Below are 72089 nucleotides of genomic sequence, written 5' to 3' on the forward strand. Positions count from 1 at the left end.
TATGTTCAATGGTATCATGAACACCCACACTTCTCATATAGAATTCTCATACATGGGTGATGGAGAACTCTCATGACACTAGGGGAAACAAGATTCCAAGTTAGGTTCACTACCATAATGACCGGGAGAGCGGTCTGCTGACCACATGCCTCTCCTATCCGCATCCTCAATGAGAATGACACGGCGGTCGGATGGTCCCGATGGGCCACTTGTGGCCTGAAGACGGAGTGCTTTAAGTTAGGTTCACAGTGAATGTGTGATATGGTAATGATTGATGATCTGGTGATAGGGCCTGAGTTCCTACCAAATCGCATGACAGCCACAGCATATGCACATTCCCTGATAGAAGACATACTTGCACCTATTGAAGATGTGAAATTGGAGCAACAATGGCAAGTATACCTGCAACATGATGGATCACTAATTCACTGTACCACACAAGTATCCCAGTATCTTAGCAACTCATTTTCTCAACAGGTGGATTGGCCATGGCAGACCCATTAACTGGCCTGCCAGATCACCTGACTTACCTCATTAACTTTTATTTATGGGGCTGGTTAAAGGAGAATGTGTATGTTACAAAGGTGAATATATGTGAAAAACTCATTGGTCGCATCACCTACACTGTTGCATGCATTAAGGTCTGCTGAGGTGATGTTCAGCCTGCAACAAAACACACCCTCCAACACTTTGACAAGTCCATTGAAGTGAGTGGGGGACCTCTTGTAGGATGGACGAGTCATCTGTCTCACCATTTATTCCAACCACTACAGTGCTTACACAGCATTTCAATCTGTAATATTCACACTTGTCTTCATAATTATTCATAGATGTGTGTAGCCTTCAACACATTCCAATTCTGTAATGATCAAAATTTGGACACGTGTTCACAGGACTTTTTCAGTTTATTTTCCCATGCAGAATCATCTCACAAATTGTGTGACATTCCTCCTCAACCACCCAAATATAAAAATGGGCATGAGAGCATATTACCACTCTATCTCTTCCACCTTAATCACTTTTTTTGTATGTTTGAACACAGTCTTGGAAAAACATTTGGTCTTTTATGGTACTGTAGTACACTTCACATCTTATGCACCTCCCTGTGATGTGCATATCCTTGTCTCTTTCACCAATGTGGTACTACAGGTCCTGCCTCATGTTGCTGTGATCTTGGTCACACATGTACATTTTGTAAAGCAACACTTGCATTCACAGCTTTCACTACACTAGATGCATTCCCTAGTAATTTGTTACTCACATTGGTGCTCCTATGTTGATGATGCGAAGAGTGGGAGGAATTTTATAACTGCCATACCCTGGTAAACTTATACTTTTTGTGCTGGGAAATGGTATTAGCAGCATTGTTTATTATTATCCATCATTCATTATTTACTATGAGTTCTTAGAGTGGTTGATTAGACTCTGTCTGTTCCCTGATTTCATTATAGGCATCACAGTTACAGATAATGTGGTCAGTTGTTCCCGTATGACCACAATGACAGACATCATTGTCTTTCCTGCTAAACCGGTAGAGGTAAATTGTATATGGACTATATCCAATTAGATAATGTACCATCTCATAACTGTTCAGAAGTCCAGCTTTGGTTATTACCCTTTAGTCTAAGATCTGCACATCTTACTGCAAAGTCTAATGAGTAGATTCTGAGGAACACCAAAAAAGTTCAGTTGGCATTGTGCCAAAGGATATAGGATTTCTATGTAATGAAAGTTGACCTTCAAGAAGCATGTATGTGATTTTCTGTGGGGCTATGGTTAATTTGTTGTTTATGCACCATCACTGCATCCAGGAGAGGACCCCAGTCACCATTTCCTTCAGATCAGCTCTTGAGTTGCCTGATACCACAGCGAAGACACCAGCAGCATATGCCACCACTCCAACGGTTTGGTGATCTACTTCCAATTGGCATAATTGAGATTTTATTGCAAAATGTCTAAATACTGGTTTGCAAATTGACTCCTGTAGGCACCTTTTTGGTAGTTCTTTTTATTACCTTTTGTCTGCTGCCTGACCATTCCACAGTTCTATCCCAACAGTAATCTATAAAGCTGTAGTATAGATACTGAGGGACCTGCAGTTTACAGCATCAGGCAAACAATGCGAGCCTTCATAAATTATCAAATGCTCCCATGATGTCAGTTAATATCGCCATTATGCATCTTTTGTTACATGTGTCTACTGTTTGGATGGCCTGGTTACATGCATTTCAGTGCATTTTGTAAAAGCTCCTTCTGTGTGACTTGCGTTTGGATGGGGATAGAAAAATTGTTGACTGCATAGTGAGAGAAAAATAATTTAATAATTTTGAAAATCAGATATGCCCACAATCTGAGAATGATTCTCAATGAAATTGTTAGTCTCAGCACATAAAAGAGATTTATATTACAGAGAGAGGTACCAAAGGATTATTTTCTAGTGCCATACTTCATGATTATGGTTAATTTTATGATCTATAAAATATAATACCTGTCTCATTTTAGATTGGTATGCAGGAGGCAGAAGGCTTCCCTGAAGAGCTGACCTGGAGAAAACTATTTTTCCTTTCATGTTTTGACCATGAAATTGGAAAGTTAAAGTCTGCAAGCTCTTGAAAAGGAAGAGAATTATGCTCACTTAATTTTTACATATCACACAAGTAGCCATTTGGACACAGTCCAAGCCAGCCAGAAATTAATCCATTTTCACTTACCTCCTTTTACAGCCTCAAAGTACAGCTAACTCCTTTGCCTTCCATATAGTAAAAGGGGCCACAGGACCATAATAATAATAACTATGTGCACTGATTTCTTCACTTGAATGGTTATTATTAAATAATGAATGAGTCATACTCACATCTGCCTGAGCTCTATTCAACCCTAAAAACAAGATCAAGCTTAATATATTTACTGTTTTTCTACAGAGATCATAATGTTCCATATGACACTGAAATTATTGATTGTAACACTTCAGTTTCCCTTTCCTAAAACCAAACTGGCATTGATTAAGTCTGTAAAGCTCCTTGTGCCTGTCTCAGAGGAGCCTTTCCTGAATCTTTGCAACAGTATTAATTAAACAGACTGATCTATTGCTTTTTAGATTGGCCAGGACTTTGTCCTTGGGCTTTTTTGTTGTAACAGTTTTTGCTAATTTCCAGCTAGCAGGCACTCTACCCATTATTATGGAATTGTTGGGTACTTATGCTTAGGAATGTCACAGTTTGTACATTTATTTGTTTGAGAACTTTGGCATGGGTTTTATCGAGTCCTAGAACTTTCTTGGCTTCCAATTTCATTATAGCTAGGGCTATTTCTTCTTCAGTGAACAGTGTAGTTATTACACAAATTTTGTATTTATTGTTTAGCACAAATCTACATTGCACAGGGAGTTAGTAATCTTCTTGAACACCATCCAGAAAGTGTTTGCCAAGCAGCTATTCAGCTGACTGTCTCCATTCATGAGTCTTTGATCCATCTTTGGTTTTCACTGTGGATAAAATGATAGATTTTTTTCTCTGTCTATGTTTTAAATGGTTTTCACCACACTTTGGTCTTCAGCTGGTTTCTCAGGTATATTTCCCATTGCAGCCAATAGGGCTGCTCTGATGGTAGCAGCTGGGGACTTCTGATCTCCCTTTTAACTTGCCTTGTGCATTGCCTAATGTCCAGCAGCTCAAGTGAGCATGGCATCTCCTGTAATTATGTGATAGCAGTTTTAGGGATACATTTGAGTTACATATTTTCTTATTATTTCTTGCAATGCTTGCACCCTTACGTCTACACTTTTTAGTATTCTACTGACATTTGATACCGTTTCATGTAGCTTGTCACAATTTGCTTTCTTCAAGTTAAATCTTTCTGTTGTAATTAGGTTTTGATTGGTGTTATTTCTATTATTAATAATGACTTTAATTATATTGTGATTACTGCTGGTCAATCCAGAATTGACTGTCCACTTTGAAATTTTATTTACAGCTCTTCTTTTTGTGCAGTGCCTATGTTAGTAGCTATGCCAGCTCTGCTGTCCCAGTCGATTCATCACTAATGGGTCAAGTTTTTGAATTATGTTTGAAACCATATGTCCTCTGCCATCCGTATGTCTGCTGTTATCAAAATGTATTTACAATGAGTGTTATCTGCATCCCTGATTTTTCACTATATGGTTCACTGTGATGAGAGTATAGTGCATATCATATTCATGAGAATCTATTCACTTTTTTGATACAGAAGTGCAATAGAAGTCAAATCCTCACTACTCATTTCTGAGGTTTTGTTGATACCATTCTTTATAAGCACAATAACTGTTCTTGTATTTGCTAATCCAAGGATGTAGTTTATATCTGGGGGAACAGGGGAGCGCGTAACATTCCCAATTTATAGACAGGGCTCCTGGCTGCCCAACAGAATAGAAGGCGTAGTACATTGGTGACAAAATGTGAGCAGAGACATTATAAAGTAGGCTGTTCCAGCTTGAGTGGCCACCTGTGGATAGCCAGTTGCTCACAGGCAAGGGCGGGAGGGGGCGGGGTGCAAACAGTTGAGTCATGAGTAGCCAGCCAGCCTGGCTGTAGGGTACATGACCATATTACCCAGGGCTCACACCCATGAGCAGCAGTGGCTAAGTGACTCACACATGCATAGAATGCTTGCAGTTGTGTTATGTGACAGGTAGCCTTTACCAAATGCACCGGCCTCTGAGCGAGTTGTGGGGTCCTGTCCAGCACTCATGCCCAAGGGGCAGTACTGGAACAGCCTAACAGTAAAATACATAAACACTTAGTGTGCAGACCAACACAGAGATACTTCTGGAAACATAAAAGAGTGTTCTTTTCACTTCAATTTGCTATTTTTCTGGACACCAAGGAATTTGTGGTTTCATTAAATGCACATGTATTAAAGGCTATTATTTGGACATGTAGACCATTGTTACTTCAATGTACTGATAGATGATTGACAAATATTTTGAATAGTAACAGATCTAGTACCAAAATGTGAGGAAATCCTGATTAGAATTTGTTTAATTAATGTTGAGGCACATACTTTCTGAAAGAGAAAATTTATCTTCAATGCAGCCCCTCAATGAAATGAGGTGAAATTATCATATCTGTGATTTATAGTATGTTATAGATGAGATCTTCATCCAGACCCTGAAAGCCCAATGAATGATAACCAATGACCCTGTCATCCTCGGACACATGGAGTCATTCAGATGCAGTGCGGAGGGGCATGTGGTCAGCACTCCAGTCTCTCAGCCATTTTGCCAACTTTCCAGATCTTTGAGTTGCTACTTCTCGATTGAAAATCTCCTCAATTGGCGTCACAAGGCTAAATGGATCCCACACAAGTCCTCTCAACAAGGAAAAATCCTTGGCAGGGCTGGGAATTGAAGCTGAGCTCTTCTCATAGTAGCAATCTATGCTGGCCACTCGGCTACAGGTGTGGATATTAGTATGTTATGGATTTGTGAAACTACTAATATTTACCAGTTTTCAGTGTCATTAGTACACACAGATTCTCTCCACTGGTGCTCTCAAGGTACCAGATAGTAGAAAGTTGACCGTCATTCCCATTTTGTTATAATACAATCTTACTGGTCAGTTGACAAATTTTAGGTACTAGGGGCTACATTTGTTTAGCCTGAGTATATTTGTACATATATAGCAAGCACAAATGAGTAAAAAATAATAGTCTGTTATCATTCTGTCACAATGTTTTATTTGTCTTCCTGCTGTTTTATAGCATAACGACCACATGATGAACTTCTTTTTAACTTTATCTCGTATTTTTTCCTTGTCAGTTATAAAATGCAAAGTGAAATAGAAAATTAAAACTTTTACTCTGCCTTGAAGGAGTTATTTCATGTCAGAAATAAAAAAATAAGGCTCCACTGAAAGGTGCAATGATGCTCCTGAAGTCCTGGAATGTTGTTTCTGGTGTCATCAGTGTGGATTGGAGAGATGACAGGTATGCTGGAACATAAAACAAAGAAAGCCATTTGATGCTGAGTGATGCACATAAGAGAACATTTTTTCATACAAGTGACAAATTGTTTGCCCCTCCCCCATTTTCCTTCTTCCGTATTAACTTAGTTGCTATTCCTTGAGCTGTTGGTAAGGCCTTTAAAAATAAACTGAAATCTATTAGTCTGGAAATGAGTTAATTTTGCTACTGATTATGATATATCCTGTGAACTAACTTGGTGTCAGGGGTGCCTCTAGTGCCCCTCTCAGCTTAGCATCCCAAGCGGCTACTTGTGCCTTAACTATAGGTGGGAGTAATGTTAACAATTTGAACCCCTTTGAAAACTGATAGTTCGATAATTTTCATATCTGTCAACACCTGCTTTCTTTGGGATTGGGATTATTATATTCTTCTTGAAGTCTGAGGGTATTTTGCCTGTTTCATACATCTTTCTCACTAGATGGTAGAGTTTTGTTAGGCCTGGCTCTCCCAAAGCTGTCAGTAGTTCTAATGGAATGTTGTCTACCCCCACGGCCTTGTTTTGACTTAGGTCTTTCAGTGCTCTGTCAAACTCATCACGCAGTATCATATCTCCTATTTCATCTTCGTCTACATTCTCTTCCATTTCCATAATATTGTCCTCAAGAACATCGCCCTTGTATAGACCCTCTATATACTCTTTCCACCTTTCTGCTTTCCCTTATTTGCTTAGAACTGGGCTTCCATCTGAGCTCTTGATATTCATGCAAGTGGGTCTCTTTTCTCCAAAGGTCTCTTTAATTTTCCTGTAGGCAGTATCTATCTTACCCCTAGTGATACACACCACTACATCCTTTCATTTGTCCCCTAGCCATCCCTGCTTAGCTATTTTGCACTTCCTGTCGATCGAATTTTTGAGACGTTTGTATTCGTTTTTGCCTGCTTCATTTACTGCATTTTTATATTTTCTCCTTTCATCAATTAAATTCAATATCTCTTCTGTTACCCAAGGATTTCTATTAGCCCTCGCCTTTTTACCTACTTGACCCTCTGCTACCTTCACTATTTCATCTCTCAAAGCTATCCATTCTTCTTCTACTGTATTTCTTTCCCCCATTCTTGTCAATCGGTCCCTAATGCTCTCCCTGAAGCTCTCTACATCCTCTGGTTCTTTCAGTTACCTTGGTCCCATCTCCTCAAATTCCCACTTTTTTGCAGTTTCTTCAGTTTTAATCTGCAGTTCATAACCAATAGATTGTGGTCAGAGTCCACATCTGCCCCTGGAAATGTCTTACAATTTAAAACCTGGTTCCTGAATCTCTGTCTTACTATTATATAATCTATCTAAGACCTTCCAGTATCTCCAGGCTTCTTCCATGTATACAACCTTCTTTCATGATTCTTGAACCAAATGTTAGCTATGATTAAGTTATGCTTTGTGCAAAATTCAACCAGGTGGCTTCCTCTTTCGTTCCTTAGCCCCATTCCATATTCACCTACTATGTTTCCTTCTCTTCCTTTTCCTACTATCGAGTTCCAGTCACCTATGACTATTACATTTCATCTCCCTTCACTATATGAATAATTTCTTTTATCTCATCGTACATTTCATCAATCTTTTCGTCATCTGCGGAGATAGTTGGCATATAAACTTGTACTACGGTGGTAGGCGTGGGCTTCATATCTGTCTTGGCCACAATAATGCATTCACTACGCTGTTTGTAGTAGCTCACCCACATTCCTATTTTCTTATTCATTATTAAACCTACTCCTGCATTACCCCTATTTTATTTTGTATTTCTAACCCTGTATTCACCTGACCAGATGTCTTGTTCCTCCTGCCACCGAACTTCACTAGTTACCACTATATCTAACTTTAACCTATCCATTTCCCTTTTTAAATTTTCTAACCTACCTGCCCGATTAAGGGATCTGACATTCCACACTCCTGATAACAACGTCCTCCTGAGTAGTCCCCACCCAAAGATCTGAATGGGGGACTATTTTACCTCTGGAATATTTTACCCAAGAGGACGCCATCATTATTTAACCATAGATTAAAGCTGCAGGCCCTCAGTAAAAATTACGGCTGTAGTTTCCCCTTGCTTTCAGCCATTCGCAGTACCAGCACAGCATGGCCGTTTTGGTTAGTGTTACAAGGCCAGATCAGTCAATCATCCAGACTGTTGCCCCTGCAACTACTGAAAAGGCTGCTGCCCCTCTTCAGTATTCACATGTTTGTCTGGCCTCTCAACAGATACCCCTCCGTTGTGGTTGCACCTACGGTATGGCTAGGCTATCTGTATCGCTGAGGCAAGCAAGCCTCCCCACCAACGGCAAGGTCCATGGTTCATGAGAGGGGGGAGGGGGGGAGGGGTATAGAATTATTCTTCCTGAGTGTTACCTTGAACACGAATCTCCTATGCTCACTAGAAGAATTAGTAGTGTCACAGAAGTGTTGAATCTCAGTGGAGCAAACGCTTCAGTATTTCCATCAGTATTGTCATAGACAGCATAATGGTATCATGACTATAAGTGTCACAGTTTCCAGTAATTTAGTGGTTTTGATGTGATTTATGTGACCTTCTAAATTAGATGAAACCAGTATGTCCATCAGAGTCACCAGTTTATTAGACACCCTTTAGGTGGAATACCAATATGAATAAAGAATAATTAAGGGTGCATAAGAGTAATGTGTTACTAATTAAATGAGGAAAAAATTATTGAAGGATGAAGGAATGAAGTGTCGCAAAATAATAGGCTCATGTTCGAGTAGAATTTTAGAAGTCTTCCCTTGTTAAAACAAGAGGTGAGGAAAGCAGAGCAATATGCACCCGTTGGGCAGAATGCCAACAAGGAAGGACTGCTGATGGTATATGTTAAGTCATCACAAGATAGAGGTAATTCATACACACTGTAAGAGCTGAGTGTCCAAAGTGCCAATAAAACAGAATGACATCACAGAGAGAGGAGGATGCTGTCACTGTGTTAACCATACAGAATCCAGTAACAAGCCATAAGTCAGATGTAAGAATGGTTATTCAGAGCACCTATGCTGCATAAGATATCCTCCACTTTTTCTGAAAGATCAAGTTAAGATGCCTTTCAGCTACAGCTGAAGCATCCAGAAATCTGACCAGTCATGAAAAGCTGGTGAAGTGAATTCATCATCACCAAGCATTAGCAACACACTCGAGGCAGCTCCTTTATAAATATTACTCCTGTCCAATGGCTTGATATACTTGTACTCAGTTCACAGTTGACAAACTTGTGGGTAGGATGTGTGTCTTTACATCCTGTAACTGTTAAGACCAACTTTAAAGTCTGATGGAACAGCGAGTCCTACCAGGTGGACTTTGCCACTGCAAGCCACAGTGCTGCCATTCGAGTAAAGGCTAATGGGAAGCTGTGGGTGACATTTACCATCAGGCCTTCTAGAGGCCTAATTGGTAGACCAGGGAGCAGTCAGTAATCATCATTTCGGAGTGACATGCCACAACCACTACCCATCTTCCATTCCTGCAGACATACTCTGATGCTGTGGGCCTGACTCCTGCTGGAGGCTGCAGAGCGACCCAGTCTGATGCCATACACTCTGTGCAGGGTCAGTGGGTACTTAACAGGGCACAGTCTATGATGTCAACGAGAGTGCTCTTGTAACCCACTGCCCCGTGCTGCTAATACCAGAGGCAGTGCAGACAACACCAGCAATGCTGTGGCCAACATGCTATTACATCACAGGTTGCCGAGTACGCACCCCCACAATTGCAATGGCTGAGACAGTGAAGTGCATGTTTAATGTGTCAGCATACTGTGGCACAGCTAGCACCCTGCTGCCTGCCAGCAGGTGTGAATGAAGACAAAATGCATTTTGGAACAATAAATGATTGTTTATTAATTAGGTTTTATTAGCGTGTTTGGGTACAGAGCAGGATGTCTCGCACCAAGCCACTCTTCTTTCATGCGTGAGAGCTGATAGTCTGGCTGGATCCTGAGCTTGATGACCCAATACTGTCACCTAATGTACTGTCCAGACTCCAGACATTTACCCTACTATCCGTGACTGTAGTAATAATGAGTTACAAGTGGAATCAGTCATCTGATACAAATACTTGTCTGTATCAATTTGTAGAGATATATCACACAGGCTCAGTCACAGGTAAAGTTGGTGACAGATGTTTGGCTAATAGCCAGGATACTGGGAAAAATGCAATTGGACTACACAGGGTATAGCTTACGAAATATTGTGCTACCCATCCCAGAATAATGTTGAAGTGTGTGTGACCAACAGCAGATATGACTTACGGATGATATTGAACTGTACAAGGAAGAGCAGCACAAATGTTCACAAGTTTGTTAGAACCACAGGAGAATGTCACAGAGATGCTGAAATACCTGAATTAACAGGTCCTTGAAGAAGAACACTGATCAACCTGTGTAAGCCAATTGATAAAGTTTCAAGAACCACAACTAAGTGAGGAATCCAGGAATCTACTGGAAACCCCTAATATTGCTTCTGTCATGACTGTGAATACAGGATTAGCCTTATTACAGTGTGCACATAGTCATCTAAGAAATCATTCTTCATGTTCTCCCAACACACAGGGATCAGGAAAGCAAAGGTAGGGCAGGTGTCCCAATCAAGGGAGGCAGGGACCTGGGAGAACATAGGCTGTTACAACAATTCCTATAACCAACAAGTTTGAGATACTCTCTTCCACCAAAACTGAAATTGAGCCACTGAGACTCACTTCACCTGTTTGGAAATCTAATGGTTGCCATGCCACTGGGAGGTAAATGCAAAAGGGTGGGTGTCTGTTAACATATAGTGTGTATGAAATTAGTTGTAACTTTTGAAAGTTCAGCATGGAATGATTGGAGGGAAGTGTAGTTGTAGACATGTGGTGAGTGTGTTAGCAGGTGATGATGATGCCAGGCCTACTTGGTGCAGAACCTGTCAAGCTTGCTTGACTGTGTGAAAAGCAAGCGGCATGAGTTGGCCAATCTGTGATCTTCCTCAAATGATTTTAAAGAAACTATTCAATAATAATCTCTGATTCTCACACCTCATAGCTTATTTTGTCAGCTTCATGATAACTGCCTATCGTGTCACTAATGGTCATAGTTATTGTGATATTTTGATATTAGGTAAACCACTGCAAGTGCAAAATATGGGTCGCTATGAATCTGTGTTTGGTATGTGTTATGTCATATGTTGCTGCACATGGGATGTAGATAACACGTTGCATTATATACGAAAGCCTGTGAAAGAGGAAGAATGAAATATTCACAAACCCCTTGTATCTCATAAATAGTCTGAGATATTGAAACACAATTTTGGTGAATGACAGCATATGATTAATATTTAAAACTATAACAGAGAAGGTAAGTTGCTACTCACCATATAGCAGAGATGCTGAGTTGTGATAAGCAAATAAAAAAAAAATAAAAATAAAAAAAAAATAAAAAAAAAATAAAAAAAAACACAATTAAAGCTTTCGGCCATTAAGGCCATTAAATTAAAGCTTTTGGCCTTAATGGCCATAATGGCCAAAGCTTTAATTGTGTGAATCTTTTTGTTGTGCCTATCGCGACTCAGCATCTCTGCTATATGGTGAGTAGCAACTTTCCTTCTCTGGTATTGTTACATTCCATCCTGGAATTTCCATTGTTTGATTTTTGCCTGACGGCTTTTCTTCGGTCCTAACCCTGTGCTGTTTTCCTTTGTAACTACTTTCTTTTGCATCTGCTGTACTCAATGTCCACCCTTCTTTCTTTTCTTCCCTGTGTTTCTCTTGTTGCCTTACGAACCACACTGCACGCTCTACTTATGAGACACACTGTACCAACCGTCTCGACAGCGAGCAACAGATGGCCTCAAGACCACGCTGATTGTTAGTGCAGCATCTTAGGTTCCACATTACTCCCGCCGATATAATGAAGGCCATACCTTCAAACTGATCACATTCCCTGTGCCAGTTCCCGGATTTTTGCATGTTATCTCCCGCACTTTTCCGGTGCCACACGATCTTATATCTCTAACTACGAACCTCTCCCCACCCCCCACATTTTCGCTGTTCTATGCCTGTTCGCTCCCACTAAATCCACCTTGTCCAGTCACATCTGCCGTCCCCCTTACGCTTATCCGCCCTTAAACCTGCTACCCACTGTAATATACATTTATTATTGATTAGTTATTCTCTACTTTGACCTTTGTGACTTCTCACAAATTTTAGTGAGTTTTCACCTTCCACTATCACCGTCTTCCTCAGATTTCATCTCGTTTTTTCCCCCCTTGTGCACTCATTTCGTACTTTTCACACGTATTTGGGTGTATTTTTGCGTAATTTTTCGGACGTAATTCTACTTTCTTACATAATTTTTCGCATTTTTTGCACCACCGTGGATCCTTGCTCCTTCCATCTGCGTCAATACAGAAAAGTTTCCTTATCCCTAGCCAGATACTAGTCCCACATACTGTTCCTCCATAGCTGCTTGGCTCATGAAATCCCCCCTAATGGCCTTACCATCAAATTACCCATCTCTGGTTGCCACCCTTCCTTCCACAATGACCTCCACCTGTTCAGATTCCACCAATCCTTAGCCCTCACCAACATAGTCCTGCAAAACCACATCAACCAAGCCCAATCCTCCTTGCAGTACCTTCTCTCCATCCGCAAAATTCTTCTGCAATGCAATCCCGAATTTCTGGAACCCATAACACACACTGAAACTCTTGCCCTGCAGGAACTTGAGCACCATGCACAATGCCACCTCAAAAAGCTCTCCATCCTACTCACTTCCTACTCCTACCTTGGTGTACCATTGTCCACTCCTTCTACAACCACCTCCAAACCTCCCCCACTCCCCCTCATAGCTGACAAACCCTGTCTCGCAGACCTACTACATTTACCCCACCCTCCAAGACTCCCTCCCACCACCACACAGAACCCAGAACCTAAACAGACCCACAACACATTATGAACCTTTCCTCCAGAAGCCTTAGGCCCACAGAAATATCAGTCCTTTCCAAAGGCCTCACCTTTTGCCCCACTCCCAAATTCAACCATGCAGGACTAGTTAAAGACCTTCTCTCCTTCTCCCAGTCCCTACAGTGGAAACACTTTTTCGATACCAACCCAACCAATCAGACTCAAAGACCAATATTGAACCTTGCCTAACTCAGTTCACTCCTCCATCAAACCGTGACCCACCCCCACTGCCTCCAAACCACCCCCTGTTAACTTTCCAGAATTTCTTAACCTCGAACCTTGCCTCAACATCATTCCCCAAATCCCTCAACATGCAAACTAACCTTACATCCGCAGAAAGAACTGCACTCCACCATCTAAAAACTGATACTGACCTTATAATCCTACCTGCTGACAAAGGCTCCACCACTGTTGTTTTGACTCCGCAAGGACTACGTGGCAGAAGGACTCCGTCAGCTGTCAGATACTTCCACCTAAAAACCATGCCACAGTGATCCCATTCCAGTAATCCAGCAGGATCTCCAGTCACTACTCAAATCCCATCATTTGCCCCACTCCCAAATTCAACCATGCAGAACTAGTTAAAGACCTTCTCTCCTTCTCCCAGTCCCTACAGTGGAAACACTTTTTCGATACCAACCCAACCAATCAGACACAAAGACCAATATTGAACCTTGCCTAACTCAGTTCACTCCTCCACTACTCCACTACTCCTCCACTACTCAAGTCCCATCCCAGAACCTCTCCCCAGAGTCCATCTCTCTACTTACCCCTACCACTCCCCACACTCCCACCTCCTACATGCTTCCTAAAGTCCATAAACCCAACCTCGCAGGATGCCCCATTTTGGCAGGTTACTGTGCCCCCACTGAGAGAATCTCTGCTCTCGTAGACCAACACCTTCAACCTATTACCTGGAACCTATCCTCCTATATAAAAGATACCAACCATCTCCTCCACTGACTCTCCACTGTTCCTGTCCCTTTACCACATGGTGCCCTGCTCGTCACTATTGATGCCACCTCCCTGTACACTAACATTCCTAATGCCCATGGCCTTACTGCTGTCGAACACTACCTTTCAAGATGCCCTATGGATTCCAAACCAACAAACTCCTTCCCAGTCTCCATGACCAAGTATATCCTCACCCATAATTACTTCTCCTTTGAAGGCATTACCTACAAACAAATCCGCGGAAGGCTATGGGAACCCGCATGGCACCATCCTATTCTAACCTATTCATGGGCCATCTACAGGAATCCTTCCTAAAAACCAAGAATCCTAAACCCCTCACCTGCTTCAGATTCATTGCTGACATCTTTGCTACCTGGATTGAAGGTGAGGACACCTTATTCACATTCCTCCAGAACCTCAACAACTTCTCCCCTATTTGCTTCACCTGGTCCTACTAAACACAACAAGCCACCTTACTAGATGTTGGCCTTCATCTCAGAGATGGCTACATCAGTACTTCCATCCATATCAGACCTACTAACCACCAGCAATACCTCCACTTCGACAACTGCCACCCATTCCATTCCTTCTGTACAGCCTAGTCACCCGTGGTCGTCACATCTGCAGTGATGAGCAGTTCCTCTCAAAATATACCGAGGGTCTCACTGAAACCTTCACTGACCATAATTATCCTCCCATCCTTGCACAAAAACAAATCTCCTGTGCCTTATCTTTCCAGTCTCCCACTACCTCCCAAAGTCCCACAGTCCGGCCACAGAGGAGCATTCCCCTCATAACTCAGTACCATCCGGGACTGGAGCAACTGAATTACATTCTCTGCCAGGGTTTCGATTACCTCTCATCGTGCCCTGAAATGAAAAATATCCTGCCCACTATCCTTCCCACCCCTCCTACCGTGGTATTCCGCTGTCCACCGAACCTATACAATATACTCGTCCATCCTTACACAACCCCTCTCCCAATCCCTTACCCCATGGCTCATACCCCTGTAATAGACCTAGATGCAAGACCTGTCCCCTACATCCTCCTACCACCACCTACTCCAGTCTGGTCACTAACATCATCTATCCCATCAAAGGCAGGGCTACCTGTGAAACCAGTCACGTGATTTACAAGCTAAGCTGCAACCTCTGTGCTGCATTCTATGTAGGCATGACAACCAACAAGCTGTCTGTCCGCATGAATGGCCACTGGCAAACTGTGGCCAAGAAATAAGTGGACCACCCTGTTGCTGAACATGGTGCCAAACATGATATCCCTCATCTTAATGACTGCTTCACAGCCTGTGCCATATGGATCCTTCCCACCAACACCAGCTTTCCTGAATTGCAAAGGTGGGAACTTTCCCTGCAATATCCTATGTTCTCATAACCCTCCTGGCCTCAACCTTCTGTAGTCAATGTCCTCACCCATCCAGCCCCCTCCCTGTTCCCATTCCAGCACTACACAGCCGTCATTTCACTGCCACACCCAGTCTTTAATTTCTTTTATTTCTCTCCTTTCCGCTACTTACCCCCTCCTCCCTCCCCACCTTCTCTCCTGCCCTCCATCTAAACTGCAACACTTAACTGTCCACCACTCCCGCCATACCATCCCTCCCTCTCCCCACCCCAGTTGCCACTCCCATTATGCACTGGTGCTGCTGTTCGCAGTGTAGTCGCAGCTCTCTGAGACTGCAGACGGGTGTGCAAGTTGCGTTTATGTGAGTGTGTGTGTGTGTGTGTGTTTGTGTGTGTGTATGTGTGTCTACTGCTGACAAAGGCCTTAATGGCCGAAAGCTTTAATTGTGTGAATCTTTTTGTTGTGCCTATCACGACTCAATGTCTCTGCTATATGGTGAGTAGCAACTTTCCTTCCCTGGTATTGTTACATTCCATCCTGGATTTTCCATTGTTTAGTATTTAAAACTTCCATATCTACCATGGTATTCAAGTAACTGCAGGTTTTTCATTGAAATAATGTAATTTGTAAGAACCATTGATAACTGGTGAAATGAGAATTGTGGGTTTTGCAGCTATATAAGTGAAGAAATTATCCATTGATTTTTATACTGAGAATGGGGTTTTTCATAAACTGTTTACCTGTTCTGCCCTTAGTTGCTTGTTTAATATTATACTGTTTCAGTAATCTGTCATAATTTCTTTTTCAACTGCATTATAATGTTAGTGACACTCTGTTGTGTTTTGGCAAAATAAGCAGATTTTAACATGGCAACAAGAAACGTTAGGCATTACTCAATACTCGTCACAGTCCTTCATAAACACTCTCCTCAACTAGCTTCTTGGTGTGGCTGACAACTTGATAGCAGTCCTGTGGTGTAAAATTTGCAACAGCTTCTTTTGTCAGCATTTCATCCTCACTGAACGTACATTTCTTAGTGCTTTTTGCCACATTACTTTTCACCTAGACCCACAGATTCTCAGTTGGATTTAAATGAGCATGATACAGAGGAAGGCTGATGAAATTAACTCTGCCTTATGCATACTATGTTGAAATTAATCCAATGGAACATTTCTTTCTCCCCAGAGCAAAATATCCACTTTCCTCCACTGCCTTGTTGGAGATTTATTCATCACAACAGAGTGGTATTTGCATTGTCCATTACTGTTGTTGAATTCAGAGGAATGTTTACCTCCACAGCCAGTGAATGTGTTCTTGGATGACAAATTTTAATGTGAATCTCATGTTCAGATATGCTGCACTGTTGTTATTAATGCAACACCAACACAAAACACTTGTTCACAATACCTAATATCTCAAAATACTTCAGTGCCAGAAATACAATGAGAGCTGATGAATGCAGATTTGCATCTAATGCTTGACACCATATGGTACTGTTTATCCATGGTGTTGCAACAGTGGCTCTTTACCAACCGAACACCTGGCAGTGAAGTAGGGAATGCCGGCTTGCCATTGGTGTTACCCGGTCACTGGTGTCAGATACTCTCCAACAAGCCAAACATCAAAAGTCACAACTAATTTTAAACACGCTACAAGCAGTTCAAAGATATTTTGAATACTGCTACTCCTTATGGAAATGGCATTAAGGAGTAGAAAGGCAGATGCGCTCAGTGTCTATGCCTGGGGGCTTCATTCAGCAAGTTTAAGAGATTGTTCCAGCAGCCAAAGAGACAAATTTACTGTACTTTGCAATAAATGGTGTGTGTCATCAGGGCCCTGAGGTAATATTTGTATCATTCCAGCAACTTGCTGAGCAGTTGCTGAAGACCAACCTTGCTCATGGAGATTCAAAAAAACTCACAGTCTGCAGCTCTGTGCTCAGAACTGAACCTGGCCTGCTGGTTCTTAGGTGAGTGGAAAGCTCAAACCAGAGACTACAAAGGTTCCGTGACAAGTTGGGCTGTGACTTCTGACTTACATCATTCAAAATGTCTCAGGTGCGCATTTCACTTCAGAGGCTTCTACCCAGAATGGTGACTGTGTGTGTGTGTGTGTGTGGGTGTGTGTGTGTACACACTAGGGCTTTTTGGATTAAGCAATTCTCCATCTAGTGTGGATAACTATAACTATAGGAGACTGGGAAATGTTAGTGTAAAATCCAAATAAACACCCCCTTGGGTGGAGTATTAAAATGCTAGAGGTTAACTGTTGAAGCATTCACAGCAAAGTACCATAGTTTGATGTGTACTCCTAAGAGGCAGTGGAGCTCACATAACACTAGGTTTAGAAAGATGGTTAGCCAAAAATTGATAACAGTGAGTTTTTTGGGGAAAATTTAAGTGTATATTAAAAGAATAGGCTAATGTGAAATGGTGGTGTATGTGTCACGGTAGACAAGAAACTCAGATCCACCAAGGTAGAAATTGAGAGCAAATGTCAGAGTGTTAGGGCAAGACATAGTATTAAGGATGGGGATAAACGTTAATTGTATCTTTCTATTGCCTACCAAGCTCACCACCATTTGTAACCAGAAACTTTAGAAAAACCCCAATTCGCTAGTACATAAGCCCCACAGTCATACTATCATCTTCAGAGGGAACTTAAATTGCCCAACAATCAATTCAGATTTGTAAGTGGTGGGCATGACAGTACATCCTATGAAACTTTAATAAATATCTAGTCTTAAAAGTACCTAGAACAGATAGTTTGGAAGCCCACTCATGATGGAATTATGTTGGATCTAGCAGCAACAAACACACCTGACATCTTTGAGGATGTCCACATAGAAACTGTATTAGTGATCATGAGACAGTTGTAGCAACAACAATTAATGAAGTACAAAGGGCAACTAAACCAAGAAGAAAATTTTGTATGTTCAACAAGCTAGACAAATATGTAATAGTGTCATATCTCAATGGGAAACCTGAAACATTTATTCTGGATGGTAGAATGTAGAAGAACTATGGTTCAAGTTTAAAAGAGTAGTTAACCATGAACATGATAGATGTGTACTGGTACTTAGAAGGCCCTACAGTCACAATAAAGTACCTTCTAAAGGAAAAGGAACTTCTGCATAATGGAGCTACAGATTGGGATATGCTGAACGAAACTTCTTTGGCTATTACGAGGGTAACATATGAAATTTTCAATTACAACTGCAGCAGAATGTTATTGAAAGATCTCTCATAAAATGCAAAGGATTTCTAGTATGGAGAGATCATATGTTGTTTGAGGCACAAAGGTTAGTGTCCAGACAGAAACTGAAATTGAGGGCAGCAAAGCAGAAATGCTTAACTCTGTTTTCAAATGTTTCTTTACAAAAGAAAAGCCAGTCAATTTCTCACAACACTGCAAGGATGAGTGAAATAGATACAGGTGTCAGGAGCACTGAGGAACTGCAGTTGCTAATGTCTAACTCCAGAACCCAGAGCAATCCCTGTCAATTTATTCACCAAATTTGCATTTGAGTTAGCACATCTTTCAACCATAATACATCCCTTGAACAAAATGCTTTGTCCAGTGAGTGGCAGCAGAATTAATCTAAAAAGATAACATCCAAAATCCTTGATATCCATTGGTTTTAGATACTTAGACTGTATTCTGAGCTCAAATGTAATGATGAATCTTGAACAGGATGACCTCCGTGCCAACCAGCATGGATTCCGAAAACATGTCATGTGATACTTAACTCACACTTTACTCACATGGCATTGTGAAAGTCACAGATCAAAGTACAGTAGCCAGATAGATGCAGTTTTTCTTGATTTCCAAAAAGCATTCAGTCAGTTCCATACTTACGCTTTTTTTTTCTTTTAAGAATGAATGCAATTTATTCCTGGACTGAGGAATTCTTGGTAGAGATGTCACACCATGTCATCCTGGATGGAGAATCATTGACAGATGAAGATGTAACTGCAGGTAGGCTTATATAACTGTTTTGAAAACCTTGCTGTTGCTGTTTTATATTAATGATCTTGTAGACAATGTTTTAACTTTAGACTTCTCACACATGGTGTGGCTCTCTATAATGACCTAGGCATATTGCCTGTGAAAACTACTTAGATAATCAATCAGATTCTGGCAATATTTCAAAGTGGTGCAAATATTGACAGCCTGCTTTAAACATTCAGAAATGTCAAATTGTACACTTCACAAAACTGAAAAAAAGTATCCTATGACTACAATAGCAATGAATCACAATTTGAATCACTTAACTCAAACAAATACCTAAGTGTAAAATTTGTAGGGATATAAAATGGAATGATCAACAGGCTAAGTCATCGGTATATCAGATGGGAGGCTTTGATTGATTGGTAGAATAGTAGGGATTGTGTACAAAACACACATGTGGCATCCTAGAATATTTCTCAGGTGTGTGGAACCCTTACCAAATAGCTATAACAGTGGCTATTGAATGTATACAAAGAAGGCAGCCAAATTGTCACTGATTTGTCTGGCTCATGGCAGGACATCATAGAAATGTTGAAAAACCTGAACTGCGCTTGAAGATAGACAGACATAAAGTATCCCACAGAAGCATACTTACAGAGTTTCAAGAGCTATCTTTAAGTGATGAATCTAGAAATATCCTGCAGCCCTACATATCACTCCCCTAGGGACCTTGTAGATAAGATTGAACTATGTGTTGCACAGAGGCATTTAAACAATCATTCTTCTTGTGCCTATATGTGAATGGAGTGGAAGGCAGCCCTAGTACCTGATACAATGGAAAGCACCCTGTGTCATGCACTTCACAATGGTTTCCAAATGTGGATGCAGATATGGAAGAAACTCTTAACACATGGTACAATTGGAAGTACTAGTATCCTCTGCCATGCACTTCAGAGTGGTTTGCAAAAATGTGGATTAGTGTCTGTAGCTCATAAGAATGCACACAACAGGAATGTTGCTGTGAGTTGGGGCATGCCCTAGATAGAATAGTGCACTAAAAACCTTTTCAGAAATGTAATTATAGGACATAACTGTGAGTGGCTTGTACAGTTCTGAGTGATACATAAGTGGCAGTCAAGTGAAAATCGAACACCCGCCACAACTTGATCATAGAATGGTTCTATTCAAAAGTAATCACCACATACATTAAGACATTTATCCCACTGGCAGATGAGATGATCGATACCTGTTTTATAGAATACGGTCAGCTGCTAACATATCCACAACTGCACCCATCCTTGTACTTCCTTGATTGACTAAAATCAAAGTTCATGCGCATTTTTCTTCAGGTCGCCAAAAATGTGAAAATCACATGGTGAAAGACCTGGACTTAGCCTTCATCTGATTGGCAGTCTGGGTACTGGTGTTACCATGTGACAGGATGACTTTGTCTGACAGAATTCCTTGGCATTTTGATTTTAGGGTTGTCGCAGTCTCTGCAAAGTGTATTCATAGCACAGCACATTGACTGTGGTTCCATGCTTTTGCAGTCAAAGAAGAAGGTCATCATGAACAGCTTTGGATTTCTTTGGCAGAAGAGATGTGGAATGTTTTCACTGTTAGCTTTGTTGTTTACCCTTGGGCTGCCAGAATTCCGTTGGACAGAATCATCCTGTTGCACGATAATGTCTGCCCTAACATTGTCAATTGAAAAAGGCTACTCTTCAGTGATTTGGTTTGGAAACACTGGAACATCCTCCGTACAGTCCATGTCTTTCACAATGTGATTTTCACACCTTTGGCAACCTGAAGATGTCTGTTCCAGTCAGATGCTGCATGGGGTAGCCATGCGGTCTGAGGCGTCTTGTCACGGTTCGCACAGTTCCGGCGGAGGTTTGAGTCCTCCCTCGGCTTAAGTTAGTTTAAGTTAGATTAAGTAGTGTGTAAGCCTAAGGACTGATGGCCTCAGCAGTTTGGTCCCATAGTCCTTACCATAAATTTCCAATTTCAGTCAGATGAGGAAGTGCAAGAGTGGATGTTGTTGTGGATCCATCTATTGCTAACCATGTTCTATGAAACAGAAATTGATCATCTCGTCTCCCAGTGGGATAAATGTCTTAACGGAAGTAGTGATTAATTTGAATGGAACCATTCCATGATCCTCTTGTGGCCAGTATTCAGTTTTCATTTGACTGTCTCTCATAAATATATTAATTTATATCACCTATTCATTTTACCAATGTCCGCCCCCTGTAGCTGAGTGGTCAGCGCGACAGAATGCCAATTCTAAGGCCCGGGTTCGATTCCCGGCTCGGTCGGAGATTTTCTCTGCTCAGGGACTGGGTGTTGTGTTGTCCTAATCATCATCATTTCATCCCCATCGACTCGCAAGTCGCCGAAGTGGCGTCAAATCAAAAGACTTGCACCAGGCGAGCGGTCTACGCGATGGGATGCCCTAGTCACATGACATTTTACCGATATTTCCAAAATAATCAGTCAGATTCTCTATTTGTGTGTAGATACTATCAACAGCTGCTATATAAATACTTTATTAATTGTGTTACTGTGTATGCAACTACGAAATGAGTTTTTTGTCATAATCAACACTTCGATTTATTCAGCTAAACCACTGCCAATGGTAAGTTTTCCTTACCTGTTTACTGATGCAATTTGGATGTCATGTCTGCATGCATATCTCACCAGGATTTGTCTCTTTCTCACTAGTGATATACATAAGAAAAAAGAAACTGGAGACCATAAATGACATGCAATGAAAGACAATATGACTGCCAATGAACGTTACTAGCGAGGAAATATTTTTTGAACAGCCAATAACACCAATGATGGACAGCAGCAGGGTGGAGGGGAGTAAGAGGTATGTATATCTCCCAGCCCCCTGCTTTACCCCTCACAGGTATTCTTCTCAGCTGGCTATTACAGAATTAGGTGTACTATTTGTTCACAACATCCTGACCAAGTCTCCCTAGTTCTGAATCATCAGAAGTTGGTCAACTTTGGGCCACTAGTGTTTTATGTCTGGTTGCTGCCAATACTAGCAATCTTAAGAGACAGCATTTGTGCGTACGCTAGCCATTACGTTGCTGTAACAGCTATGCCGCAGCAGTAGGTACATGTGTAGTTCTGCACTGTGTGAGACATGCACAATTTGTTGCACCCACATCCCCCTTCTCACTGAGACAGTCAATGTATTGGACATCAGTGGGCAGAGCTTGCTTCCTCAGCTCATCGTACCCTGCTATGAATTCAGTCTGGACATTGTGAACAAATGTAGATATAGGTGTCACCTCCACTCCCATTGCACTGCTCCTCCATTGGTGACACTGATGTGCCATTTAGCATTCCCATAAGCCACCAGTGAAGAGTCTTCCTGTTGCAGACAATCAATATTTACCAGTAGAATGTTTTCTGCTCTCCAGCAGGCATCAGCCCTGAACTTTCTCAGCAGCCTGGATGCCACCTGCGGCGCCCGTCTTGGCCATCTCAATGGGCGTCTGCACGGCGGTCTTGAAGGCGTCAATTCCACCTTTGGCTGACTCAGCACCACCACCAATCATTCCACCGTCTGTCCCAATGCTGCTTGCCTGCCGCTTCACCACTGTCTTTGATCCATCAGTGATGCCAGAGGTGCCTCTGAAGCTGCTGGACCACTGATGGTGATTCACCACCTGTGGGAAGAGCAATACTCTTGTTGTTATGGTCTTATGTATGAAGGCTGGTTCGATGAAGTTCTCCAAACAAGTCTATTCTGAAAGAGCATCTCCAGTTCTGTACAAATGCTGCAATCTACATCCACGCTTACCTGTGTACTGTATACAATGAGATGACAAGTCATGGGATACCTCCCAAAATCGTGTTGGGCCTCCTTTTGCCTGGTTTAATGCAGGAGCTCCAAGTGGCATGGACTCAATAAGTCACTGGAAGTCCCCTGCAGAAAAATATTGACCTGTGCTACCTCTATAGTAATCCATAATTGCGAAAGTGTTGCTGGTGCACGAACTAACCTCACGATTATGTCCCATAAATGTTCAATGGGATTCCTGTTCGGGAATCTGGGTGACCAAATCATTCACTTGAACTGTCCAGAATGTGCTTCAAACCAATCACAAGCAACTGTAGCCCGGTGACATGTCACATTGTCATCCATAAAAATTCCATCGTTGTTTGGGAACGTGAAGTCCATGAATGGTTGCAAATGGTTTCCAAGTTGTCAAACATAACCGAGGACCTAGTCCATTCCATGTAAACACAGCCCCCATCATTTCAGTGCTACCACCACCTCCCACAGTGCCTTGTTGACAACTTGGGTCCATGACTTCATAGGATGTGCACCACACTCGAATCCTAGCATCAGCTCTTACTAACTGAAATTGGGACTCATCTGACCATGTCAGAGTTTCCCAGTTGTTTGGGGTCCAACCAATATGGTCACGAGCCCAGGAGAGATCCTGCAGGTGATGTGCTGTTAGCAAAGTCATTTGCATCAGTTATGTGTCACAGTCCATTAACACCAAATCTGGCTGGACTATCTAACGCATATGTTTTCTGTACATCACACAGATTTCTGCAGTTATTTCATGCAGTGTTGCTTGTTAGTTACCATGGTAATGCCTGAAATGTGGTATTCTCGGGACACTCTTGACGCTGTGAATCATGGAATATTGAATTCCCTAGCAATTTATGAAATGGAATGACTCCTACGTCTAGCTTCAACTACCATTCTGCATTAAAAATCTGTTGATTCCCATGGTGCAGCCATAATCACTTCAGAAACCTTTTCACATGAATCATATGAGTAAAACGACAGCTCCGCCATCGCATTGCCCTTTTATATCTTGTGTTTGTGGTGCTACTGCCATCTGTACATGTGCATATCGCTATCAGATGACTTTTGTGACTTCGTATAGTCGATCCTTAGTCTGCCTCTACAGTGTGCTAACTGTAAGTCTGTAAGTTGGCCAATTCCTAGAGTGGGTTATGGGGAGTGCAGGATGCCCTCATATTGGCCACTCTGGGGTGAGGACCTATGTACAGGTAAAATTCATTTAAATGTTGTTCTTAATTGAAATTGAAATTGTCTCATTTGCTCACATATTTAATAAAGATCATAATTGCAATAGTTACATAGGCTAAGTTTCACAAAAGGAAAGGAAACAGTTAGAAATAAAATGAAATACGAGGTGCATTCAAGTTCTAAGGCCTCCGATTTTTTTTCTCCGGACTGGAAAGAGATAGAAACATGCGCATTGTTTTAAAATGAGGCCACGTTCATTGTCAATACGTCCTAGAGATGGCAGCACCGTATGGCAGATGGAATTTTACCGCCAGCGGCGAGAATGAGAACTGTTTTAAATACTTAAAATGGCGACGTTTTCCTTACTTGAACAGCGTGCTATCATTCGTTTTCTGAATTTGCGTGGTGTGAAACCAATTGAAATTCATTGACAGTTGAAGGAGACATGTGGTGATGGAGTTATGGATGTGTCGAAAGTGCGTTCGTGGGTGCGACAGTTTAATGAAGGCAGAACATCGTGTGACAACAAACCGAAACAACCTCGGGCTCGCACAAGCCGGTCTGACGACATGATCAAGAAAGTGGAGAGAATTGTTTTGGGGGATCGCCGAATGACTGTTGAACAGATCGCCTCCAGAGTTGGCATTTCTGTGGGTTCTGTGCACACAATCCTGCATGACGACCTGAAAATGCGAAAAGTGTCATCCAGGTGGGTGCCACGAATGCTGACGGACGACCACATGGCTGCCTGTGTGGCATGTTGCCAAGCAATGTTGACGAGCAACGACAGCATGAATGGGACTTTCTTTTCGTCGGTTGTGACAATGGATGAGACATGGATGCCATTTTTCAAACCAGAAACAAAGCGCCAGTCAGCTCAATGGAAGCACACAGATTCACCGCCACCAAAAAAATTTCGGGTAACCGCCAGTGCTGAAAAATGATGGTGTCCATGTTCTGGGACAGCAAGGGCATAATCCTTACCCATTGTGTTCCAAAGGGCACTAAGGTAACAGGTGCATCCTACGAAAATGTTTTGAAGAACAAATTCCTTCCTGCACTGCAACAAAAACGTCCGGGAAGGGCTGCGCATGTGCTGTTTCACCAAAACAACACACCCACACATCGAGCTAACGTTACGCAACAGTTTCTTCATGATAACAACTTTGAAGTGATTCCTCATGCTCCCTACTCACCTGACCTGGCTCCTAGTGACTTTTGGCTTTTTCCAACAATGAAAGACACTCTCCGTGGTCGCACATTCACCAGCCGTGCTGCTATTTCCTCAGCGATTTTCCAGTGGTCAAAACAGACTCCTAAAGAAGCCTTCGCCGCTGCCATGGAATCATGGCATCAGCGTTGTGAAAAATGTGTACGTCTGCAGGGCGATTACGTCACGAAGTAACGCCAGTTTCAACGATTTCGGGTGAGTAGTTAATTAGAAAAAAAATCGGAGGCCTTAGAACTTGAATGCACCTCGTACAACACAGTAAAACAGCAGATGACAATGGGTCTGCCATGGCTCCTCATAAGTTGTTCCATGTGTGATGGCATCAACGTGTATAAGGTGCAAATGGCGCCCTGTGGTATGGCCATCCATGTTGCATTCACCTGGTTCCAAAGTTCATCTGTGGTGGCTAACACTGGGTCACAGCACTGCACTTGTTGTTTTACCGTATTCCACACATTTCCGACTGGCGACAATTCTGGTGATCTGGCGGGGCAGAGCAAAAGGCTGACATTCTGTGACACCAAGTCTTGTTGAAAAATGACATCTGGGATATTGTGCAGGAAGGATATGGCTACAGGTTGCACGATGTCATTCACGTAAGTCACACTGGTCACAGTGCCCTGGACAAACACCAACTGTGATTTGTGGTTGTAACCATAGCACCGCACACCATTAGGCCTCGAGTTGGCGCCATATGTCTTGTGCGAATGTGGTCACTATGATGCCGCTCACCCTGTCTGTGGCAAAACGAAATGCTGCTATCATTTTGACACAAACAGAACCTGGATTTGTTCGAAAATATTATCTGATTCCATTTTTGTCCCCAGTGATGTCGTTACATACACCATTGCCATCTAGCATGTTTCCGCACATTCGAAAAAAGTAGGTGGAGAAGTGGATGACATGCATGTAACCCATGCTGTAATAAATGATAGCAGACTGTCACTGCTGGTAATGTATGATGTGTTACACTGTTCAACTGTGTGGCAGAGCTGAGGAGGATGCATATATGTCGTACAATGCCTTTCAGATGGGATGTCGATCTTCTTGGGGTGGTCTGGGTGGTGCAACCTGACCCATCTCATTGTGTTCTGTGACCATCCGCGAACCATTCTAGACACACCCGTTGCACTGCCGAAAAACTTCATCTCAGACGAGCAGTTATTTCTCACAAGGGAACCTCCCCATCGCACCTCCCTCAGATTTAGTTATAAGTTGCCACAGTGGATAGACCTTGAAAAACACAGATCAATCGAGAAAACAGGAAGAAGTTGTGTGGAACTATGAAAAAATAAGGAAAATATACAAAATGAGTAGTCCATGTGAAAGATAGGCAACATCAAGGACCGACAGAACACAGGAGCGCCGTGGTCCCGTGGTTAGCGTGAGCAGCTGCGGAGCTAGAGGCAAGTCTTCCTTCGAGCAAAAAGTTTAATTTTTTACTTTCAGACAATTATGAAAGTTCAGGCACTCACACATAATCAACTTCGCTCTCCAAAATTCCAGGACATGTTCAGATTTGCTTGGACAAATGCAGGATTTGACGGTCTACACACGGAAAAATTTAAAAATGTAAAAAACATGTTTTGACAGAGCACAGGGAAAAGTGTGCGAGTGTGAGACTTTTGGATTCATTTGTTGCAGTTTAAGTGACAAACCCTTATGTTTTCATCACTTTTTTGGGAGTAATTATCACATCCACAAGAAAACCTTAATCGGGCAACGAAGAAGAATCTTTTTACCCATTCGCCAAGTGTGCAAGTTAGGTGGGTCGACGACATATTCCTGTCATGTGACGCACATGCCGTCACCAGTGTCGTATAGAATATATCAGACGTATTTTACTGTGGAGGATTCGGTTGACCTATGACCTTGCGATCAAAAGTTTTCGGTTCCCATTGGAGAGGCACGTCCTTTCGTCTACTAATCGCATGGTTTTGCGGTGCGGCCGCAAAACACAGACACTAAACTTATTACAGTGAACAGAGATGTCAATGAACGAATGGATAGATCATAACTTTGCTAAAATAAAGAAAAATTTTTCGCTTGAGGGGAGACTTGAACCAAGGACCTCTCCTTCCGCAGCTGCTCACGCTAACCACTTTTTTTTTTTTTTTTTTTATAAAAACCTTTATTAAAAAAACAAAGTATTCCAAATACATACTAAGTTATACATACATGAAGTTATTTAAACAAAATGGTTTGATCATTTCAGTTATGCTGATGTTAAGGAAAGACAACAGAAGATTGCGTTACTGACTAAATTACCAGAAAGAATTAAATTAAACATCAAGAAAAAATATTTTTAAAGACATTCAAACTTCAACCTGAAGAAGTAAAATCTGCACTTTGAATCATGAGCTGCAATCTTTACAGAAGCGTAATTAGTTCTTTATGATGGATATCAGCAATTTGGTGGGATAATTTGAAATATAAAGCACTTTAATAATCATATTAGACAATTTCTGAAATACTTGAGAATGGCGGAAAGGAGATATATAATAAAATTGACTAGCCTTCCAACTGCACTTTCTGGACATTAATTGAATCTATGTATCTGAAGTAGTCAGATCTATATAATCAGTCTTTCACTGCAAAAATGAACAGGGCAATGTGCCAGCCATTGAATATTACATTTATCAGATAGAATCTTATGATTTTACCAATCAATAAGGACATTTCTATAAAAACTGTCTATTTACAAATTTCTAGTATAAGCCAATAATGCACCTTTAATGTTTTGTGTTTGGCACTATTAGACACACAATCTCAATGTCACATAAGTTCTGTACATTAGCTTATAAATTTCAAAAAACTACTCTCTGAAGTAGAAAAAGCACACATCATAAATATACTGTAAAATCTTAAATAGTATCCTTAAGGTAACTACCACGGGACCACGGCGCTCCACATCTCGGAATGTCCATGATGTTGCCTATGTTCGCGTGGACTACTCAGTTTGTATATTTTGCTTATTTTTTTATAGTTCCACACAACTTCTTCCTGTTTTCTCGATTGATCTGTGTTCGGTTTTTCATGGCCTATCCACTGTGCCAACTTACAACTAAATCAGAGGGGGGGTGCGATGGGGAGATTCCCTTGTCAGATAGATCCTTCACATTTTCTCATGCCAATAATTCGCCCTCTTTCAGACTCATTGATTTGATGGTCGGCTAAGGCATATGTCTGCAACGCATCCTGCACATTTTCTCAAGTCACAGTGATCCATTAACTTTGGTTTATAGCGACAATGAGACCCACGGGCACATTTCACCGGTAGGTGGTGTTGCATCAGGCCGATGTTATTGAAATGCTAATCATTTTTGCAGAGCTTACTAATGTACATGTCCTGCAAATATGAACGTCCTGCTCTAGTCATTCGAGGTGTTCTGTTTTTTTTCTGAAAATGAGTGTACTTTACTACCCTTCTCTTATGCGTTCAACTATGTACTACTTAAAAACAAAGATGATGTGACTTACCAAATGAAACTGCTGGCAGGTCGACAGACACACAAACAAACACAAACATGCACACAAAATTTTGTGTGTATGTTTGTGTTTGTTTGTGTGTCTGTCGACCTGCCAGCAGTTTCATTTGGTAAGTCACATCATCTTTGTTTTTAGATATATTTTTCCTACGTGGAATGTTTCCCTCTATTATAACCAACTATGTACTACTAAAGATAATACTCATGTTACAACTTTGCTGTTCACAACATGAATATTTGGCTTGCTTCTATGTATTTATGGCACGAATCAGTTGCCAAAAGGGTCTCTAAAGAAATTACATGATGTATATTAAAACATATTGTAATAAATTTTCAGAAGCTAACCCATGGTGAAGAAAGTAAGCTGATAATTTGGCCAGACTGTTGTGTTGGCCAGAACAAAAATTGGTGCATTGTGTCCTTATATATATATATATATATATTTTATTTCTATAAATCAGAAAATTATGGTCTCTGGCCATAGATTCTTACCATGTGACTGGACCTTCGCCCTCATTGAATGTCACAAAAAATTATTTAAACCTATGGCTCCTGAAGATTGGACACATGTCATTGCCAAATCTTGGATGAAAAAGCCGTCCTCTGTGACAGAAATAAGCCAAAATGGCTTCAAGGACTGTCAGTGTATAACAGCTGGTCTAAAAAAATGTGTAGTGAAAATAACAGAGTTCATGTGGCTCCAAATACCCCAAGATCACCCTGTCTCACTCTATGCAAGGATAACACAAAATATTCTGTGACCGAGGAATTATTGTCCAGTTTTTCCACTTACTTATGAGTTACTTGACCCTGATCAGTTGCCTGTCTTGTACTACACGTAGCTTCTGATCAGTAACAAGAAAAAAGTAGATGTGATAGGTATAATTCAGTTCATGAATAAACAAGAACATCTGACTTCTACCAAAGCCTGCCCTCCAGATGAATCTGCTATGTGTTACGTTTCAATGTGCAGAAATTAGATGAAAGGCCTGTTTTGTTAAAGGCAACAGCAAGTTTGATGTAATTATCTCTGTTGAACATTACTCAGTTGATGGACAAATAAGAACACCACCAAATTCACAAGAATTTTATTCTGTTGTACAAGGGTGGTTTGAAAAGTTATTGGAATCACCACGAGATGTCAGCACTAGCGCACCGAGTTGTTCACATGATATTCATTGGACTGTTTCCTGTAAACAAGTGTCACATCAGTGCTCTTTGAAGAGAGCTGTGGCAGTGACATGGCTCTGTTGTCCCCACGTAGTGATTTGTGAAGATGGAAAGAATCAAGATTCGAGCAATGTTAAGTACTTAGTAAAGAAAGGTATGAAAGTAAAGGACATACATGCCAATTTCCAGAATACACTGGAAGACTCTGCTCCTTCCTATTCAAATGTTGCCAAGTGGAAAAATGAATTTAAATTTGGTCGGGATAGCTCAGATGATGATCTGCGCAGTGGTCAGTCAAGATGTGTCACTACTCCAGAAATCATTGCAAAAGTGCACAAAATGGTCATGGAGGATCGCCAATTGAAATTGCATGAAATTGCTCATTCTTACCAGATGTCATCTGAAAGGGTATATCACATTTTAACTGAAGAATTAGAAATGAAAAAATTATCTTCAAGATGGGTGCCGCGACTCTTGACACACGTGCTTTCGCCATGGCAAAATTACATGAACTAAGGTATGAATTGTTGTCACACCCACCTTATTCACCTGATGTGGCTCCATCAGACTTCCAGCTCATCCAAAAACTGAAAATTTCTCTTGGTGGATGAAGATTCACTTCAAACAAAGAATTGATACCCAGAGTTGACAACTTTTTGCAGGACTGGAGGAAACTCAGTTTCGAGATGGGATCAAGGCACTGGAACACCGTTGGCCCAAGACTACATTGAAAAATAAAAAAAGTTTCAGTGATGTAGATACTTTTTTCCTCTTCCGTTCTGAGAACTTTTCAAACCATTCTCATATGTTCTGTTTTAAAGTATGCTGTGTCACATATCTTGGTTAATGTGTATTGTTTAATTCTGTACAGCACATTCATAATAATACATGTCTAATTCTGAAATGGTTTTGTTTTAGGGCATGATTCTTTAGCCCTTCCTATAAATGGCAACATCCACAAGAGTGCAGAGGAATAACATGTACTGCCATGTCACCACTGCAGCACTCCCCAGTTCAGTCCACGAAAACATGGAACACACACACTTCCTATAAAATCATGATATGCGACATACCACATTCTTCCAGCCATCCATTGATGTGTTCTGTCAACCAACCCCTTATTTTAGTGAAGATGGGCCATAAATTTCTTTCCTCACCGAAGCCATTCAATACCTCTTTACTACTTATCCAATCTAACTGTTTCAGATAAGGTTTTCTTGGTATTGCCAGTCTGCAATTTATGTCCTACTTACCTCTCCTACTGCAAATTACTTCCCTTCTCAAATAACAAAACTCATTTCTACATTTAGTTTATTTTCTAACCTAATTCCCCCTGCATCATCTGGTTTAACTCAACTACAATCATTACCAATGATTTACTTTTGTTGATGATCTCATAGCCTCCTTTCAACATACTATCCAGTCCATTTAACATCAATAAAATTACAACACCAGGAAGGACAGAAAATAAAGGAAGTTTACTTGTTGAGTATATACAGTACAGTAGGAAAAATAGCTGCATAATCTTCCCTTATACAAGGAATGTTTGTTGTGTTACTCCTATCTACTTTGTGCAGTTTCTCTAAAATGCTAATCATTTGCATATCCCAGCTTGTAGCATACTTCAAGGCTAAGCATATCCCCTGATGTGTTCTCTGCTCTGCTCTCCATCCCAAGCTGTCTCATCACACACCACATCGGCATGCGCAATGGTGCTGCCAAGGAGTGCGTGCAGAGGAGCATGGGCAGCTGGGCGCATCCGCATCTATGCATCTTGCTACTGAAGTGGCTATACATTATGCAAGAAATAGTATGGAAGTATGGATCAGACACACTGAATATTGTATAGGCATTGCATACTTTACTTTGAATCATATCACATAGTACATATGAACTTATAGAATTATTTTCACAGATATGATAAATTTCAAAAGTGAAAGAGTAAATAGCTATTTCAAAGAGTAAATATATTTCCCTAATTCGCATTATATTTTCTAAATCAATAAGTAACTTGTATTACATACTGTCTAAAGCAGCCTACTCAGGGTTCAAGCTGTCTCCTTACCAAATTTCATCGAAATTGGTTCATTGGTTTAGTAATATGACATTATATATCTCGAACTATGAGTCGCACAATGATATGATTTTGGAGGTACCTTCAGTGGTATATGTGAACACTGTCTGCAAGATGTGTTACGAATAGGCCTACAGTTGTAGTAAAGAAACAATAAATTGAAATGCCATGCCTGATGCGAAAATGAGCAGTGAATCTGTATTAAGCGATACACTGTTTTCCTTTCATTTTGTAGGGGTTGTCAGCGAGAAAAAATTTCATAAAGCTTGTAGAGTGTTTATGTATAGAATCTGATGCAAGTCAAATACTGGATGAATAAAAACTGAGTATTCACGTGATATGGTCTACACTTCATTTTCACCCCCATCCCTTGGATAGGTAGGTGGTTATTACCTCCATAGCAGTTCTATTCAGACTGTAAGTATATGTTACCAAGATTGGTTGAAATTGGTCCTGGGTTTTGGATGATGTGTAACATATGTACATATGTACATACATACATTTTTATAATATGTATGGATATCTTTTTTTTTCATTATTTGGTTGTGATGAAATAAAGCATATATGATGTCCCAGGCTGTCCTCAAGTTACATTCGAAAATCCCATGAAAATTCGTCCAGGAATTTTGAAGGCTAACATATTCAAACGGGCAGACAAGAAACTTTTGGTTAAACTTTAAATCATGATATTCTTTCTGTGATCCAATTTTTGTAAGCTGAAGTCTGTACAGTGCCCCAAGATATGCTGAAGTTATCTGTGAAGCCCTGTGAAAATTCGTCCAGTAGCTTAGGAGAAGCGTGTTCAAACAGACAAGCACGTCAGTTTTACAGTTTTATTATTAATTTAGGTTAGACGAAATCATGTTCTAATTCTTGCATAAAATTGGTACAGTAGTCAGAACGTCTCTCTGTGTATAACACAAATTTTGTTTAAGTCTGCGTTCATAGACTTTAAGTTAATTTATTGAGGATTCTGTTTCTATTTTGTTTATATCACTGGGTGATTTGCTTTGTGACTGTCAAGCTATTGTTACTTACACTTGCTGCATCACTGTGAACGGCTACCTGAAATGAAAAAAAAGAAGATGAAATGTCAGTAAACTTTTATACTTGTCGGCAGTAAACAAAGGCAGATTTCAGCAACAATGTGTCAAAGCAGACATACTAGTACATCTGTTCAAAACTTTTGCAGCAAATGAAATCGACTTTGCCTTTTTGGGTGCTGGGGGGGTGGGGGGGCAGCCTTCCATTCACTGAAATAATTTTATACATGCTACTACAGCTGTTAATACTTTAAGGCAAACACGGCTCTTGGTTTCTACATCAGGGAGGGTTGCAACATTTCATTGGTCAAAATGGTTGTTCTAGGGCTCTCTTGGATACTTTAGTGTAACAAATGTACTAGAAATCATAAGTTTTCGAGATGTTGTAGTAGGAATGCTATGAGGATTCTGACCTAATTTTACCTTCATGGACATCACATGATCATGAAGGTAATAACATGCCCATCACTTTAACACTGATGTCTTCAATGATCTTGAGCGTATGACATCTCCAAGATGGCAGGAACTTTAAAAGTAGTGGTAATATTAAAAATGGTAGTTGGAAGGAAATTACAAAAATAAAGATGGCAAATGGTGGTAAATATTGAAAAAAAATGCAAGGTGGCCCTGGCAGGAACTGCCATTGTCCCAATCATGGTGGCTAACATTACCCCAAATGCATGATGAATACTATTGGGGTAACGAAGGTCACCATTCACAGTAATGGTAGTCACTACAATTTGCGTAATACCAGTCAGCAGCTACTGGGCAATATGCTATTTCACCCAAATGTCATGTAGTTCCCTCTGGTTGATGATTTAGCATTATCAGCAGAACATGACAAATGTTTTGTACTGCAAGATAAAGTTAATACCCTAGCATGGAATTACTGTAATGTTTGACTGATATTGAAAGTGGGCAGCTGAAAGTGCAGGAACAGACATTACTTTTTCTTTGGAATGCAGTCTTTTTATAAGGAAATTTATGTATAGAATACTTTTGTCTAATTTTTCTTCACAAACTCCTCCATCCCTAATATACTATGCAAAGAGATGGAATTTTCTGATGAGAGAGAATATTAAGTGCTTACCTATTTATTTTTTGACATTGGAAATACTGTTAGAGACAATACTTCCGAACATAACACAGAATTCTGACGCTTGTATGTGTGTGTGTGTGTAGTGCGTGCGTGTGTGTGTGTGTGTATGTGTGTGTGTGTGTGTGTGTGAGAGAGAGAGAGAGAGAGAGAGAGAGAGAGAGAGAGAGACCCAAGTAATTTTTTAATGTGTAAACGAATACTTTTGCAAAGCTGCTAATTCAGATGAAGGAGGTTGGATGTCTTTTGTGTGTGTGTGTATGTGTGTGTGTGTGTGTGTGTGTGTGTGTGCTTTTGAATTTTTTTCGATAAATGATTCTGTGGGAAATTACTGTATATAGTTCTGAAATGGAGAGTTTGGCAAAAAATGTATAGTGAATATCGGGAATCCATCTCGATATTTATAAAATATCATTATTTGCTCTTGATATATCGAAAACGTATCGAGAAACTATCAACATACTTGCCTATAAAAATTTCAGCTGCATATTGTAAATGCACTGCTGGCTGTAGTGCTGTATTTTTAAGTACTGATTTTTTATTAGATATTCTGTACATGAACAAGCTAGCAGCCTGCCCATCCGCCTTACAGCAAGAATTGAAAAGAAAATTATGCATGTTCATGCTTGGTAATAACTACCTTTCTAAGAATGGTAACAGCATGTAAGTGGTTCAATAAAAGTAGTCTGATGGGTCCTTTGTTAGGTTTCGTCACATATCGATTTGTCCAAAACACTTCATGTCGACTTCCATGTTTTTGCAGTTTTGCAAACGCAACGACCTCGCAGTTATAGCATCACCGCATGGGGAAGTTAACGCTGCAGTTTCTGTTGGTACCACCGAGCATCGATTACATCAGCATTTCCACTCACATATCTCTGCCCGCCACAAACACCAGTTTTGTATTTCTTCACCATTTTCAGCAAATTATTTTTGAAGAATGTCGATGTGAAGAAATAGCACACTAGTTGTGTTAAAAATTATTTTTTTAGACAGCTGGTGTGGTATTACTTCACATCGCAAATCTTGTTATTCCATTCATGCTGCCAACCCTCAGTGCAATCTGACTTCTTCTTTTGTGCCACGTCTACTTGCTTCATACAGTCAGAAGAAAAGACTGGACATGATGGAAGCTCAAAGAGTAGTAAAACTTCTTCAAGCAGTGAAAGTAAAATTGTGTTCTACTGCAACTTCGAAAGAACATCTTCAAATATTTACCTAATATTGTGAAAAAATATAAAATAAAAATATTGGCGCTCGATATTGCCTTTTTGATATCGATACAACAGGGGAAAAAATATCGCCGATGTATATCTGAACTTTTTTGGAAAAAATGTCAACATGTCGATACTTTATTGACAGCCTTACTACACTGTAATTGATTGTAAAAAATTTTCTGGTAGCGTCCTATTGCATTTTTTAAATTTACTTTCATCCGCCATGTATAAGTTTTAAATTTACTATCATCCTCCATCATTAATTTTTAAATTTCCCACCATCTGACATCTGATTATATCACTGAAAAAGGGGTGTGGATTGTGACTTCATAACGATGACATCACAGAGAAGTGTGCTTGACTTATATCACAAGTGTAAACAAATTAAATCCTTTTGACTAGGCGAGCCAGAATCGGCATAGCATCCCTACTTTGTTTTATCTGGTGGATCACTGAAGACGCATATTTTCGTAATATGAAAGCATTAATACGAAAAAACCAAATATTGAAATAGAGACATTCATCATTTTTCATGTATATTCAGTCTGCAATGAAGCATGATGTTCCAGTAACGGTTTCTATGCTATGGTTGGCTAACAGAAGCAACCTAAGGAGTCGCCATATTGATTTAAGTTGCAAAGCTAACATGCTGTAATAGGCAGTTCTTGTATTTATACTCATACTTTAGTAATACGACAATATGCTGTTTAAGCGATACACATACATTCAAAACCTCTCCGACACACGTGTGTTTTAGTATAGTTTGTTGTGATAATGTGTTGGAAACTGTGATGTCGTCAGCTAAACATGTTACTTCACATTATGCTTTTTACTGACTCACCATCTGCCGCAGTTATTCACAAGAAAATAAAACTCGCAAGACGTATGCACAACACAGTCACGAAAAGAAATTTGCCGATAATGCACTTTATACCGGAAACACCGCCAGAAAACAAAGAAATGATTAACAATTGAAGGTAGTAGCACATATTTCATGCCTTTATTTCCTCTATCATTCGCGAAACTCTAGCTAGATGGTGATGCATATATTACTGTATTTTGTTGCACTATAGAGATAAATTTAAAAAAAATAGCATATCTTTCCTACAGTGTACTGAATTGTCAAATCTAGAAACAAGAAACTATCTCTCCTGCTATCAAAACATTAATATTAAACGTCAATTAAAGATACATAATGGAGATATACAGGGACTGATGATTCAGCTGCTCACTTGATTCCCCACGGTTGTTAGCATCAGAACGTGAAAATGATGTGAAGATTGGTAGGACACTCCTAGGTTCCACAACCAGAGCCTTCTAGTAGGCTATAGGAGCTGTACCCCTCAGCATCCACGTCCCCAAAACTCTACTACATGAAGTTAACCGGAATTTCAAGTAACAGCTTCAAGACTAGCTACTGCCTATTTGTAAGACATCCCCAGACGTCAGGAGTTAAAAAAATAATAATAATAATAATAAATAAATAAATAAAAAAAGGTTGTTTCTCATTATTTAATTCTGTTGGGAAATATTCGAATTGCATTGTGTAGTACTGTACATGAGCCTCAACTACGAGCTGTACTATGTAATGCATCAAACCGTCTTCAGCACAAAAAAATGTGCATCACTTGTTTGTATCACCTCAACTTACTATCGATTTTGCCATGCGGTCTAGCCCGCTGCTTCCCGAATGGGAAGGCGTGCCGGTCCCTGGCATGAATCCGCCTGGTGGATTAGTGTCAAGGTCCAGTGTGTCGGCCAGCCTGTAGATGCTTTTTAAGGCAGTTTCCATCTGCCTCGGCGAATGCGGGCTGGTTCCCCTTATTCCACCTCAGGTACGCTATGTCAGCGATTGCTGCACAGACACTGTCTGCACATATGCTCATCTGAAGCTTGTGGTCTCGCGGTCGCGTTCTCGCTTCCCGAGCACAGGGTACCGGGTTCGATTCCCAGTGGGGTCAGAGATTTTCATCTGCCTCCAGATGATTGGGTGTTTGTGTTCTCCTCATCATTTCATCATCATTCATGAAAGTGGCGAGTTTGGACTGAGCAAAGTTGGGAATTTGTACGGGCGCTGATAACCGCGCAGTTGAGTACCCCACAAACCAAACATTATGATCCATGTACGTGTACACCATATTGACTCTACCACGCAAACATTAAGGCTTACACTCGTTTGGTACGAGATGTTCCCGGGAGGGGTGGGGGGTCGACTGGGGGCTGAACCGCACAATAACCCTGGGTTCGGTGCGGGGCGGCGGTGGGATGGGTGGACTGCTGTGGCCTGTTGTGGAGTTTTGAACTATTGAGGGTTACGGCGGGACGAAGCCTCTCCGTCGTTTCTAGGTCTCTGGTTTAAATACACAATAGTATCTATTTTTATGTGCTACAAGAATAAATAGTTTGTCAAGTTGTTTATATAGTTTTATTATATTTTTGTGTTAAAATATTGCAGATATGTAACTCCTGATGGTCGAGAAAAGCTGTGTCCTGTCAAGTCAGCGGGTTTGCAATGCCCAACCGACTGCTGAATCGCGGCGTGCACCAAAGATAACAACTACGAGGCAGTTGGCCACTAAGAAAGTTTGTCGGTGACTGCTAAGAAGAAATGCTTATTGAGAATGAGAGAATTAGTGTGATTCTTTTGTTCACAAAGAATAGTTCTTAGTTTGTCCTTCTACGTTAACTGGTATACAATGGAGATAGAACTCAAATGTGTTCAAAGCAGTTCTAAATCGTTTAGAAAGGTATTTTGAGAAGATTATCGGCGTTTGTATAAACTGATTATTTCGACGATTCTGGTAGAGAGCAGACACGCCAGGTACAAGAAAAAGCCTCGATTTATTGAAGTGTGAGATTAGTTTCTCATAGATGTGATTAGTAGTGCCATGTGCTGTTTAATAGCCAGACTCTGGTAGGAGAACCGGGTTTCAATATGTTTGTGAGATTTGCCGTTGGGTGGTGTACCCGAAGAGACGTGTTCACGCGAATTCGTTCAGTTGTTTTGTGGTTGAGGATTGAAGCACGCACTAAGGGATAGTAGCCTTGCATTTTGTTATTGTGCTAGTATAGGTGTACGCAAGTACTGACGAACAGTGACCTAGCAATATTTGGTTGGATTTATTGTGTGACTTCACCGTGAGCGTCGTAATATAGTAAATTCCGGAAATCTCGTTGGATGCACGGAATGTGTAGTCTACATGAAAGAGAACGGTCGTCGTACGTAGTAGTTATTTATTGAGAAACAGTCGGAAGTTTATTGAGAATTTGATGGCTTTTCCCCTTGTCCATAAACGACATATCAAGAACCATTTATTAGAGAACACGCTAAGTCTCTCTGAAAGAGATCATCGAGTGTTGTGTTTTGGATTTTAAATATCAGTGGGTCGCATAAGTCAACTCCCGAAGTGGTTGAGGTTTGCCTGATTATTTGAAGTTCATATAGCTGAAAATTGGCTGTGACACTCAGGTTTTTAGTTTTTTTAATTTTTTTAAGTTACATTTTCGCTTAGTGGGGTTTTGAATAGAGAACCAGCACCAATAAAATAAGACGCTGACTTGTACCTGTAAATGATTTAATTGAAGGAAATAAAGAAAACGATTTTAAACTGAAAAAATCAGCACCTGACATGGCCTTTATCCATAAACTATTACAAGAAAAAATAATCAAATGCTTATTTGACAGCAGACTAATGTTGTTGTTGTTGTGGTCTTCAGTCCTGAGACTGGTTTGGTGCAGCTCTCCATGCTACTCTATCCTGTGCAATCTTCTTCATCTCCCAGTACCTACTGCAGCCTACATCCTTCTGAATCTGCTTAGTGTATTCATCTCTTGGTCTCCCTCTACGATTTTTACCCTCCACGCTGCCCTCCAATGCTAAATTTGTGATCTCTTGATGCCTCAAAACATGTCCTACCAACCGATGCCTTCTTCTAGTCAAGTTGTGCCACAAACTTCTCTTCTCCCCAATCCTATTCAATACCTCCTCATTAGTTACATGATCTACCCACCTTACCTTCAGCATTCTTCTGTAGCACCACATTTCGAAAGCTTCTATTCTCTTCTTGTCCAAACTAGTTATCATCAATGTTTCACTTCCATACATGGCTACACTCCATACAAATACTTTCAGAAACGACTTCCTGACACTTAAATCTATACTCGATGTTAACAAATTTCTCTTCTTCACAAACGCTTTCCTTGCCATTGCCAGTCTACATTTTATATCCTATCTACTTCGACCATCATCAGTTATTTTACTCCCTAAATAGCAAAACTCCTTTACTACTTTAAGTGTCTCATTTCCTAATCTAATCCCCTCAGCATCACCCGATTTTATTTAACTACATTCGATTATCCTCGTTTTGCTTTTGTTGATGTTCATCTTATATTCTCCTTTCAAGACACTGTCCATTCCATTCAACTGCTCTTCCACGTCCTTTGCTGTCTCTGACAGAATTACAATGTCATTGGCAAACCTCAAAGTTCTTACTTCTTCTCCATGAATTTTAATACCTACTCCGAATTTTTCTTTTGTTTCCTTTACTGCTTGCTCAATATACAGATTGAATAACATCGGGGAGAGGCTACAACCCTGTCTCACTCCTTTCCCAACCACTGCTTCCCTTTCATGTCCCTCGACTCTTATAACTGCCATCTGGTTTCTGTACAAATTGTAAATAGCCTTTCGCTCCCTGTATTTTACCCCTGCCACCTTCAGAATTTGAAAGAGAGCATTCCAGTTAACATTGTCAAAAGCTTTCTCTAAGTCTACAAATGATAGAAACGTAGGTTTGCCTTTTCTTAATCTTTCTTCTAAAATAAGTCGTAAGGTTAGTATTGCCTCACGTGTTCCAACATTTCTGCGGAATCCAAACTGATCTTCCCCGAGGTCCGCTTCTACCAGTTTTTCCATTCGTTTGTAAAGAATTCGCGTTAGTATTTTGCAGCTGTGACTTATTAAACTGATAGTTCGGTAATTTTCACATCTGTCAACACCTACTTTCTTTGGAATTGGAATTATTATATTCTTCTTGAAGTCTGAGGGTATTTCGACTGTCTCATACATCTTGCTCGGCAGATGGTAGAGTTTTGTCATGACTGGCTCTCCCAAGGCTGTCAGTAGTTCTAATGGAATGTTGTCTACTCCCGGGGCCTTGTTTCGACTCAGGTCTTTCAGTGCTCTGTCAAACTCTTCACGCAGTATCTTACCTCCCATTTCGTCTTCGTTTACATCCTCTTCCATTTCCATAATATTGTCCTCAAGTACATCGCCCTTGTATAAACCCTCTATATACTCCTTCCACCTTTCTGCCTTCCCTTCTTTGCTTAGAACTGGGTTGCCATCTGAGCTCTTGATATTCATACAAGTGTTTCTCTTATCTCCAAAGGTCTCTTTAATTTTCCTGTAGGCAGTATCTATCTTACCCCTAGTGAGACAAGCCTCTACATCCTTACATTTGTCCTCTAGCCATCCCTGCTTAGCCATTTTGCACTTTCTGTCGATCTCATTTTTGGGACGTTTGTATTCCTTTTTGCCTGCTTCATTTACTGCATGTTTATATTTTCGCCTTTCATCAATTAAATTCAATATTTCTTCTGTTACCCAAGGATTTCTAGTAGCCCTCGCCTTTTTACCTACTTGATCGTCTGCTGCCTTCACTACTTCATCCCTCAGAGCTACCCATTCTTCTTCTACTGTATTTCTTTCCCCCATTCCTGTCAATTGTTCCCTTATGCTCTCCCTGAAACTCTCTACAACCTCTGGTTCTTTCAGTTTAGCCAGGTCCCATCTCCTTAAATTCCCACCTTTTTGCAGTTTCTTCAGTTTCAATCTGCAGTTCATAACCAATAGATTGTGGTCAGAATCCACATCTGCCCCCGGAAATGTCTTACAATTTAAAACCTGGTTCCTAAATCTCTGTCTTACCATTATATAATCTATCTGATACCTTTTAGTATCTCCAGGATTCTTCCAGGTATACAACCTTCTTTTATGATTCTTGAACCAAGTGTTAGCTATGATTAAGTTATGCTCTGTGCAAAATTCTACAAGGCGGCTTCCTCTTTCATTTCTTCCCCCCAATCCATATTCACCTAGTATGTTTCCTTCTCTCCCTTTTCCTACTGACGAATTCCAGTCACCCATGACTATTAAATTTTCGTCTCCCTTCACTACCTGAATAATTTCTTTTATCTCGTCATACATTTCTTCAATTTCTTCATCATCTGCAGAGCTAGTTGGCATATAAACTTGTACTACTGTAGTAGGCATGGGCTTTGTGTCTATCTTGGCCACAATAATGCGTTCACTATGCTGTTTGTAGTAGCTAACCCGCACTCCTATTTTTTTATTCATTATTAAACCTACTCATGCATTACCCCTATTTGATTTTGTATTTCAACCCTGTAATCACCTGACCAAAAGTCTTGTTCCTCCTGCCACCGAACTTCACTAATCCACACTATATCTAACTTTAACCTATCCATTTCCCTTTTTAAATTTTCTTACCTACCTGCCCGATTAAGTCATCTGACATTCCACGCTCCGATCTGTAGAACGCCAGTTTTCTTTCTCCTGATAATGACGTCCCCTTGAGTAGTCCCCGCCCGGAGATCCGAATGGGGGACTATTTTACCTCCGGAATATTTTACCCAAGAGGACACCATCATCATTTAACCATACAGTAAAGCTGCATGTCCTCGGGAAAAATTACGGCTGTAGTTTCCCCTTGCTTTCAGCCGTTCGCAGTACCAGCACAGCAAGGCCGTTTTGGTTAATGTTACAAGGCCAGATCAGTCAATCATCCAGACTGTTGCCCCTGCAACTGCTGAATAGGCTACTGCCCCTCTTCAGGAACCACATGTTTGTCTGGCCTCTCAACAGATACCCCTCCGTTGTGGTTGCACCTACGGTACGGCCATCTGTATCGCTGAGGCACGCAAGCCTCCCCACCGACGGCAAGGTCCATGGTTCATGGAGGGAGCAGACTAATATCTTGAATATATCTTTACGGAATAAAGTAAATCCAAAGGTGAGTAAACTAAAAACACTGGGATACTGGTACAAGGAGAAGGAATAGTATTTTTTCAGGTAATAACTTGCAACGGAAAGAAAGATAATTAATATTTATTTAAATAGGGAAAGCAAGTTTACGTTTTATTGCAAAGTGATTAATTATATGGAAAGTTATTCCATTTAATTCTGAAAAGTTGAGATGAACGAATTAGTTTATTACGATAAAATTTTAATAGAGTCAAGGATACTGTTGTAGCAAGGCGCTATTTATAGGGGTTATCGTTGATTGATAATGAGAGACGAACAATATAAAATTACAACTTTGTCTTGTGAACGTATTCTCCGATTTGCGTAAAAATTTGTAACGTTCACGCTGTCTGAGTGAGATAATGAGGTCCCATATTCCGAGGAGTGTAGGGGACAATGTGTAATTACGAGTAGCAACCGGAATGGTACTTCCGTACACCTTAACACTAAAGGATTTTTTTTTTAATTTTTAAAAATTCCAAAATTTTTACATTACACCCTGTTAGATGTTATATGCTGAGTATACTATTATTAAATTACATGTGAACGCATGGAGCACATGACCATGCAGCGCCCCCTACCGAGAGCGCTTCACGGCTAGTTGACTTGTTTAGCCTCAGTATACGCTCTGATTCAAGACTGCTTGTGTCGCAGTTATAGTCGTATGTTATTGGACACTTTCTTTGAGTTGTCAAGGCAGTACGTCTGGTTGATTAGGAAGGAGTTGAAGTTTGTGGTATGTAACTCATATGACCCGATCTCATTTTCTGTAACGTTGAGACGTGTTGTGTGTGCTGTTCACTTATGTTTTGTACTTTTTTGTAACAGATGCCTGAAGATGGGTGTAATCCCGAAACGCGTAACATGTTCTAATAGAAGAGTCAACTGAACATCTCATGACTTTATTGCGATTGTACAGCATTGGTTGCCAATTATTAACATACAAATGATCGCAAGCCTAAGACGGGATTATAATGTCCTGTATATTTTTTTTACGCCGCTTAGGGCTTGTTGACCAAACCACTTCTGATCGTTCAGATTCTATATAAAAGACACACTAGTAGTTGCATCAGTAGTTGTGACCACGCATTGCACTCTGCACGGATCGCAGTATTTCTTTTGAATTATTTAACATGTTGCTGGTCATGCAGTTGCAGCGGGAAGACAAGGTAAGTTGTCCGTTGGGTGCAGGAGGCTCAAATGGCTCTGAGCACTATGGGACTCAACATCTGAGGTCATCAGTCCCCTAGAACTTAGAACTACTTAAGCCTAACTAACCTAAGGACATCACATACATCCATGCCCGAGGCAGGAAGAATAATTCATTTCAATTTTTTGTTCTCTTTCAGAATACTGACATGTCCGAGAATAGGTGGTTCCAGAAAATGTTTGAATACTGACATGTCGGAATAAGGGTTTTCAAAGTATAAGTTGTACGGCTACATATCAGATTTTATGATAACGATAATAAAGTTTTACTAGATTGCCTTGCAATTTTAGAGAAAAAGTATAGGTAACGATAATATTGTCTGAGATGGAGTCTTACAATTTTCCATACGTCTTTCACCAGGCTAATAATAATTATTACAATTTTTGATAGTTTAAAACTAACAGTTTTCACAGTCGCTTATGAAGACGTGTCCTCATTGAGCGGAAAAATAACAAAAAAGAATCTGGTTTCTGTAGCCACTCATAAAGAAAATTTAAAGTTAGCATTGAAAGATGGTTTCACGTTCACGTCCCGAACTTGTCGGGCATGTTTTTAGAAAGTTTCCAAAACAAAATGCAAGCGTTAACGGCAAGAAAATTAGCGAATTAGTCTCACCGAAAGGAGAACTACCGCTGCTACGGCAAACAGTCCGAGGTGGCTCATGGCTTCTGCGCTCGTGCTGTTGGTGAAGGACAGTAACAGCTTGTTTGCTGCACAGAGCGCTTTATATTGGCATGCGGTCTTCCTGGAGCGAGGAATCCGTGCAGAACATGGTTCGCCCTGCACGCCGCCGCTTCCTGGGCCCCGATCCCCGTGGCGCAGATAGCATGCATTGTTTTTCAGGTACTCGCGTGTGCTACATGTCATCCGCCTCACGCTATCTAGGGATAAATTTCAGCGTTGGCAGCGTACAGGTCAACGACTCAAAGTAACTGAAACTATAGTGGGATACATATTGAAACGTTTCAGCTAGTGATCTCTGTGCTCCCCGTCCTTGGATGGAGACCTCTGCTATCCGAGCATGGAACATACGCATCCTCACGGATTTTTTGCCACCTACCATGCAGTAGCTAGGCAACAAGCTTTGATCGCTTTGTAAATGACTAAGGATTATTTAGTACTTCTTGGTTACGAACCTTATCTTATTGACTGGTATAGGCGTCTGGAAAGGGGTTTGGGGGGTGGAGCAGGGTAGAGATGGCGATATCGCTGAAACAACCGGTTCGGTTATACAGGTTTCTTTCATCTCTAGTTTAACCTGACAATTAAAACCGCTCATAATAACCGGTTTCTGAAATAATAGATTTTCGGTGTTTTATTATTATTCTTTTCAGTAACAGACGTAGATATCGAATAGTGTTTGAAAAATTCTGTTACTCAGTTAGGCTTTTGCATTATACGTTTCAAGATACCTAGGATTAAAATATAAAATAAAATAGGTAAATAAAAAAAAATGTCCTTATGCTGTTCTTTGCTTTTCTCGAAAAAGTGATGAGGGGTTGAATACTATGAAAAATCAACAGTATTCTCCCATTGAGCCTACTTTTTAGAAAAACTCTGCTCAAAAATCATTACCAATCGAGGATTATACTAGTTTTTGGGCATAACGAATAATCAATGTTAAAGTACCAAAACTGGGGATGGAGAACTAAATTTTTCGTATTAAGTTGTCTGTTTGCAAGGGCTTCAAACAGATAAAGGCATACTATGCAGACATAAACAGCAGATCAGTTACTTTCTATTTTTATTATATTATTTTTATTCTATTTAAACAATGAATCAAAGTTTTTAGTTTGTTACTGTTGCTTTAATTTTCTCTTTTAGTATTTCATAGAAATGGCAGACAAATAAGAAAGTTTTGGGAAAATTGGTAGCGTTATTTTTCTTTAATTATTTCGAATGATAAACCTGTTTGTAGCCAAATATATTTATTTATTTTTTCACAGGAATTTGAATACAATCGACTTTTTGATGACAAAACTAAAAATGCTCTCTCAAAAAATTCAAATGAGCAATTTAGATAGTAGTGGCGAGAGTTAAAATTTCAGTTCAATTAATCCAATATTTATTGTCCAATATGTGCATAAATACTCGTTATATAATGCGTCGATCCATAAGCCTATTCCTGTCATCGGAAACAATATCATTCAAAGAAGCTACCAATCATTCAAAAGTCATGGACTTTCAAACCGACGATAAATATTTTTGGACTACAAATTACAAACCTGCCATATACCTTCTACTTTGCTCCCCCTCCTCCCCCCCCTCCCCGCCCCCTCCCCTCCACCAAGAAAAGTAAGGATTACTGCTTCTGGATAGTAAAGGAAGTTATGTCTCAGTAATGCTCTACAGATTCTTATATCATGTATTTGTTGCTCGTTTCTGTCGGCGCTCTTATTAACATAGATCTGATCGAGTTTTCCATTTTCTATAACCTCGCAATATTTCAAACCACTGGAAATTTTATGAGTAAATATTACATATTTTTAAAAAAGTTTTATTGAAAAACCGAAAGCTTTAGCATCACTCCTATAAAAAATAACACAGCTGCTGTCTACACGGTTATTAGTAAAAATAGCATCACTCCTATAAAACCTGGTGCAGCGGTTGTCTAGAAAATTATTAGTAAAAAAAAATCTGTTACAAGGAGACCAAACAAATACCGAAAAATACCGCTTATTCAGAACTAAAATACCGGTATCGGTTTTAACCAGTTGGTTTTTCCCATCTGTAGGGGGAGGAGGACTGGAAGTAAGATGGAGCAGCTTCTCTCTTCTCGGAACTTGTATGTAGACATTTTCTTCCTTTCAGAATTCTGAAGCATTTTTAGAAATGGTTACCAGTACCTCTACAAAACCGCAGATATCATAGTGCGACGAGAAATACTGTGAGTGTGACAATAGCTATACGAGGTGTGGCTAGAAAAAAACCGGACTAGTACTGGTGAAACAATAAAACGAATGCAATAAGGCTGAAAGTCGCGTGGCCTGTCACGTGACTCTCGCTCCGCCTACTGCTCGAGTTTCATCTGCCTCCTGCACTCAGTCTGCCCGTGGCGTCTGTTTTAAGTAGTTGACGTTTTGTCTGTGCGTCGGAAAATGTTAAGTGTACAGAAAGCACAGCGTGTTAACATCAAATTTTGTTTCAAACTAGGAAAATCTGCAAGTGAAACGTTTGTAATGTTACAACAAGTGTACGGCGATGATTGTTTATCGCGAACACAAGTGTTTGAGTGGTTTAAACGATTTAAAGATGGCCGCGAAGACACCAGTGATGACACTCGCACTGGTAGACCATTGTCAGCAAAAACTGATGCAAACATTGAAAAAATCGGTAAACTTGTTCGACACTTTCATTGTCAACTCCTGTTAACTCAGACACTGCTCTGATTGTTAAACGGCGATCTTGTCGAACAAGTTTACCGATTTTTTCAATGTTTGCATCAGTTTTTGCTGACAATGGTCTGCCAGTGCGAGTGTCATCACTGATGTCTTCGCGGCCATCTTTAAATCGTTTAAACCACTCAAACACTTGTGTTCGCGATAAACAATCATCGCCGTACACTTGTTGTAACATTACAAACGTTTCACTTGCAGATTTTCCTAGTTTGAAACAAAATTTGGTGTTAACACGCTGTTCTTTCTGTACACTCAACATTTTCCGACGCACAGACAAAACGTCAACTACTTAAAACAGACGCCATGGGCAGACTGAGTGCAGGAGGCAGATGAAACTCGAGCAGTAGGCGGAGCGAGAGTCACGTGACAGGCCACGCGACTTTCAGCCTTATTGCATTCGTTTTATTGTTTCACCAGTACTAGTCCGGTTTTTTTCTAGCCACACCTCGTATAACTAGGCACCGAGCGGGGTGGCGCAGTGGTTAGCACACTGGACTCGCATTCGGGAGGACGACGGTTCAATCCCGTCTCCGGCCATCCTCATTTAGGTTTTCCGTGATTTCCCTAAATCGTTTCAGGCAAATGCCTGGATGGTTCCTTTGAAAGGGCACGGCCGATTTCCTTCCCAATCCTTCCCTAACCCGAGCTTGCGCTCCGTCTCTAATGACCTCGTTGTCGACGGGACGTTAAACACTAACTACCACCACCACCATAACTAGGCTTCAATCGCTTATCGTGCTGTTCATGGGAAATTTTGGCCCTTTCCTTAGCGCGGAGTCGATTTTGGTACTGTCCAGGAAGCAAGGCGTATTCGAATCTTTACAGAGCATTGTCAAAATAAAAACCTCAAAATATTCTCTCTCGCTTGGTGGTACAGCGCCGATCAAGCTGCAACAAAAGCCCGATTGGACATCCAACACGAAGTCAACTCCCAATCGCCAGAGCAGCTTCTCGTCCAGCACCAGCGGTACATAAACGTGCTTTTAGTGTTATAACTGGCGATATGCAACCCTGAACCCTGCGGGGACGGCATTGGTTAAGCCCTGGGCTGTTAAGAATTAGCTGTCCAAGCCAGTATGAAGGTGGTTTAGGACGTTTCCCAAATTCAGCTAGTCGGATGTTAGGACTGTAATGCACTTTAGACAAACAACCTGTAATGCTTCTAGTCCACAATTCGAAAAAGTGAAAGATCTGTACATCCTGACACAGTCACCTGTTCATAATGCGCCTTTGTTATTTTTCTTAATTGATTATGTTATCCTGTCTTTCTTTAACTATTTTACTTTAACACTTACCTAGACTGAACTTTATTAAATGTCACTAGCAAGACAGAGACAAGAAAACATTATCTGTAGCCACAAACTTTAAAATGTAAATTAAATAATGATATGCCGCTCTAAATGATACTGTTACATGGTTACTTTTTATTGAATGCTCATCTTTGTAGCAGTTATTTTCCGTGTACGTCCTCTTACAATTATATGAATCCTTTCTTTCAGTATTACAGTGGCCTCTGTGATATGGTCTTGAGCCTGACTGTTGTTAATGGCGGTCAAGAAGTGAACTTCGTGTTCGTTATCTGCTTCTTGACAAAGAATAAATTGAACTGAGTATATAGCCAGAGGTATTAAATCGCATCTTATGGTTCGTCAAATATTTACTCGGAAATGATAATCGGTACGCATTCGACAGCATGCACTACCTAGTACACTATGTGATCAAAAGCATCCGGACACCCCCAAAAACGAATGTTTTTCATATTAGGTGCATTGTGCTGCCACTTACTGCCAGGTACTCCATATCAGTAGTCAATTGATATCGTGAGAGAGCAGAATTGGGTGCTCCGCGGAACTCACGGACTTCGAAGTGGTCTTGTGATTGGGTGTCACTTGGGTCATTCGTCTGTACGCGAGATTTCCACAGTCCTAAACATCCCTTGGTCCACTGTTTCCGATGTGATAGTGAAGTGGAAACGTGAAGGGACACGTACAGCACAAAAGCGTACAGGCCGACCTCGTCTGCTCACAGACAGAGACCGCCGACTGTTGAAGAGGGTCGTATTGTGTAATAGGAAGACATCTATTCACACCAATACAAAGGAATTCCAAACGGCATCAGGATCTACTGCAAATCCTATGACAGTTAGGCGGGAGACGAGAAAACTTGGATTTCATGGTCGAGCGTCTGCTCGTAAACCACAAGTCACGCCAATAGCTACCAAACGACGCCTCGCTTGATGTAAGGAAGGTAAGCATTGGACAATTGAACTGAGGAAAACGTTGTGTGGAGTGTCGAATCACGGTACACAATGTGGCGATCCGATGGCAGCGTGTGGGTATGGCGAATGACCGGTGAACGTCATCTGTCAGCGTGTATAGTGCCAACAGTAAAATTCAGAGGCAATGGTGTTAACGTGTTTTTCATGGAAGGGGCTTGCACCCCTTGCTGTTTTGCGTGGCACTATCACAGCACAAGCCTACATTGAGGTTTTAAGCACCTTTTTGATTCCCAGTGTTGAACAGCAATTCGGGGATGGCGATTGCATCTTTCAACACGATCGAGCACCTGTTCATAATGCACGGCCTGTGGCGGAGTGGTTTCCGACAATAACATCCCCATAATGGACTGGCCTGCACAGAGTCCTGACCTGAATCCTATAGGACACCTTTGGAATGTTCTGGAAAGCCGACTTCGTGCCAAGCCTCACCGACCGACATCGATAACTCTCCCCAGCGCAGCACTGCCATTTCCCAAGAAACCTTCCAGCACCAGATCGAAAGTATGCTTGCGACAGTGGATGCTGTTATCAAGGCTAAGGGTGGGCCAACACCATATTGAATTCCAGCATTATCGATGGAGGGTTCCATGAAATTGGAAGTCATTTTCAGCCAGGTGTCCGTATACTTTTGATCACACAGTGTATGTTCCAAACCGCCGAGCATATTATCGAGATTCTTCTGGGGCTCATGTCTTGGCTTCTATTGTAAATTAGCATTTACGTACATACTTCGCAAGCCACCGTATGGTGCGTGGCGGTGGGTAACTTGTGCCACTGCCGGCCTTTGGTGGCCGAGCGGTTCTAGGCGCTTCAGTCTGGAGCCGCGCGACAGCTACGGTCGCAGGTTCGAATCCTGCCTCGGGCATGGATGTGTATGATGTCCTTAGGTTAGTTAGGTTTAAGTAGTTCTAAGTTCTAGGGGACTGATGACCTCAGATGTTAAGTCCCATAGTGCTCAGAGCCATTTTGGACTTGCACCATTACTAGTCATTACCTTATCTGTTCCACTCGCAAATGGAGCGGGGGAAAAATGATTGTCATTGTGCCTCCATAAGAGCGCTAATCTCTCTAATCTTACGTGAAACGTACGTTGGTGGCACTAGAACCGTTCTGCAGTCATCTTAAAGTGCCAGTTATCTAAATTTTCTCAATAGCGGTTCTCGAAAAGAACGTCGCCCTCTAGTGATACCCTTTTGAGTTCCCGAAGCATCTTTATAATACGTGTTGTTCGAACCTACCGGTAACATATCTAACAACCCACCTCTGAATTGTTTCGATGTCTTCCTTTAATCCGACTTGATTAGAATCCCAAACACTGGAACAGTACTCAACACTGGGTCACACTATTTGCCGCCTCCTTTACAGATGGATCACACTTCCCTAAAATTCTCCCCATAAACTGAAGTCGACCATTCACCTTCCCTTGTTCAGTCCATTCCATTCAGTCTCATTCCATTCCAAATTGCTTTGCAACGTTACGCCTTCATATTTAATCGACGTGACAGTGTCAAGCAACACACTAATGTTCAAATGTGTTTGAATTCCTAAGGGACCAAACTGCTGAAGTCATCGGTCTCTGGACTTACACACTACTTAAACCAACTTAAACTAACTTATCCTAGGAACAACACACACGCATGCCCGAGGGAGGACTCGAACCTCCGGCGGAGGGGCTGCGCAATCCGTGACATGGCGCCTCAAACCGCGCGGCCATTCCGCGGCAGCACACTACTAATGTTGTATTCGAACATGGTGGGTATCTTTCTCCTACTCATCAGCATTAACTTACATTACCTACATTTAGAGTTAGCTACCATTCATCACACCAACTAGAAATTTTGTCTAAGTCATCTTGTATCATTCTTCAGACACTCAACGACGACACCTACGCGAACGTCACAGCATCATAAGCAAACAGCCGTAGACTTCTGCTTACCCTGTCCGTCAGATAATTTATGAACGTAGAAAATAATAGTGGCCCTATCACTCACTTCGCCGAGGCCCTCCTATTGGTGATAGAAAGGTAGACTCAAGCCTTTTGAATAGCCCTTGGTCCAGGGACCATTTTTATCAAAACCGAACCGCGGATTCCAAGACGGCTACGCACAGCAAACGGCTGCAATTTATTCTATACATTCCTAAGATCACGATCTCTAACGCCTCTGAGAATTTAATTCAGATGGGGTAAATACGCACGTGAAGTCCGATATGAGATGAGATCTAAATAATAAATAATCGCACCAAATCTCTCAAATTTTAACGCTATAGTTTCGAGGCATTTATCTAGAAGTGTCAACTTCCCGTTTTTAAAAACCTTTACCCGTTATCGAGAAACACCCCAAAAACATGGCTTTATGGGTACCAAAACTTAGCCACAGGCTCCAAGACGGCTATGCACACCAAACGAGTGTAATTTTTACTTTATATTCCTAAGATCCCAACTCGAATCATTCCGAAACTGTTCTTTATATCTTTATCCGTTTCCGAGATACAGAGCTTCAAATTTACCCTAACTGCAAAAAACGCACGTAATATTCGGTGCGAGGCGAAAACTTAGTTTATAAAGTGTCGTAACACGGAGAAATATGCTGTAATGTGCCTCCGTTATCATCAGAAGCGTTGTTTCTCGGAACCCCATGTCTTAGTACTGAAACACACGCAAAATCTTTGTACACGGAAAATCTGGTCTGAGTTGTGAAATTAGTTTCGCTTTATTTTAATGGCACATATGTAAACTATGAAAATTTTACAAGCCCTTGAAGTTCTTTTCATGAGTGACGTGTCCCGCTGTGGCAGGGAGAAAAGAAGGGGGAAAAATGGTCCTATCGGTGCACAAAAAAGGTGAATATACTCGTGTTTAAAAGACTGACTGAAGAGAGGGGTACTAGCTGCCTCATTCTACCTTCCTCAGCCACTTTAAATTTTTTTTAAAGCTTTTTGCGTACGAACATATTCGCTCTTTTTTGTGCTGAAGGAGATAATGGCAATGGGAAACAGACGGAAAAGTAACAAATACTGGAAAATAGTAGACAGTGATTATGGTACAGAAAGAGCGCAGCAGACAATGGCAGTGTGAAAGAAAGAGAGGGACACAGTGGCGGTGAAACATAGTTTACGGTGACAGAGCAGTGCTAGGAAAAGAGTGAAGGAGACAGTGCCATGGGAGAGCAATAAAGACACGGAGAAAGTGAAAGTGGGTGAGTGCCAATAATAATGAGAGACAGAGTCTGTGACAATGACAACGAAGAAGAGAGAGATAGTGAAAGTGAAAAGATACAGCACCAGTGGGAAGGAATGAATGAGACAGTAGTAGTAAGAGAGGGCAAGAGGGAGACAGTGACAGTAGCCATTAACAGGACAGAACAAAGGCGATTGTGGCTGTGAGACAGGAGATAGTGACAGCCAGAGAGACCCAAAGAGATAATGACGATGAGCTGGGGTGGATGAGTGAGTGAGAATGGGCAAGTGACGTGGATGGCTATGAGAGACTAAACAGCGATGGACTAGTGGGTGTGAGCGACTTACAGTAATGTGAGTGTGTGGGAGTCTGAACTGAGTTGCATGTCAAAAAAAGCGCGAATAAGTTAGCATGCCAAAATTTATGAGGCGATTTTTAAAGGTGCTGATGGAGGTAGAATGAGTCAGCTAGCACCCCTCAGTATTTTAAACTGGACCATATTCGCCTTTTTTGTGCTCCACTATGAGCATTTTTCCTCCGATTTTAATATAACTGTTAAATATTACCAAAATAATTCCTTCCAACGATGGTGACGGAAAAGTACAGATATATTACAAAGCCTGAAAAAAAGAAAACTGTAGCTTCCAGAATACCTTTGGATAAACTTTAATGATACCAGTTGACACAAGAAATTAGAAGACATGAAGAAGATATGAAAGTAATGCACTAACTTTACTAATTTGATCAGATGAGGAGTTTTGTAAGAAAACAGTGGCATCAACGTTTCTTTCCTGTTTCTCCAAGTTTTGAATTATTGATCAGTGGCATTTTTTCTGTTACTTTTGTTGATATGCAACCTCACTCGTTCTGATTTTTTTCTGTTTCAGATTTTTTGTTTTCATTGTCGAGCTTACAGCTTGATTTCCACACGCGTTGAACAGGCTGGATTTAATGAAATGGAGATGTAATTTAGAATCACCAACTCAAAAAATATCAGCGATAATCGTAGTGATAATATAACGATGAACTACTTTACACACCCTAACAAAATACTCATGCATTTTTTGTGTCAATTTGCTTATCTTCAAAAAACTATTTAGTGCACACCAAGAGCTCATTTGAGACTGATTTAGTTTTATGTATTCCAGAGCTTGGACTCAACACCTCTTCTTTCTCGCCGAATCAGTTCTATATTTATATCTATACTCTGCAAATCACACTTAATTGCCTGGCAGAGGGTTCATCGAACAACCATCACATTAATTCTCTATTAATCCAGTCTCGAACAGTGCTCGGAGAAAACGAACACGTATATCTTTCCGTGTGAGCTCTGATTTCCCTTATTTTATTATGATGACGGCTACTTCCTGCGTAGGGCGGCGTCAACAAAATATTTTCGCATTCGGAGGAGGAAGATGGTGATTGAAATTTCGTGAGAAGATTCCGCCGCAACGAAAAACGAAAAACACCTTTGTTTAAATTATGACCACCCCAAATCCTGTATCTTGTCAGTGACACTCTCTCCCATAATTTGCGGTAGTACAAAATGTGCTGCTCTTCTCTGAACTTCCTCGATGTTCTCCAATAATCCTGTCTAGTAAGGAACCCAGATCGCACAGCAGTACTCCAAAAGAGGACGGACAAGGGTAGTATAGGCAGTATCTTTAGTAGATCTATTACATTTTCTAAGTGTTCTGCAATAAAACGCAGTCTTTGGTTTGCTTTCCTACAAAATTTTCTATGTGTTCCTTCCAACGTAAGTTGTTCGTAATTGTAATTCCTAGGTGTTTAGTTTAATCAATGGCCTTTAGATTTGATTGATTTATCGTGTTACCGAAGTTTAACAGATTCCTTTTAGCACTCATGTGGATGACCTCACACTTTTCATTATTTAAGATCAATTGAGAATTTTCGCACCATACAGATATCTTTTCTAAATCGTTTTGCAATTTGGTTTGATCTTCTGATGACTACACTAGACGATAAACGAAAGTATCATCTGCAAAAAAACTAAGACGGCTGCTCAGATTGTCTTCTAAATAGTTTATATAGATAAGGAACAGTAGAGAGCTATAACACAACCTTGGGGAACGCCAGAAATCAATTCTGTTTTACTCGATGGCTTCCCGCCAATTGCTACGAACTGTGACCTCTCTGACAGGAAATCACGAATCCAGTCACGTAACTGAGACGATATTCCATAAGCACGTAGTTTCACTACAAGCTGCTTGTGTGGTACAGTGTAAAAAACCTTCCGTAAATCTGGAAATACTGAATAAATTTTAAATCCCTCGTCAATAGCAAAAAAATGGTTCAAATGGCTCTGAGCACTACGGGACTTAACATCTGAGGTCATCAGTCCCCTAGAACTTAGAACTACGTAAACCTAACTAACCTAAGGACATCACACACATCCATGCCTGAGGCAGGATTCGAACCTGCGACCGCAGCGGTCGCGCGGTTCCAGACTGAAGCGCCTAGAACCGCTCGGTCACATGGACGGCTGTCAATAGCACTCAGCCGGCCGCGGTGGTCTAGCGGTTCTAGGCGCTCAGTCAGGAACCGCGCGACTGCTACGGTCGCAGGTTCGAATCCTGCCTCGGGCATGGATGTGTGTGATGTCCTTAGGTTAGTTAGGTTTAAGTAGTCTTAAGTTCTAGGGGACTTATGACCACAGATGTTTAGTCCCATAGTGCTCAGAGCCATTTGAACCATTTTGAACCAATAGCACTCAGCACTTCGTGGGAGTAAAGAGCTAGTTGTGTTTCACAAGAACTATGTTTTATAAACCCGTGTTGACTGAGTGTCAATAGACCGTTCTCTTCGGAGTAATTCATATTGTTCGAGTACAATATATATTCCAAAATCTGACTGCATATCGGCGCTAATGATACCAGCCTGTAATTTAGTGGATTACTCCCGCTATCTTTCTTGAATAATGGTGTGACCTGCGCAACTTTCCAGTCTTTGGGTAGGCATCTTTCGTCGAACCAGTGGTTGTATACGATTGTTAAGTATGGATATTCAGAACCTGAAGCTTCATTACCATGTAGTAAATAGAGAGGCAATTTGCAATTTTTTTTGTACAGTTTTGGTCGCTGCCACTCTTACAGTGATCTAAACGTTACTGACAAGTTAGTTTTAGCATTTACTATGGTCAGCTCTCAACGAATTGCGAAAGCTGTCTTGGAGCATGTTTTTTTCTCGTTAATTCTTCTTCTACTTCCAATCGTTGATCGTCCGATACAAGTACTGCAAAGCGCGAAAAGATTTCTTATCCAGTGCTTGCTCAGTGGCCGGCGTTGAGCGGCAAGCGGTATCTCTGTCGTCATGCTGCTACCTCCGAATGATGGTCTGAGTGCAGGAGGCGGCGTTGTTGTTGTGGTCTTCAGTCCTGAGACTGGTTTGATGCAGCTCTCCATGCTACTCTATCCTGTGCAAGCTTCTTCATCTCCCAGTACCTACTGCAACCTACATCCTTCTGAATCTGCTTGGTATATTCATCTCTTGGTCTCCCTCTACGATTTGTACCCTTCACACTGCCCTCCAATACTAAATTGGTGATCCCTTGATGCCTCAGAACATGTCCTACCAACCGATCCCTTCTTCTGGTCAAAGTGTGCCACAAACTTCTCCCCAATCCTATTCAACACCTCCTCATTAGTTATGTGATCTACCCATCTAATCTTCAGCATTCTTCTGTAGCACCACATTTCAAAAGCTTCTATTCTCTTCTTGTCCAAACTATTTATCGTCCATGTTTCACTTCCATACATGGCTACACTCCATACAAATACTTTCAGAAACGACTTCCTGACACTTAAATCTATACTCGATGTTAACAAATTTCTCTTATTCAGAAACGCTTTCCTTCCCGTTGCCAGTCTACATTTTATATCCTCTCTACTTCGACCATCATCAGTTATTTTGCTCCCCAAATAGCAAAACTCCTTTACTACTTTAAGTGTCTCATTTCCTAATCTAATACCCTCAACATCACCCGACTTAATTCGACTGCATTCCATTATCCTCGTTTTGCTTTTGTTGATGTTCATCTTATATCTTCCCTTCAAGACACTATCCATTCCGTTCAACTGCTCTTCCAAGTCCTTTGCTGTCTCTGACAGAATTACAATGTCATCGGCGAACCTCATAGTTTTTATTTCTTCTAAATGGATTTTAATACCTACTCCGAATTTTTCTTTTGTTTCCTTTACTGTTTGCTCAATATGCAGATTGAATAACATCGGGGAGAGGCTACAACCCTGTCTCACTCCCTTCCCAAACACTGCTTCCCTTTCATGCCCCTCAACTCTTATAACTACCATTTGGTTTCCATACAAATTGTAAATATCCTTTCGCTCTCTATATTTTACCCCTGCCACCTTCAGAATTTGAAAGAGAGTATTCCAGTCAACATTGTCAAAAGCTTTCTCTAAGGCTACAAATGCTAGAAACGTAGGTTTGCCTTTACTTAATCTAGCTTCTAAGATAAGCTGTAGGGTCAGTATTACCTCAGTGTCCCAATATTTCTACGGAATCCAAACTGATCTTCCCCAAGGTCGGCTTCTACTAGTATTCCATTCGTCTGTAAAGAATTCGCGTTAGTATTTTGCAGCCGTGACTTAATAAACTGATAGTTCTGTAATTTTCACATCTATCAACACCTGCTTTCTTTGGGATTGGAATTATTATATTCTTTTTGAAGTCTGAGGTTACTTCGCCCGTCTCACACATCTTGCTCACCAGATGGTAGAGTTTTGTCAGGACTGGCTCTCCCAAGGACGTCAGTAGTTCTAATGGAATGTTGTCTACTCCCGGGGCCTTGTTTTGACTCAGGTCTTTCAGTGCTCTGTCAAACTCTTCACGCAGTATCATATCTCCCATTTCATCTTCATCTACATCCTCTTCCATTTCCATAATATTGTCCTCAAGTACATCGCCCTTGTATAGACCCTCTATATACTCCTTCCACCTTTCTGCTTTCCCTTCTTTGCTTAGAACTGAGTCTCCATCTGAGCTTTTGATATTCATACAAGTTGTTCTCTTTTCTCCAAAGGTCTCTTTAATTTCCCTGTAGGCAGTATCTATCTTACCCCTAGTGAGATAAGCCTCTACAACCTTACATTTATCCTCTAGCCATCCCTGTTTAGCCATTTTCCACTTCCTGTCGATCTAATTTTTGAGACGTTTGTATTCCTTTTTGCCTGCTTCATTTACAGCATTTTTATGTTTTCTCCTTTCATCAATTAAATTCAATATATCTTCTATCGGTTTGGAATTAGGAGCGGCCTTGGAAAGAAGTCTGTGGGAATCGTTGCACCATTTACCACTATAGACAGTTGGGCCAGCAGCTTCTGCTAACAGAACTGTGCACGAATTCAGTCTGGAATTTTACAAAGTAATTGTTGTGCACTGAGTGACCAAATCAGATAAACGACGGCTTATCTAATTTATCAGTGTCATAACTCTTGTGCAGAACTTATCAGAGTGACTGCACCGTCACCGTGAGGTGTCGAGATGTAGTATCAAACGTGTCGAGTGACTAGTAAATTCAGAATGTAGAACAAATGAAAAACTTCTGATAAAATAATAGAAAGCATTCTTCTCCGCTATCAGTGTAATCATAGATCACGTATTAAACGAGTACAGTTAGGAAGTATTGATTCAGGATATTTTAGTGCAATTAGAGAGGTTGAGTGGATATAAACCGGTAACACTGGACAAGAAATCTTTTCGCGCTTTGCAGTACTTGTGAACTTGTTGAAGAGGAAGAACTGGCAGACCTGAAGAATAACTTCGCTTTGAAACTTAAGTATTAAGAATCAGATTTATGCAAATTCTGGATTTCTGTTGAGCATGATTACTCTCACCAGAGTAAAAGAGCACTGATTGCTTTACGGCAGTTTCCTACAATACATTCGTGTGCATGCGAATTTTCTATTATGACCAACATGAAAAAGTTAAACGCGGAAGCTTGAGACAGTTAGATGAGGAAATGCATGTGAATTTGTCCTAGGTCCATCCTGAAATAAAACAGATCTGTAATAATCATCAAGCCCATGTGAGTCATTGAATTCATAATAGTACTGGAAAGTTTTGTATCGATGGAAAGGTGTTCAATGTGTAATTATGCTGCACTTACAAATGAAATATAAAAATTAATATTTGTTTAAAATATCATTTGTTTCAATACAATTTCTGTATTTTAAACATACTGCACAACAGCAACGGTTCCACGTAATAAAATTATTAACAGCCGACCAGTTTCAATGGATAAAGAATTTCTTTACCTAGGTTTCAACAAATTTAAATTTGTCTTCTTCAGAAGGTGGCAATTTTACATTAGTATGGACTGGTGTATCATCGCCGTTTTTACAAATGTCGGCATAAATCCATTTGTCAAAATTAAAATATAGCCCTAGAAATAGGGTTTGTCACGTAAATATAAATTAGTACATGGATGTTGCAGAGCTCACAACCGACGTGACAAACCCTGTTTCTAGGGCTATATTTTAATTTTGACAAATGGATTTATGCCGACATTTGTAAAAACGGCGATGATACATCAGCCCATACTAATGTAAAATTGCCACCTTCTGAAGAAGACAAATTTAAATTTGTTGAAACCTAGGTAAAGAAATTCTTTATCCATTGCAACTGGTCGGCTGTTAATAATTTTATTGATACAATTTCTTTTATTAATGTTAGTCAACGAGTATCTCGTGAAATTGTTGAGATTAGAAGTTTGTAGGGATACTCAAATCGCCGGAGTGACGTCCAATTGATAGACTTGCACCAGGTTATTGAGCCACGCGGAGTTTGTTATAGTTATCTTGAAAACTGCGCAACTGCTCTTGATGCCAAATAAAGCATACCTATTTATGTCGTGGAGATAGTTTACGGAACAGCTGCTTTCCAGGTGATAGAGTTAAAGAAGACCACTGACACGGTTTCCCACTTATATATTTTGAAGGTTTATTTTTAAAGTATGGGTTAAGAGATGTTTGTCCAAGCACTGTCGGAAAGGAAAATTAGAACACTTATTGAGAGTTTTCCAATTCGTTCAAAATTTGTTTTAGAAACAGTACATATGTACCAGGAGAACGGTAGTTACTATGGCCAGCTGGTAGTATGGGGCGCTTGGTGTTCCTCGGGTTCGCCGCAAAACGGCGGACGCCCACAGTGCTTGGAATGAAGCGCATAGATTACTCAGTCATTTGCCACAACTTGAGTGATGCAGCTGGTGAGTTTGTGTCTCAAGTATTTTTTTTTTTTTTTTTTAGCGTCGAAGCTTGTGACGGTGAAATCTTCAGCACCGGTTTATAATTTTGAAGGTAAGAAGTAACATTATCATACTAGTACCAATACCTAAGTCGTTTAATGTAGGCTGTATTGTAATAATGAAATTCCACTCACTCAGGCCGGTTTTGGTGAAGCGTCTTGGCGAGAGTCGATTGATCCGAGCGTGCAAAGAAGCAAGAGATTTCAAGTGCTTTGGAAGTCGAAATGTCCGAAAGGGCTGCTTTAATTTTCGTAGAACTGCTCTGCGGAGGACATTACAAACATTGTAGGGAATGAGCAGACATCTATGACACCTCAGGTGGGGGTTTTCAAGATAAAATTTGAAGAAACACAGAGATTTAGATTCCACGCTAAAGCCGCTTGGCTAAGACTGAGTTTCAAAAGTGGTCTTACGATTTGGAAGGAAATTTAAAAATACCTCACGAGTTTAACAAAGAAAAGAAATTGACGGGTTAATATGTCTATTAAATCTTTCTGAACAAGCACCCAGAAACATCTTACAGAACACCTGATTACATTAGTGTAACGCGTTGCGTCGGGTTCAATCGACCAAATCTTGTTTTTCTAATTATCTGATACTTACCATATACAAACAGATTAATTTATTCGTGAACCTCAAAACACCTTTGTTTAACTTAAAACCTATGTTTTGTTGTATGGTACACTATGTTATCAAAAGTCTCCGGACACCCCCAAAAACAAATGTTTTTCATATTAGGTGCATTGTGCTGCTGCCTACTGCCAGGTACTTGATATCAGCGACCTCAGTAGTCCTTAGACATTGTGAGAGGGCAGAATGGGGCGCTACGCAGAACTCATGGACTTCGAACGTGGTCAGGTGATTGGGTGTCACTTGTGTCACACGTCTGTACGCTAGATTTCCACGCTCCTAAATATAACTAGGTCCACTGTTTCCGACTTGATAGTGAAGTGGCAACGTGAAGGGAAACGTACAGCACAAAAGCGTACAGGCCTACCTCGTCCGCTGACTGACAGAGACCGCCAACAGTCGAAGAGGGTCGTAATGTGTAATAGGCAGATATCTATCCACACCATAACACAGGAATTCCAAACTGAATCAGGATCCACTGCAAGTACTATGACTGTTAGGTGGGAGGTGAGAAAATATGGTTTTCATGGTCGAGCGGCTGCTCATAAGCCACACATCATGCCGGTAAATGACAAACGACGCCTCGCTTTGTGTAAGGAGCGTAAACATTGGACGATTGAACAATGGAAAAACGTGTGGAGAGACGAATCAAGGTAAACAATGTGGCGATTCGATGGCAGGGTGTAGGTATGGAGAATGCCAGATGAACTTATACATGACTGTCCTTAAACTGACACACAATATTTTTTAGCGCAACGCAATCTGACTTTCAATAATCCCTACAAAAGAATGGCCCTGACTAACATTAACCTATACCTTTCACAAATCACTTACCTCACAAAAATCTTGGTTACTCGAACTACGGCAATACAGCGAGCGCCACAACTGCCAGCTAAATAAAAGATTCAAACTACGGAAGGCACTAACTACTGATAGGGATAGTTAGCAAATGAAAGATTTTAATAGAGAACAAACAATGTATTTACCTTAATATCATCAAAAGTCATAATATATATAGCAGTTCATGACATCCAGTCTTACAAATTTCAAAACTCCGCCATCTCTCTCCCCACATCCACCACTGCTGGCGGCTCACCTCCAACTGCGCAACGCTACGCGCTGTTCGCATCCAGCTGCCCAACACTACAATGGCAGACAACAATGCAAACTAGACACAGACTGCACACAGCACAGCCAGTGATTTTCATACAGAGCGCTACATAACGTTGCCAATAAGAAAACATAAACAGCCTACTTACATAGCCCCCATGCTCCCCACAAAAAATTTTACAAATTGTTTTGGGCAGTGGCCAATACAGATTTGAAAAAATTTTTCATAATTACAATAACAAAGAAATCAAATGCACACAGTTATCGATACAATGTTGGTCAAAAGCTAAAATTTTCTCACAGTCCATAAAGACAGTCCTGATCATTCATCACAGTGAAATTGCAGTTTTTTTTCTCAAAGTCTGAGCAGTAAAAGACAATGCACACGGAAGTAGTGGATTTCCATGCAGTCTTGAAGAAGTAGTGTTGTCCTTCCAACAGAAAGACAGTGCTGACTCTTGGCATGCAGACAGGTAATGGGCCACAACAGAGAAAACCCACCGCAGAGTCAGTTGCAGTTTTGAAGAATATTGATAGGTAGGTCATCGCAGAGTAGACCCACTGTAGTCCTGGTAGAGATTATGGTATTGGTGGGCCACCAGAGGTGCAGACCCACTGCAGTCCTTGTAGAAATAATGGTATTGGTGGGCCATCAAAGATGCAGACCTACTGTAGTCCTGGTAGAGAGTATGGTATTGGTGGGCCACCAGAGGTGCAGACCCACTGTAGTCCTTGTAGAAATAATGGTATTCGTGGGCCATCAAAGATGCAGACCTACTGTAGTCCTTGTAGAGATGACCAGTAGCCATCTGTTGCGACTGTGCAGGTGCACAATTGCCATCGAAGAGTCTTGCAGACAATGTAGCTCGTCCATAAACCACCACTTGTGCACTCACGAACTTTTTGGAATTGTCCCTAGAACCAGCAATGCTGTTAATCAGTCCCTTGCTGAATTATTAACACGCGTCCAAACACTAACAGTCCTATTTTTTTTCCACATATTGTCCATATACTATGACCAACAGAAACGTGTGCAGTGAAATGGAACTTAAAAGTTAATAATATGATGAACTGGTGTCAATTACAATTTTATAACATAAGAATACGATTACAATGGTACAAAATACATCATTAAAGAACATAACAATACAGATAACATTTGTAGTACAAGCTTTACAAAAGAATCGAAATAACATATACGTCAGTGTTACAGGAATTATGACGTGAGTACATACATAAAAGATCAGAATAACTTTCGAAACATCAACTTCACACATGAGCATTAAAACAAAACAGAATAAATAATGTCTAAACATCTTTACAAAGTAAATAACATATTATCAGAAAAATTCTACAACATAACTCTCATCAGATAAACACATAAAGACAGGAAGAACACAATTATACAAGAGTACACAAACACATAGCGGAATAACAGAAAGGGAAAGGACAGGGTTTGTTTTACTGCAGTATCTTGCAAACAAAACTTTCTTTACTTCTTAGAGATCTCCCTTCGTTCTTCATTATTTCAAAAAGTGCTATCTATACCTGCTTGCTGTACTTTGTTTGTAAAACTTCTCAATGCATTTCTTCCAATTCATCGCAGCTCATTCTCTTATATAGTCTACCCCTCTTAAGCTAACTTAAATCTACTGAGCTCAGATGCTAAACTAAGGGACGAGGCAATGCAGCAGCACAAAACAATTAACGCAAACAGCAATGACAAAAAATGCAGATTTGCCAAGCAAGCAGCATTATAGAAATTAGCAAAGCGATTGCAATATTACAACTAATATAAGGCAATGTGCATCAAACAAGAAAAATAAATCAGTAGTAAACTGGCTTAGCAGAGTAACACAAATTAAAATTCAGTAGCACTATGCCTGGCAAACAGCAGCAGCAAATGCAATAACTTATATCTAAACATGACAAAGCTCAGGCAGAAAAAATATTACAGTACAAACGGCCATGTTTAATACCTATGTCACATCTTAATACTAGAGTGATGCATCACACTTTATTCTACAAAAGAAATTACCAAGTACTTGAAAACAAAATTATGTATGCAGTTACTGTTAGTAATCCCTTCTTATTGTTCTTTCCTTTCCAAGTGCTCCTTTTTCGAAGAATGTGGATCATAAAATAATTATTTAATAGATCTGTTGACAGAAAGTGTTCACATTAGCAAATGCATTTAATTTTATTTTATAAAACCAATGCTGCAACACAGCTGGAAACCAGATATCAAATGAAATAAACAACTATGTACAAAGTAAAGCATAAAATAATCATTCAGTAGTCATGAGGCATTTCATAAGTCAGTAGAAATCTTCTCAATTCTCGTAGAAAGACACTTGTCATAATCAGGTGTGCAGATGTACGAATATTTCCCATCAATTCATAAGCATTTCAATAAGTAGCACAAAGTACGAGTAATCATGTTTCCAAGTAATGAGTGTGTCGTATTTGCGATGCTTTCTACAAAGAAATGTTAATAGCGAGGATAATGGCCTCTTTTTTTCTCCACCTGTGCCTCTGAAAGGCACACACTAATGGCTTTTTTCCAGGCAGGTGGTACAGCTGGGCGTCCATGACACATTACGTGAAGGTGGTCACTTAACTTTCTTACCGAAATATTTACGACAGCAGTAACAGTCTCATATAAAAATTTCACAGGTCAAGAATTTGTGTTACAAATCTGTAGAAACAAAATCCTATTGATATAACAGTGTCCAAAAAAATTTCGTCGGCATTGTAATACATTCACGCATTTACATACATTTCATAATTTTTAAAGTACGATTCTTGGTTTCCAACATCCTTTTTCACAAGTCAGAGTCCCTAACCACTACTCCTTATTCCTTACCTTATTACACATATACATATTCGTCGTCAATTCTTCAATATTTCATCATAACAAATACGTAGCATAATCAAATTTCTCATATAGCATCAGCTTATTGATCATAAACATACCTCAGCAGCATAAAACACATCGTCGTCGTAAAAATAACATCATAACACCTCAGTCAAATCTCAAAAACGTCATAGCTTTCTGCAATAATTTAAAAACCTAAAAAAAATTCTCTGCTCATTTCAATAGTGTCATCTACCTCAAACGTACTTTAAAAATCATGATCCCATACCAAATACATCATTCAAAGCTCTCATAACATCACAATGGTTCCGAAAAATAAGAACATTTCACAAAGTACAGACAAAATTCAATTTCATAAGTGTGAAGTTATCCAACCATGTAATTACGTAAACATCTGTCACTGATGTAGTAAAAAAAATGTTTGTCTCTCAGTTAAATGATCAGATAGCTGTGTAATTTATGTGTTAGAGAAATATGGTACCGATGTGTAAAGTTGTAAAAGCAAATTCCATATTAGCTAGGGCTCCTTGTGCTTGCCAGACACATGGTACACAAAGTAAGCGTGTGCCCCCCTGAGGATTAATGTAATTATACCCTCAGGTGTTACAGATTACAGCAATGGAATGAAATGTATCATGGAAAACTTTCATTGTAATTCAAAAATCTTAAAAATAAATGGTTTAAGTACAAAATTAATCACTCAAATACGTGTACTGTAGCGCTAAATGTGCGTCTTGCTGTAAGATAATTCTGTGGAACTGTCGTAGTTATCGTCCTCTGTAAGCAAAGTTCTGCTGAAGCCAATGTACTTACCTCATCATAAACGAAAGTGAAATGCTTTGTTTATAGATATCGTAGTTATTAGGTACCTTACTGTGATCAAGGAAGTACAATAATGTAATGTATTGTTGTGCTACGAAAAAGGCTGTCTCATTGTAGCTATTCCACAAAAGTTACTACTAAAACATGTTTTAATTTCCAGAATAATACAGAAAAACTGTGCAGATATAAAACAGAAACACCACAAAAGCAACAATGTAAATTGTGTCACACATTAGTAGCGTCGTGATATAATCGAGTAGCTGTCAAAGAAACCAAATACTAAGTCATCTTTAATCTCACAAAAACTACTTCAAATAAGGAATGTCTTTTCAAGTAAACCAAAATGTTGCGTTAAAATCTCATTAGCAGTGTATGTTCTAAGTATGTAAGCCTTATAGTCGTTACGTAATCGTGCAACTAACAAGCAAGAATGTACACACACAGTAACACTGTGTCCTCTGTTCACTATCACAATGCAGTGGTAATTTCTGTTTAAATAAGTTCTCTTGGTTTTTGACTGGATATTTAACTTCAAACATTGTTGCATGTTAACAGATTCTAAGTCTGACTAAGCATACTGGTAATGTAAAGTGAAAAGTTTTATGGCAAAGACAAAGTTAAAAAGCAGATTATCTTTCAATAAACGGTTTTACATGTGAAATGTGGTGTAAACCTTTACTCTTCCCAGTACGCAGAGTTTCAACCTGAACGCAATTATCATGCGGTATACGTCGATAAAGAATACAGGAATTTTTCTCAAGGTTAGCGAATATGTTATTTTTCTCTGAGCCAGCCGGCGCACGTGGCTGCCTACGGTGCGAGTCATTGTCTGTCTCTTTGTTGGCGTGCGTCGTTATTGGGATTAGGAGACTTGACTTCTACAAATTCACCTTGTCGAGAGTGCCCTGCTCTGTTTGAATCCCGCCAGTTCTGATGGAATTCAGGTCTGTCGTTTTGTCGGTAGTTTACATAGTTTCTTGTTTGTCGGTCATGTGGTGGAGAATTTCTCCCGGAATCGTAACTGCGCGCTGAACAGTTGCGTCTGAAGTTATTCTGTCTCCCTTGATAATAATTGTTTTTATTCCCATATTGTCCGTTTCTATGGTAATCTCTGTCATATTCATTACTACGGAAATGCGATCTTTCTCTGTAACTATTATTACTCTGCCAGTGGTTGTCATATGGGTGGTGTCTGTTTTGGTCACGATTTGCGTTGTAAGAATAGACTTGTCGTGTCCAGTTATTGTTTCTGTCGTCACGGAATTGTGACGGATGTGACCTGTAGTGATTGTTTTCCTGTTTTCGCATCCCGCGACTGTCTGTGTCAATTTCTAATTCTTGTAAGAGTCCATGAAAAGCTTCAATGTTGTCTTTGCAACGTCCTGCCAAAATAATATTTCTTAAATGTTCAGGCAATTTCATTAACCAAATGCGGATGAGTTCTGAAGGGCTGTATGGGTTTGAAAGATATTGATTATTATGCAACATGTCTTCAAAATATTTGACAAGACTGGAAAATTCAGATTGTTCAAAGTGTTTCATCATCATGATGCTATGTTTTACTCGGTCTTGTGTAGCTTGAGACCAATATGCTGAGAGGAAGGCATGGTAAAATTCTCCTTCACTGTGGCAATCGGGAATGACCGATCGCATTCTTACAGCTGGTTCATTCTCTAAGTAGCCACACATAAATTCTAATCTGTGCTCTAATGACCAGTTGGGAGGAAAACAATGAGAGAATTGATTAAGCCACGCTTGTGGATGAATGTCGTTGCCAGAATTCTTAAATGTTTTGAATTTACGCGTAGTAATGAACAGCTTATAGTCAAAATCATCATGTCGGCGAGTCGCATGTCGGTCATTGTTACGTCGTTTCGGCGGTTCCATCTCAAAATTCGGTGTACCTTGCCAATTTCTTTCATAATTTCCGAAGTGCCCTGTGTTATTATTTTGTGGCTGTTCCGTATTTCTATGTCTCTCTTTCCGTATTGGAGCGCGAGTGTCCTCTGAAATACGTAATTCTTGTATTACCTGTGTCAGCTGATCTTGTACTTCCAGGATTTCTCTTTGGTGTTGCGTATTAATTTGTTTCAGATTTTGTTTGAATTTCCTAATTTGTTCGCACTCTTCTGCATCATTAAAGACTACTGGTTTTGTGTCATTCAGATTATCATCTACCTTCGTAGATAAATTATTTAGCTGATCCGAAAGTTCAACTACTTTCTCTGATAATGAACTAATTTCCTCCATGTGTCTTTCTGAATCAATTTTCAGAGTATCTACTGTGTCCTTTAAGTTTTCTTGAGTTTTTGCAAGTTGTGTAACTGAATCGGTAGATGCAACTAAGTCAATTTTAGCTTGCAAGGTCTCATGCTTTTGATGAACAATAGTTTGCAGTTCTTTTATGGCTGCTTCGTGATTCTGTAATGCATTTTCATGCCGCGAAAAAATAGGTTGAAAATGCTCACAAATTTGTGTTTTTACGTCATTACAGACTTTTTGACATTTCGATTCAATGTTATGTAACTCAGTAGTTAAATCTTCAAGTGTTTGTTCAAGTGTGGTGTCTAACTCTTGAAGCTTTTGCTGTGTTTGTCTCTGATTTTGTTCCATTGTGTCTAACTTTTGAAGATTTTGTTCCATTGTGTCTAACTTTTGAAGCTTTTGTCCCATTTGTTGCATTAATTGTAATAACAATGCACTGGTGTCTGAAACATGTTCCTCAGTGCTATTCGGCAATGCATTTGAACCGGAAATATTCGCAGTTTGAAAAGCAGAAAATGTGTCTTGACTTATTTGAGAAAACGGTGAGGACACAAAACCTGAATCTACAGTATTTGCAAGATTGTGTCCTGTCAGTTCGGATTCCTGAGGCAAGCTGTTGCCGACCGATCGATCGATAATGCTTCCCTGTTCACTAATTGTTTCACTGTCTTACACCTTTGTTTGCAGCCCGCTCCATTTCCCTATGTACAATTACCAAATTACTACTTTGAACATTAGTTTATTCATTACTCGGTGGCGCTAACACACTGCTTTCGTCTTCACTGTCGTTTCTCAGTTTACTTTGGAGCCTAGTATTACGTTTTTCACACTCCATTATTGTCACAATATTTCACACGATAACACAGAAAAGCACAATTTGAAGAGCAAAAATAAGAAAACACATTAACATAGCACTGAAAATAATATCTCGTTAATTGCAAGCGCAGCTGCGAAATACTTGCTGCAAATCTACATGCATGCCACAACTGTTTTACTGTACAACAATGAAAAACTACAACTACAAAGGAAATTCTCTCTATAATTACGCGCTAGCAATAAACGAAAGCTACACTAATTACACAAACTACAAGAAAAAAATCAGAAGATTCCAGTGAGGTATCCTCGGCTAAGGGTCGACATATGAAACGTCCCCTTAGAAGAAGTATACATGACTGTCCTTAAACTGACACACAATATTTTTTAGCGCAACGCAATCTGACTTTCAATAATCCCTACAAAAGAATGGCCCTGACTAACATTAACCTATACCTTTCACAAATCACTTACCTCACAAAAATCTTGGTTACTCGAACTACTGCAATACAGCGAGCGCCACTACTGCCAGCTAAATAAAAGATTCAAACTACGGAATGCACTAACTACTGATAGGGATAGTTAGCAAATGAAAGATTTTAATAGAGAACAAACAATGTATTTACCTTAATATCATCAAAAGTCATAATATATATAGCAGTTCATGACATCCAGTCTTACAAATTTCAAAACTCCGCCATCTCTCTCCCCACATCCACCACTGCTGGCGGCTCACCTCCAACTGCGCAATGCTACGCGCTGTTCGCATCCAGCTGCCCAACACTACAATGGCAGACAACAATGCAAACTAGACACAGACTGCACACAGCACAGCCAGTGATTTTCATACAGAGCGCTACGTAACGTTGCCAATAAGAAAACATAAACAGCCTACTTACAAACGTCATCTGCAAGCGTGCGTAGTGCCAAAAGTAAAATTCGGGGTCGATGGTGTTATGGTGTGGTCGTGTTTTTCACGGAGGGGGCTTGCACCCCTTGTTGTTTTGCGTGGAACTGTCACAGCACAGATATACATTGATATTTTAAGCACCTCCTTGCTTCCCACTGTTGAAGAGCAATTCGGGGATGGCGATTGCATGTTTCAACACAATCGAACACCTGTTCATAATACACGGCATGTAGCGGAGTGATTACACGACCGCAACATCCCTGTATGGACTGGCCTCCACACAGTCCTGACCTGAATCCTATAGCACACATTTGGGATGTTTTGGAACGCCGACTTCGTGCCAGGCCTCACCGACCGACATCGATACCTCTGCTCAGTGCAGCACTCTCTGAAGAACGGGCTGCCATTCCCCAAGAAAACTTCCAGCACCTGATTGAAAGTATGCCTGCGTGAGTGGAAGCTGTCATCAAGGCTAAAACTGGGCCAACATCATACTGAATTCCAGCATTACCGATGGAGGTCTCCAACAACTTGAAAGTCATTTTCAGCAATATGTCCGGATACTTTTGATCACTTAGTGTGTATACCAGCTGACAGTTTTGTTAACATCTCGAATCGTAAGTCCGAGATAAAATTTTCTCACTCTGTGTCGTTTTGCTTACAAATGTTTTTCTCTCCACCTATACCAAGAGAAATGTTTATGCAGTTACACCTTATTTCAAAACAATAAAGAAGTTTTACACAACTTTCGGCTTAATCGGCGCATACTAACCGCCGCTCCCCTATAAGGAATGACTACAGTTACAGATTAATATCTGCATCTACATCTGCATCTACATACATTTATCCAATAGGAGTATCGACGAGCTGAGGACGTATCGAGAGAAGTAATCTACACCTACATACATACTCCGTAAGCCACCGTGCGACGCGTGGAGGTGGGTACGACGTACCACTACGAACCAGCTGTTTCCTTTCCTTGTCCACTCCAAAATAGAGCGACGGACAACAATTATGTATAAGTCCCGTACGAGCCCATCCTATCTTCATGGTCCTTGCGCGAAATGTTATTCGGCGGCTGGAGAATCGGCGTCAAATGCCGGTTCTCTAAATTTCCGCAATAGTACCTCGCGGGCAGAACGTCACCTTCCCTGCAGGGATTCCCGTTTGAGTTCACCAAGCATTTCTGTAATAGTTGCTTGTTGATCGAACTTACCGGTAACTAATCTAGCAGCACACTCCTGAACTGGTTCGCTGTCTTCCTTTAATCCGACCTGGTGGGGATTCCAAACACCCGAGTAGTACTCAAGACTGCGTCACACTAGTGTTCTATATGCGGTCTCCTTTGTGGATGAGGCACATTTCCCCAAAATCCTCCCAATAAAACGAGGTCGAACATTCGCCTTCCCAATTACCAACCTGATGTGCTCATTCCACTTCATATCATCGCTTTGCAAACATTACGCCTAGATATTTAATCGAATAGACTTTGTCAAGCAGCACACTGTTAACCCTGTATTCGAATGCTATATGATTGTTTCTTCTATTCATCCGCATTAACTTACATTTTGCTCCATGTAGAGCAAGCTCCCATTCGTAGAACCAACCAGCAATTCTGTCTAAGTCGCGCTGTATCCTCCTACAGTCACTCAACGACGACAGCTTCCTGTACGCTACAGCATCAGCAAACAGCTGCAAACTGCTGTTCACTGTGTCCGGCAGATCATTTATGTATGTAGAGAATAAAAGCGTTCCTATCACATTCCCCCGAGGCACTCCTGATGGTACCCTTGTGTCTGGTGAGCACTCGCCGTCAAAGACAACGTACTGGGTTCTGTTACTTAAAAAGTCTTCGAGCCACCCACATATCTGGGAACTTAATCCGTATGCTCGGACCTTCGCCACTAGTCTGCATTGGGGTACCATGTCAAAAACTTTCCGGAAACCTAGGTGTGGAATCTGCCTCTTGCCCTCCATCCATGGTTTGCAGGATATCATGTGAGAAAAGGGCAATCTCTGGCGGTTCTGAGGCACCAGATATAGACCTATGCTGTATTAGTGGAACCTCAATGAGCAACAATGCGGGCACTGACACCGGCATGCAATCGATCATAAAGGTGACGTATACTGTCTTGGGATACGTTATTCTGCGTTAACTTAAGGGGCTCCGGAAAGGCTCAAAATCATGAAAAGTTCAATTTTTACTTTTTTGCGTTTTCTGAATCTGCAGACTATTACCTTTTAATAGATATATAATTTATTCAATTCCGAAGACTACAACTATATTTAAATTTTTTTTGAAATGTGTTCTACATGGGCGTGACCCACTGTGGCGCTGTTAAACTGCTGTCAAATGGTGTTATTATTAACGTCCGTGTTCATCAGGTACATTTTAGTGATGTGAGATAAAGTATGTGTTGTGGCTAACCTGTGCTGGTTCAATATATATCGCTGGTGTGATTGTCGATTGTTTCATGTTTATTTACTCTGTCGTTATCTCGAAAATATTCGTAATTAATTCTGTTTCTTGAGTCTCTGTTTTGTTGAAGTATAATAATGAGTAAAAGTAAAGTTATTAGAAATCCTCTGAAGGCTTTTAAGAAAAGGACAAATGTTGGAAAGCCAAAGGTATGTGTTATTACTGTAAACATACTTCTTCAACCGATGAAAATCCCCAACATAGCTTGTGTCCCAAAGAAGAAGACAGTTGATGTAAATA

The 72089-nt window shown here is 40.5% G+C and overlaps 1 protein-coding gene across 1 annotated transcript; it reads right to left on the bottom strand.

The window, feature by feature from the left end:
• Positions 1 to 5689: 5689 nt before the first annotated feature.
• LOC126203455 (uncharacterized) lies at positions 5690 to 44531 on the bottom strand. The gene is made up of 4 exons (XM_049937772.1): positions 44419 to 44531; positions 33230 to 33256; positions 22609 to 22882; positions 5690 to 5966 (listed from the first exon to the last, which is right to left on the bottom strand). Exons 1-3 carry the CDS (start codon positions 44464 to 44466, stop codon positions 22640 to 22642), a joined length of 318 nt encoding a protein of 105 aa, XP_049793729.1. The 5' UTR covers positions 44467 to 44531; the 3' UTR covers positions 5690 to 5966; positions 22609 to 22639.
• Between the last annotated feature and the right edge of the window lie 27558 nt (positions 44532 to 72089).

The sequence above is a fragment of the Schistocerca nitens genome, chromosome 9 (assembly GCF_023898315.1).
Source record: "Schistocerca nitens isolate TAMUIC-IGC-003100 chromosome 9, iqSchNite1.1, whole genome shotgun sequence".
In the NCBI taxonomy this organism is placed as follows: domain Eukaryota; kingdom Metazoa; phylum Arthropoda; class Insecta; order Orthoptera; family Acrididae; genus Schistocerca; species Schistocerca nitens.

What these genes read in the sequence shown, in the direction of transcription:
- LOC126203455 (XM_049937772.1), bottom strand. Translation starts at nt 44,466, where the DNA reads ATGAGCCACCTCGGACTGTTTGCCGTAGCAGCGGTAGTTCTCCTTTCG. An exon ending in CAGCGGTAGTTCTCCTTTCG is followed by an intron (nt 33,257 to 44,418) that starts GTGAGACTAATT and finishes TTTTCATTTCAG; the next exon opens with GTAGCCGTTCACAGTGATGC. An exon ending in TTCACAGTGATGCAGCAAGT is followed by an intron (nt 22,883 to 33,229) that starts GTAAGTAACAAT and finishes CTCTTCCCACAG; the next exon opens with GTGGTGAATCACCATCAGTG.